Below are 66,706 nucleotides of genomic sequence, written 5' to 3' on the forward strand. Positions count from 1 at the left end.
TTAGGAATTAGTATTTTTGGTATTATCTCTCCTTTATTCAGAATAATGATAATAATAGTACCTTGTTATTTTGTTTGTTTTTATCATGCCCTGCTTGTTTTTTAAATGTAATACACTATTATCTTCTGCATAATATGTAGGATGTATCTTAAGCACATTGAGTTTACGCTTGTCGTATGAAATGTGCTATAAAAATAAAGTTGACTTGAATTAACTTCGCTGAATCCAAACTAACCCTATAAAATACTGACATCAGGTCAGTCAGGGTAATTCTTTTTCTGCTTTGCTTTCTTTAACTCACTATTCAGATGTATATTTGAAGGTTAAAATTATGAAATAAAAAGTTTTCATGCTGCATAATCTGACAGAAAGGATCATCAGCTGCCCTCTGCCTTCTCTGGAAGATATCTCCAGCTCCCGGTGCCTCTGCAGAGCTAAGAAAATTATTAAAGACTGTTCCCACCTGGGTCACAAACTGTTCTCTCTCCTTGGCCTCCTGTAGGAGATACAGAAGCTTAAAGTCGCACACAAATAGACTCAAAACCAATCTGTACCCGTGGGCCATCAGGCTGATAAATCAGAACATAAAAAATAATCTTGCTCTTCAAGTGCATTCCACTATTTATTTTTTACACAAGTTATTTCTGATTTTATGGAACATTATGTTATCTGGTTTTTTTACGACTTCTAGTACTCCTAAGTTTGCTGTATACTCTGTACAATGATAGTAAAGGCTTTCTATTCTATTCTATTCAATTTTCTCTAATACCATGTAAATGTACTGAGTGACACCTTGCGCACATCAGCTATACTCACTCTGATAGAAAATGATACAGTTGCAGTTACAGTTTGAGTGCCAGATGCACAGATGAGGATGGATAGACAACAACTGACAATGGAGGCGACGAGATACAGGACACACAGATTGCAGTCACAGGACACAGACAATGTGACACATGTGGACGGAGTGACAAGAATGCTGGCTTTCAGTGCCATGTGCCTCCATGCAGCCAAAACCTTGCCAATCTCCATTATTGGACAGTGTCCATACAGCCACTGAGAGCTTGGGTACAATGACTATCTGGATTTCATGTACCTTCTCACAATGCAAACGGAACCAAAACACAGAAGGATAAACAGTTGGTTGGCAGAAAATCAAATGGTTGTGCTCACAAAAGAAAGGGATTTAGTTTGAATATGAACTGTCTGACCGAGCATTTCGAATACTGTATGTTAGGAAAAGGGACCAGAAGTCCTCATGGAACTGAACCAAAGAAGATGCAGGCAGCTCCACCTGGGAACTGATGTGAAAAGAAAGACTTACTCAAGCTGTGCACAAATGGAAGTATCCAGCACAGTCAGAGTGCATGCAGTTCTTGCTGTATACAATTTGTCTTGCTACATTTGATATTCCCAGTGTTATGTAACTTGTTTTAATTGGGGTTTGCTTTAACAAACATAATAGCACATTAGGTATGTCAAACCAGAGACACTTAACCATAATGAGGCAGCAAGTAAACTTGTTCTAATTAATGTTATTGACCGATTTTCAATGGTGATGTCCAAACGAAGCTTCATGAAGCACCAGTTGTATTTGCTGAACCCACTAGATGACGCTCTTGGTGTAATGAAAAAGGTTCAAGGGATGGCAATGCAGTTTGGTTTCAACCCTTTGTTGAACAAAGAGTGCCAGAGTGGACCCAAAAAATAAAGACAATGGCTCATGAAGCTTCATTTGGCCATTGCTAGTTGAAACCAAACTGCACTGCCATCCCTTGAGCCTTTTTCATTACACCAAGAGCACCATCTAGTGGGTTCAGCAAATACAACTGGTGGTTCATGAAGCTTCATTTGGACATCACTAATTTTCAGAAGCTGTTCACTTTCTTTGCCCTGTCCAAACTTCTCTCAGCAGATATCGTCTCAGACAGCAGACCTATATTAGTCTCACAGGTCTGGAAGGCATTTTGTTCTGCCTTGGGATGTCACAACTTCTGAGGGAGTGTGCCATTGGCATGCTGACTTCAGGAATGTCCACCAGAGCTGTTGCCTGTAAACTGAATGTTAATTTCACTACCATAAGCTGTCTCCAATGCCATCACCCGGAATTCAGCAGTACATCCAACCAGCCTTACAACTGTACAAGTTGGTTACTATGACAAACTGCCGTCAGATCAAGACCCTGGTGAGGATGATGAGCATGCAGGCGAGCTTGCCTGAAATGGTTTCTGATATCCATCCATCCATTTTCGTGACCGCTTATCCTCTTAAGGGTCGTTGGGGGGGGGGGGGGGGGGGTTGGAGCCTATCCCAGCTGACATTGGGCTAGAGGCAGGGTACACCCTGGACAGGGTTTCTGACACTGTCCAAAAATTCTTTATCCTTTCAAACCAATTATTGCGTCAAATGTCTGGGTGACTGGTCTGAAATGATCTTGCAGGTAAAGACACTGGATGTAGAGTTCCTGAGCTGGTGTGGCTCTGTATGGTCTGCGATGTAAGACTGGTTGGATGTACTGCCAAATCAGGGAAACAGCATTGGAGACCGCTTATGGTAGTTGTGACTGCATCAAACTGCACATTTGAGAGCTGTCATTATTGTGACCATCCCAAAGTACACTTGTGTAGTAATGAAGCTGTCCTCCATGGTACGCCCACAGATACTGTCTCAGACAGCAGACGTCAGTTCATCTCACAGGTCTTGAAAGACTTTTGTTCTGTCCTTGGAGCCACCACCAGCCTTTTCTCAAGGCACCATACCCAGATTAACAGCCAGACAGAGGGAGTCAATCAGGGGATGGAACCATCGCTCCACCTAATCCATCCTTCTGGAGAACCCTGCTTCACGAGGTGGAATATGTGCATCACACCTTGCCCCAGGCATTCTCTGATATGTCGCCTTTCCTTCATCTCTTGGTTAACAACTTTCCTTATTGCCTATACCTCTATCCAAGCTCACATGTGCTGCTGTTTCAAGGTGTGAAAACAAACCAGGATTGCTCCAAAACCCGGCAAACTTCTGCACCCCAGCTCCTAGTTCCACCCATGGCCAACAGTTACGCCTCAGTTCCAGAGATCTCTCTGTTAAAGTAGAATCCAAGAGGTTGTCCAACAGCTTTGTCGGTTGCTTCAAGATCTGTCATGTTATAGCAGGAAGAACCTCGTACAACTGCATTTCTAGGCATGATCCTTTTTTTAACATCTCTGTTTCTGTGACTGTTCTCAGTAATTACATCTACCATGCTCTTTATGTAGAACCATGTGATTACGCTTGAAGCCTAAGCTGTGATGCCTCAGCTTCCCCACATCACTGAAAACTGTCTTTCGAGTGCCTCAAGGTCCAGATGAGGTCACTTTGACTGTTTCTGTATTGTTGTGATATGAGAGAGGGCAGAGGAGCTGCGTGGGGAACATTAATCAACATTACACAAGGTTGCCAAGCGAAGGCCTTACTGTTTTCAAAAATCCTTGGTTTGACCATTTGTTTTTCATATGTGGACCTTAAGGGCATGTCTGTCAAGTAAATTTACAGACACACAACACAGCAGCAAGGCACACACACATTCAGGCCAGAGATATTGGAAGTAGGGACATGGGGGATGGGACAGTCCAATCAGCAGCTTCCCTTTACTGCACCAAACCTTTTTGTTTTTTGGAAAAAGAATGTGTTCGTAAATTTGTCTTACTTTAACTTCTGTCTTTTATATTTCCCTACAGCTTAAAGAATATAAGCTTTCATAGCCTAGTGATGGGAGTGTCAGAAATGATAAACCAATCTCTTCATGTGCAAATATATGCAGTCTGACATAGTCACGTAGTGTCAGTGGGTGGTAAATGGGTTGAAAAAAAGGCCCTTTATAGGATTGTCCAATGGGTTTCCTATTGGCCTCATCCCAATTGCCAACACAGGTGGGTTTACCCAAGTGGGCCCCACATGAGTTATGCTTAGGCTACCTGGGTTCCAAGTGGGTATGGGCCAAAATCAGCATCTTACCCGGGGCCCACGTGGGTTTACCTTCCCATGTGGGCAGCTGACCCTTCCTGCCCCCGGATGCAAACTGAGCAATCATAGCGTAGCATTAGATTAGCTCAGACCAGCATCCGACAACAACATGGCTGTGCTCCATTGACTCTAATGCAATCATTTCAGATTCCCTTCATTGCAGCCTCACTTCGCCTCATCAGCCACCACCACCTCCATCAGACTCCATGGGTTGATTTACCTTGCTGCCACTCGGATGTCCATGTATAAAAAAAGACATCTGTGAAATCTTAATCAGCACAAATCACCTGTTCTGCCATTCAGGCATTTCCTTCTTTTTTGGCGCCCTCTTTGGCAGTTTATTGAGTTGCGCAGACTTCCCAACAGGAAGTGCTACCAACAGGAAGTCCTACCCACAGGAAGTTATTAAGCCTCTGTCGGCCTCAGGCCTCAGTATCAAACCATTCCAGCCATCAGAGGGTTGTCTACTGCGATCTTTTGTTTTGCCTCGGAAAGCATTGACTGTAAGCTTGAATCCCTTTGCCACCATCTCAGCAAGTATTTGTGAGACCTTTTTGAGTTCATAGTTGGAGGAAGTGGACTTCGAATTTGTTTGTAACCATGTGTTTAATTCAGCCATGTTGATTTGTCACTGTTAAACATTTAGCCCTCATGCTGTGAACCACTTAATATATATATTGTGAATATAATCTCCTGTGGTATCTCTTAGTTTTCTTTTTGGTTTATTCTCTAAATTGTCTTAACTATGATTTTGCCATGCTAACAGCGATAATGCTAACGATGCTAATGTGAACAGTGCTAATGCTTATGATGCTAATGCTAACAGTGCTAATGCTAACAGTGCTAATGCTTATGATGCTAATGCTAACAGTGTTAATGCTAAAGATGCTAATATTTACACTGTTCATGTTAACCAAGCTAATGCTAGCAGTTGTCATGCTAATTATGCTAATGCTAATTATGCTAAGCTAACCATGCCTGTGCAGATGAGCCCTTTTTGTAGACCTTTCAGTAATTACAATATATTTTTTGTTATTTCAGTTTCACTCCGTGTTCACAAAGTTGAGTCGGCAATAATTAAAGGCGCTTGAATGCTACATCCTGACTCTGATGTCTCTGTGAATTGGAGCTACGCCTCAAGGAGGACAGTATAGCACTGGTGTGACAATGGGATCATGAGGTGCTGTCCTGTTCCTGCTTCTAAATTTCCCAGGTCCCAATCTGCTCAAGGATTCTTGTGATGTACCGGCACCCCAGATGTACGTCTAATCCAAGGTGGGGACTCTTTGGATTGGACTTGACCCTTGACACAGGATCTCTGGGAGTGTCCTGCTGTGTCCGGCACCAGTGCGTTGGCGGCAGATCCATTTAGTCCAGTAGGTTGTGAGGTGGGTTAATGGCACGTGCCACAGATGCTCATTCAGATTGAGATCTGGGGAATTCGGAGACCAGGTTGACACTTTGAGGTCTTTGTCACATTCCTTGCGTCATTCCTGAGCAATGTTTGCAGTGTGGCATGGTGCATTATCCTGCTGGGGGGCCACTGCCACTGGGGAGTACTTGAGTGGGTGGAGCATGTCAGGTGGTATCCACATGAATGCCAGAACCAAAGGTTTCCCAGCAGAACAGTCAAAATTATTCAATTCACCTGTCAGTGGTTTGAATGTTTCGGCTGATTGGTGTATATGAAACTGCCCACTTTGAGTGGTGAATTAATGTTTGTCATGCTATAACTGTAAATTTAGAATAGTGTGAAGAAATGTTTAATACCCTCAACAGAGATTAAGTTACTGAGGATTGGCTGAGGAAAATGACATCACAAGTCTCTCCCTCTCTCTCTCTCTCTCTCTCGCTCTGAATGAACGAACGCGCTCCGGTGCGCGGAAAAACCATGCGGGAGAGGCTGAGCGAACAGATTCCTGTTTTCTGGAGAATTAATGACTGATTACGAATTCTAAGTGATTGCTTGATGATGTTTGGTTATTACAGATTGTTATGACGACACAGCTGTTTGATACCGCATCTGCCCTCAGAGAGGAAAAACTGCAACATCCTACAAATTGATATCATAACAGAAAAGGATCAACAATAGAGAGTAAACTCTGGTTCTCCAGTACATAACGGAAAGGTAGAGGAGAAGGGGAAATAAAGATATAAAGGGATACATATATTAAAGCAGGACTACTGGAGTGATTTTTGTTTTTGCGCGACAGCTGGTGGGAAACTTGGAGAGAGGAAAGTGGAGAGGAGAAGCGGAGACAGAGCTCAGGTCGGCAGCTGTTGGTGCTTCGCCATGCAACATGAGTAACGACAGTAACGGAGTTGGGGGGCTTCAGCCTCCCTGGAACTTCAATGGTAAGTGAAAGACTTGATGTATTTTATACACGCGCGCAGCTGTTAGTGAAGGCTTTCACCCGAATGTTAAATAAAGGACATTAGGTAAAAATATAACCCCAGATTACAGGCGTTAAAATGTGTGCGTTTTGTGGCACTGTAATGTAAATATTATGAGATATATATAATCATGTGATTGTCAGTGGGATTTATGGTATCCAAAAAGGTGCGTAAAGTGAGTTTGATTGGGCATCTCAGCCCTGACTTTGGTAAAGTGAAGCATGAAAAGGTACAATAATAATAATAATAATAATAATAATAATGTAAATTAAAAATAAACAAAATAATAAATAAAATAAAATAATAAATATATACATAACTAAATAAATATTTATAAATAAAAACAAGCAAAACAACATGAGGCAAATTGTTTTATTTTATGGCAGGAACATTAGAAAACAGTGTATTATTATAGTTGCCCAAATAATTAAACGAGGACTGCAATTTATTTATTCTATTCTTAATACTGTCTTAACATAATGACAGTGATATTTTTCCACCTTTCTGACCAGTATTTACCAAAAAAAAAATCTCTTGGAGCATGATCGCATGATCAATTCTTTTTTTAAATCCAAACAATGACAGCAGCAGCTTTCCCTCAGGGCAGAGGAGGCAAAAAAAAAACAACTGAAGATGAGGAGAAAGGGGCGTAGGAAGACAGGAGGTGGTGAAGGAGGAGATAACAAAAACAGTGAGAAGACGAAGAGAATCAGGTTTTCAGAGATTAAAAAGCCTGAGAAAAAAACTAAACTCCTCCTCTCCTCCTCCTTTCCCCACTCTCCACTCTGCTCCTCTCTTTTACCGTTTTCATCTCCTCTTCTTCTCCTCACCTCATCGTCTTCCTCCTCTTTACATGTCTTTTACTGGAATATGAGAGTGAGAGAAGAATACGATAGCATTATTGTCCATACTGTAAAAATTAACTACACAACATATAAATGTATATGAAAGTCTAAATCTTGCATCTGCCCTTGTGGGAGACACAGACCTAAAAGAACAGATACTGAGGGACATTTGAGGGAGGAGAAAACAAATCTGAGACATGTAGTTTATAAACCATTAGACGACGCTCAATGACCAGACAGTGACTGACTCAGGATGTTCTTTTTTTTTTTTTGCTGTAGCTGCTACTTAAGTTGTTTTGGTGCTCAGTTCCAGTGCTGGATCTAGCACATTCAGCGCCCTGGGCAAGCTTCCCTTGGTGCCACCCCCCCCCCCCCCCCCCCCACCCCCAATAAAAAATATTAATTTAAGACACTATTACTGCCTTTTAAATGCACTTTATTTTTTACTAAGAAGAGCCAATAAGCTAATGACAAGTCAATATTAATAAACAATTTACATTTACTTCATTCTTTTTACAGCATATATTTAAGACTTCCGTGTTTCACGTCATCACATTGTTTGTGTGCAATGACGTCATTACGTTTTGCTACAAGCAGTCCGAAAGGCGGTGAAAATGTACGCCGACGACACAGTATTGTTCCGTCATGGCGGTGGGAGATTGTTGTTTACATGATGCTGTTGAAAACTGATCTTCAAAAGAATTATTATGGTTAGAGAGTTATTTTGTGTTGTCTGTCTACGATGATATCATTAGGTTACGCTACAAATGTCCCAAAACATGGTAAAAACGTGCGTTTGTGCCAAAGGAGCCGAGAAGCAGGTGAATAGGAATGTTGTATTTTTTTATAACATAAATTCAGCACTTTTATGATTTTTTCTGGTTTTATTGACTTACATGATCTTTTAGTTTTGAGGTTGTACAGATTTTAGGGAGATGAAATATCAAAAAATATCAATGTAGGCACTGGGGAAATATTTCTACTGCAGATGAAACTATCAAAACGGCTTTGCACTCTGATCATAAAAATGAGCATATCTCAACAACTAAAAAATGTTCGTACTTCATATAACTTACGCAGTGTTAAGAAATATTTTGATCATGTTTCTATATTTAGAAATCTTTCATATCAATATATTTTATTTATTTTTTTCAAATCTGATGAAAAACATGTCCAATTTCTGTATTTTCTTTAAATTTATGACATAATTTCAATACTGGGATCAATTTTTATGGTTTATTAACTTACGTAAGCTTTTAGATTAGATCGTACAGATTTTAGGGATATGAAGCATTTAAAGATACTCCAAGAAATGGCGTCACAATAAGCAAAACTACCAACACATGCACTGGCGGAAGGGTTAACCTGCTTTGGATTGCACCTAAGGCAGCACATATGTCGCCTACAGGAACATCCACCACTGCTCTGTTCTAAACTGCATGATACTAACTCATTTACACAGTGTATGCAGATGCAAACTTTTAGACAAACCCTGTGATGTAGTGCAGTCTGATAGAGAACAACAGCACAAAAACAACTGCTCCAAAACTCACGAAAACCTCGATGACACCTCGATGTCGACAGCAGTTAAAAGTTTAACAGATGTGATACTGAATGACTGCTATATAAGAATATATTTAATTGAATGTCTTTATGCCGCCACAGACTATTTTACAAATTGCATGCATGAAACAGCAGGCTGGGTGAATGAGTTAATACCCGGTTACCACATAAAAAAAATCTTTGTCCCTGGAAGGCAGAGAGCTGCAAGACTCTATACGTCGCGATGATTGACAGCGCTGAGCTCTAGATAAAACATCAGGGGGTTGATGTAACATTCCCCCCTCAACTCCATTTTCTGTGATTCCTCCCCTGTCTCCTCCCCTCCATCAGCAGCGCTTCTGTTCTCCTCGCTTCCCTCTCTTCACCTCTTACGTCTCCTCTCTTCCTTCTGCTCTCCTAATTCTATCCTATTTACATCCCTCCTCCTGCAGAGAGCGGATCCCTGTGGTGTCGAGGCGTGTGTGTTTGTGTGTGTGTGTGTGTGTGTGTGTGTGTGCACATATATGTGTGTGGATGAAGAATATTGGATGTGGGTGTGTGTATATATATGATTACATGCTCATATTATAGGAAGAATAATTTGTGTTTGTAGATTTCAGCGAGTGTGTGAAGCATTTCGTTCTTGTATGTATCTTGGCGTGTATTTAGATGAAATTAGTGCATGTGTCTGTGTGCGTTTGAGAAAAAGGAGAAAACACACAAGTATTGTTACTCAGTTATTATATAGGCAGAGTGTCATTTCTTGATCATAATCATGTAATTTTAACCTCATCTAATACCAGGTGTTTATTACCAAGTTAACATGTTTTGAGTAAATACCAAGTTTCGTTTGTCCATCTAAAGCTAAGAGCAGAAATCAGCCGTACAGGTTGGTGCGGTCCAGCTTTAAAATGTCTTATCACTGCGAGAATGGGTCCCTCCTCTTTGCCTGATAAATGCCTCAACAGCTCCCTGCCTGTCACTATGACGAGGAAGCTGTGGGTACTGTGTGCACGTATGGATAAGCCACAAAAGATTTTGTTTTTGGCTAATGCTGGTTTATTATGTAAGATTTCAGTAGTTTGTAATGACCTGTAGTGCTGGCTCCACTAGAGGGGGCTGTTCTGTTAGTTTTTGGTCCCTTTGGTTGAAACAACAAAAAAAGAGATGGTTACTTGTGGTGGTGTTTTCTTAACAGTGATGAATCCTCTCAGATCACAGAGTTTGGCTGCACATACACCAGCAGCTGTTTTTTTTTTGTTGCATTTCCATAAACTGTATGAATAATGGACGTAGCTACCGTTGCATCATCCATTCATCTGTGAACTCCCATTTGAAGCCTTGAGTTTTGTACTTTGGCAGTTGTCGTCTTGCTTATTGGATTCAGAGTGACCATGTTTGGGCAAGAGGGTGAAGCTGTGGATGTGATTGAAGCTCTTGTTACACAGAGATCACGCTGTAGGGCCACTGAGTCCCTTCTTCACCAACCCACTCACTCTGGAGTCGTTAAATGCCGGCGTTTGGTCAGTGACTTCTGGTATCGGGCACAGACGAAAAAAGCTTTCAGCATGATTAGGCTTTCGTAAGATGTAAACGGGTGAGTCAAAAAAAATTCCCCCCAGTATGATTGTCATGAATGACAAATTTAAATTAGCTATAGAGCTTAGGCATTTTAACATGGGGGTCTATAGGGAATGACTTGCTCTTGGAGCCAGCCTCAAGTGAGACGAACTGCAGTTTTTGACACTTCCTGTCGGCTTCATTTTTCAGCTCCGGAGGTCGCCACTTGTGAGTGCATTTACATGGACAGTTTAATTCCCTTTCCATTTGGAATGAAAGTTCATTCCTATTAAAAGTGATCTTGTAAACATCTAATTCATAATGAAAATGGCCAATGTGATTGAAAATTAGAATATTCCGTTTCTAATTCCGAATGAAAGAATTTCTCGCACTTGTATACACTCATCCCTCTTTAAGTTCATTCCGGTCTTTCTGTGCATGCTCGTTTCCTTACCCCTCTGGCGTAATGAGGTATATAGCGCACCAACCGGTTTCCATTTGCCAAAGCACAGGCTTCTATCTCCCTTCTTCAACCCTCTACCTCCCTTCTCTCCTCAACAGATGAAGCATTAGCAAAACAAGGTTGTTGTCGTACTGCTGCTTCAAGAATATAAGCAAAACAAGCCCGAAAAAGGCACTAAGAACAGTGGCGTCGAGCATCTTGTTATCCAGAACGCCCCCTATCCAATCAGAAACCTTCCCTGCCCCAAACCTTGCGCGGACCCGAATAAAGGCGATAGAGTGCCGAAGTCACGCCCCTTCCGGTGAAGCTCATGGGACCTTAGATCGGAAAAAATATGAATGGCAGTGAATGAGGAGAGAAATATTATTTTTTTGGTCCAGTTTCAGTTGTGACATGAAATCCAAATATGTCGTTAATGAATTTAAAACGTAAATTTTATGGTCAAGAAAGTCATACTTTGTGGTAAAACTGTTGAGATATAAGCTTTTGAAAAAAACGTAATTAGAAAAACTACACAGGAGGTGGTCGCGTATGTGACGTCATAGCTTTCGCTCACTTCCTGCTGCTTGGAGTGACTGCAACCTGGCACAAAACACGCAGACATCTTCAATCATAAATCGATTAATCATAAAACAGTGGAATTTCAGCGGGGAGGCCAAGCTGCAGGAAGCGAGCGAAAGCTATGACGTCACATACGCGACCTCCTCCTGTGTACTCTTGAGTCTTTCTAATTTAAAAGCTTATATCTCAACAGTTTTACCACAAAGTATGACTTGCTTGACTTTAAAATGTATGTTTTAAGTTCATTAACAACATATTTAGATTTCATGTCGCAACTCAAATGGGAACAAAAGATAATATTGCTCTCCCCATTCACTGCCATTCATATTTTTTCCGATCTAAGGTCCCATGAGCTCTACCGGAAGGGGCGTGACTTTGGCACTCTATTAAAAGGCGATTAAACTGATCTCCCGTGTAAACGCTCATTCGGAATGAATATTTCCCACGTAAACTACCTGGAAAAACTTTAATTCCAAATGATTTCATTCAGATTTATTTCATTCCGAATGAGAAGCCATCATGTAACCACACCCATTGTAGCTGCTTAACACCGGTTTGCTGCCCCCAGTGGTTGATATGGAAGTATAATTTTGAACAGAGTTGTAGTGGTAAAACACACTTGCTGTTAACACCATGAACAACCATTAACCAAATAAGACTGAAATCTTACAGTAATAGTTTTACATTTTGGGAAATACACTTACCAGGCATCCAGGAAGTCACTGCCCCAGTCAATAAATGGTACGGCATGTAACCCGTTGATTTAGAAATAATATATACCTAATATACCTAATAACTAGGTATCAGATGCCAAGATGGCCCCTATTCAGTTCAGTGCCGAAAAAAAAGGACATGGACTTAATGGCATCTGTAACCTCCTTCTAGGCCTTTGATATACCTGTCCCTGTCAAACCAGTACTTATAAAATACGTGGGCCTAATCAGAAGTTATTTTAAGCCTGAAATTAATAAAGATTGATCAGAAGTTGCAATGTTTATTACCTATATGTATAATAAAAGTATTCAGTATAGAATATTCCAATACTCAGTCTCAGCATCTGACAAGTTTTTCTTTTGCTCTCTTTCTCTCTCTTTCTCCTAATTTGTTTGCTCATGGTCACTGGCTTTTCAGTTTACAATTGAGCAGCATTCATGAACATACACACCTGCCCTCGATCAAATCCCAAGCTTTCCTCAGCTTTTGTGAATCCGGTGTAGGTTTTTAGTACCAAGGTTTTTATGTGCGGATCTACTCACAGATTCACAAAGTGTTTTACCAGTGTTTATTTAGACAAAGACTGTAACAAGCAGAAACTGCACATTTCCTATAGAAAGCATCGTGTCGACACGTGGTTTCTGAACGTCCAAAACCGACGCAGGATACCCAAAGCGTAACATTTTGACGTATAGGTCCACTGACAAAGTGGTGGTATTTGAGTTGGGATGAGAATGTGTTTTCATAACGGTGCTGGGGTCAGGATCCCCCAGGAGAGGATCACTGTCAGAACCAGACGTCAGCTTTGCTATCAACATCAAAATGCTGAAAAACTTAAACAGAATGTTTGACAGGCAGCTGACAGCAGCAAAGGAAAGAGACGAAACGACAATGGCAAAATCAAAGTTTAACTGAAAGGGTAAACTCCCGTCGTCAGCTGATTGAGCTGAAAGGAGCAAAGAGGGAGAGAGAGAATGAACAGGTAAGCAAAAAGATTGATTGAACTTCTGCTAAGCTTCATATGACCCCAGATATTTTGATGAAATATTTAATAAGCTGCAGAATATAGAGGGGGAAATTTAACATTTAAAACAGCACAGTAGAGTGAAAAGGAAATCTCACCCACATGCCCTTCTGCAGATTTATAACCCCATGGATGCTTTAGATCTACTTGATATTGTGATACCTTTAACAGCATCAGAACACATTACTAACTTTGTTAGTGGCCGTTTGGAGTCAGTCCCTGTACCTGCACACCTATTAATCATCCTGGGAGTGAGCACAGGTGCCAATCCTGAGTCGAAATTTCAGCGGCGAGGCTTACATTTTGTGTACATTTGGATCATCGCCGATTGCCTTTAAAGTGTCTTCCAAAAGGATGAAACACTTATGAGGCTTCCAAAGCTTCTTTGATGCTTCTGAAGGGATTTACAGCCCAGTTGTGATATTGATGCTTGCAAGTATAATTTCCATCTCAGGCAGTACTCTACTTCTTTACCTCTGGTTAGATCCTTTTTTCTTGACTCTGACCTTTTTTGATATATTCTCTCGATTGATTCTGCTCCAGACATGATTTGCGCTTCCTTGTTTTTGGCTTTTACATATTTCGTGAGCTTGTTCCAGATCTGCTGTTGCCTGCTTTAGTTTTTTGGGGTTTGTTTGTTCGAGTTTAGGTGCTCTATTTTCCTGTCAGTCTGTTTCCTCAGCTGCATGAACATCTTGTAATGTCTTTTCATTCATAAGAATGAACATGATGTGTTTGTGCCACAACCAGTGAATACAGGCAACAACCAAGTGGGTGTGCAGGATCAGTTCAGCGATTTAATGAAGGTATACATAGTCTTGCTGGTAGTATCAGACTCACGAGGCATGCAAGGGTCAAAACAAGAGGCAGGCAAGGGAATCCAAAGTCAGGTAACACATTTCAGAAGCCAGGGTACAGGTAAGAGATACATCTATTAGAAAGCACATGGCAACGATGACATATTGGCAAGGAATGAATGATAAAGGGCTGTTATAGTGGAAACAGATGTGTCCAATCAGATGATCTGAGAGGCGGGTCTTCGGTGGTGGTCACAACGAGTTGAGAGTTGGTAAACTGAGGCCTGTACTATGAAGCCAGTTCAACTTACCCAGGATCGTTTTGTTATCTGGCTTGACGAACGCGTCACATTGACCGTTTGGACAACCAGTGCGACAAAGCTCGTTATCAGCTAGTTCAGCCCACTCTGGGTTCTCCTATTCAGCAACGAGCGCGTTCATGTGTTGGGGCACCATCATCAGAACCATGAATGAATAATGTAGGTTGCTTCATATCACATGAGATGAAATGGTACTTAGTGCGAAGGTGAGACAGTAAATTGTCAATTGTGTGTAATGTAAACGCCGATCTTCTTTACTATATAATGACAAAAACTGTGTCTGTGTGTGTTCCATGTTTTTCTCCTCACTGACTTGGTCAATCCATGTGAAATTTGGCACAGTGGTAGAGGGTCATGGGAGGATGCCAATGAAGCAATATTACATCAATTGGCCAAAGGGGGGCGCTATAGCAACCGACTGAAATTGCAAACTTTGAATGGGCATATCTCATGCCCCGTATGTCGTAGACTTTGCACAGAGATGCCTCTCCTCATGAGGAACACATTTGCCTCAAGAACCCATAACTTCCGCTTATATAGATTTTCTGCCATTTTGAATTTTTTGAAAAACACTTCAAATCGATCTCTTCCTATGAAGTTTGACCGATCTGCATTAAACTGGGTGAACATAATCTAGGGACCAATATCTAAAGTTCCCTCTTGGCAAACAGACCTAACCCCTACCCCTAACCCTATGACCACATCATCAAATTGGGGGCGCTAGAGAGCTAATTTCTTATCCAGGCCTAATCGCCATATTGATTTTTACTAAACTTGGTAGATATGTAGAACAGGACGCCTCAAGGTGACTGGAGAAATTTAACTCTAATTGGCAACTGGGTGGCGCTATAACAACAGAAAAATGCTTAAAAATGGCTAAAATGTGACTGATCGCTGTGGCTCCCCCTGTGGACCAATGTTGTTTTTTTCCTAATTTTTGGTATGACTAAGTCATGGTATGGTATGCTGTACATAATCATAGAAACTGTCAGTTTGTCATTCTGTCTGTCCCACGTTTTTCTACTCACTGATGTGGTCAATCTATGTGAAACTGCACATAGGCATTGAGGATTGGCATAGGTAGAAGGTGACAAAGCTATTTTTTCCAAATGTGTATGTGGGCAACTGTGCACTCAATGGGTATGGTCTAGTCTGTAATCTAATGACGGAAATGTAGAAATATCGGAATTACTATCCAAAAAGTCTTAAAAGACATCTAGGTATCACTGGACTGTTATACTATACTGTATGATCTGATTGGTTAGAGGTCAGGGTGCTGACAGACTATGATTCAATCCTGCTTTGTAGTACAGTCTTCTGGTGGAAGCGGTCGCTGGATACCCAGAGCTGAACCACTTTACAAGTTGCAGTTACCACAATCTCAATAGGAGGATTGGCAAGAGTTGCTGAGGGCATCTAGTGGATGGTTTAATGATTGCAGGTCTGGGGAGTGAAAGGACTTTAAAGTAGAGGTCCTCAGCCTGTTCTCATTTGCTCCACTGGCCAAAGAAAGGTGGACCAGAGAGCAGTTTTTGGCAGTAAGACGATAATTAATACATTTGATTAATACATTTTGAAGGTGGTGAGTTTCATTTTTGTCATCATAAATTCAGTCGATAGACGTCTTCAGGAAGTCATAGAGGTGCAGAACTAAAGGCTAAACAGGCTAAATTCCCATATTCCTCATCTTTGTGCGAAACCATTTCTCTCCTCCGACAGCTCCACTGCTTTTTAGCCGCACATCAATCTGGCTGTGCTGCCCCTCCTCCACCCACTCTGCATTCAGCAGAAAGTGTTGCTGCTCCTTCTCATTCTATCAGCTCCAAACAGCTCCAGCATGTTTGTAGAACAGTGACCACTGCAAACACTGATGCTTTAATCCGTTTTATTGTTTACTTTCCATTTTAAGTAACTCACAAGTGCATTCAAAGTTGGTTGGATCTTTTTTGTCTTTCCTTTTCCAAGTTGCCATTTGGTAGAGATAGTTTGAGTTGGAGCTGAAGCTTGAAATTAATCTCGGAACATTTTGTCAATTCATCTTTCAGGCATTTTTCAGTCACATTTCCTGCTCCGGCTTCCTCCCACAGTCCAAAGACATGCAGGTCTTTGGTTGTCTGTCTCATTGTATTAGCCCTGTGATAGCCTGGCGACCTGTAGGCCAGGCTCCAGCCCCCCGTGACCCCCAACAGGATAAGGAGTTACTGAAAATGAATGAATGAATGAATGAATGACAAGTGTTTGCATGAGCAATAGTAAACAGGATCCTCTGGCAGTGAGGACATATCAGTAGAAGGAAAATGCAGAGTAGAGAAGTGATTAATTCAATTATTAATTTAGATTAATTCTTTAGCCATATTTTATTCACAAATACTGGTGGGGGTTGGGTGTGTGTGTGTGTGTGTGTGTGAGGCTTTTATCGTGCCACTAGCATCCTTTACAACCTGTGGTTTTGCTGTCATCTTCTCCTCTGTTTCCACCCTGTAATGGCCTAGTTTTGAGGATACTGCAGTTGCCATGTTGCATTTACTGTGTGGCTGTTTATGTGTGTCCCAATGTGAATGTGTATGTGTCAGCCCCAGATGTTGGTACTGGCACATTCGCTATGAGCTGGCATCAAAACGGGCACAGAGGGATGTAAAGTTGGAGAGGGAGGGTAGGATGCAGAGGGAGGATAGAGGAATTAGAGGATAGGGGGTAGACTAGAGGCAGATGAGGATTTATGCCAACTGTTCAAAGCTAGAAAGGACAACTAGTCTGGTAGGATTAGAAGTGATTGTGCTAGCATTGCTAATATTCTATTCATTTTTGCCCGAGAATATGCTTCTAACTAGATCTAATGAAGAATCAGATTGATCTTTAGAAAATGTAACAATACAGTAATGTCTGAGTTCTCGAATACTAGCTGTCACGTCAACAACTACTATTTGAACTTGAGCTTTGTTTGACACAGGCTTACTTCTTGATGTGCTTCTGCTTTAATTAGCTGTTCTTTTCTCAGAGCAACAGAATGCTAAGTATGACTTGTGATGTTATTGTGCCGATTCAGTGCTGTGGAGACAACAACAACTGGCAATATGTTTTTGGGGTTTCCGTCCATCCCTCCCATTATTGTGAATGTGATATCTGGAGAACACCTCACAGAAATGTCTTCAAATTTGGCACAAATGCACTATCTCAAGAACAATTTTAGCTAATTTCTTCAAATTTGGCCCAAACGTCCATTTTGAGTCAAGGGTGAACTAATAAGGATTTTGTGGTCAAAGGGCAAGGTCACTGTCACCCCATCCATTGCATTCTCCTGAATTGAACATAATACCTAAAGAACACATTGAGGGAGTTTCTTCAAATTTGGCACAAACATCCACTTGGACTTAATGATGAATTGATTATAATTTTGGGTCAAAGGGCAAGGTCACTGTCACCCCATCCATTGCATTCTCCTGAACTGAACATAATACCTAAAGAACACATTGAGGGATTTTCTTCAAATTTGGCACAAACGTCCACTTGGACTTAATGATGAATTGATTATAATTTTGGGTCAAAGGGCAAGGTCACTGTCACCCCATCCATTGCATTCTCCTGAACTGAACATAATACCTAAAGAACACCTTGTGGGATTTTCTTCAAATTTGGCACAAACGTCCACTTGGACTTAATGATGAATTGATTATAATTTTGGGTCAAAGGGCAAGGTCACTGTCACCCCATCCATTGCATTCTCCTGAACTGAACATAATACCTAAAGAACACCTTGTGGGATTTTCTTCAAATTTGGCACAAACGTCCACTTGGACTTAATGATGAATTGATTATAATTTTGGGTCAAAGGGCAAGGTCACTGTCACCCCATCCATTGCATTCTCCTGAACTGAACATAATACCTAAAGAACACATTGAGGGAGTTTCTTCAAATTTGGCACAAACGTCCACTTGGACTTAATGATGAATTGATTATAATTTTGGGTCAGAGGGCAAGGTCACTGTCACCCCATCCATTGCATTCCCCTGAACTGAACATAATACCTAAAGAACACACTGAGGGAGTTTCTTCAAATTTGGCACAAACGTCCACTTGGACTTAATGATGAATTGATTATAATTTTGGGTCAAAGGGCAAGGTCACTGTCACCCCATCCATTGCATTCTCCTGAACTGAACATAATACCTAAAGAACACATTGAGGGAGTTTCTTCAAATTTGGCACAAACGTCCACTTGGACTTAATGATGAATTGATTATAATTTTGGGTCAAAGGGCAAGGTCACTGTCACCCCATCCATTGCATTCTCCTGAATTGAACATAATACCTAAAGAACACACTGAGGGAGTTTCTTCAAATTTGGCACAAACGTCCACTTGGACTTAATGATGAATTGATTATAATTTTGGGTCAGAGGGCAAGGTCACTGTCACCCCATCCATTGCATTCTCCTGAACTGAACATAATACCTAAAGAACACCTTTTGGGATTTTCTTCAAATTTGGCACAAACGTCCACTTGGACTTAATGATGAATTGATTATAATTTTGGGTCAAAGGGCAAGGTCACTGTCACCCCATCCATTGCATTCTCCTGAACTGAACATAATACCTAAAGAACACCTTGAGGGAGTTTCTTCAAATTTGGCACAAACGTCCACTTGGACTTAATGATGAATTGATTATAATTTGGTAGTCAAAGGGCAAGGTCACTGTCACCCCATCCATTGCATTCTCCTGAACTAAACATAATACCTAAAGTACACCTTTTGGGATTTTCTTCAAATTTGGCACAAACATCCAGTGAATACCATAATAATTAAATTAATTTAATTAACTGGGAGTTCAGCTGCACTTCTCCTATATTATGGAGATATTTTGTATACTCTTATGTCTGTCTGTTGTGACTGTAGCCCGATGTATGAAAGCTGACCTATATTACTGAATGTTGCCGCAAAACATATTGTCTCACTCACCAGATAAAAAGTTTCTTATCTACTGAAGATGCCTGGAAACATTAGATGGTGCCTAATAACCTTCACTGTACAGCTCGCAGACAGATACATGCATCGTTGGAGACAGAAAACTGAGGTTTTTTGAGGACGCGGACATGTGGTACACCGGACTGCGATGAAGAGATAAGGTCAGCTCAGTGGAAGTGCATCTTGGAAAAGCTCTGAGGAAATGTGTTGAAGGAAATAATGCAACTAAAGTCATCTCACTCAGTCCCAGTAGAACTTGTATTACTGGAATCGTTGGTACTGATGTTAATCAAAAGCCACTATAATAGCACTTTAATAGCATTAAGTGTAATCTGTTAAAATGGCTCTAGAGGATGTAGCGATAGAGCAGTACATGGTTGAAGAGTGGCTTTTTAAATATCCTTGTGCTTAATTACCCTAACCTCAAGTGACATTTCTGGTGAACAAGGTGTAGAAGAAGTGAGTGTGAAGACACAGAGCCTGGGACTGCGTGCAAGTCTGCATAAAGTCAGCTGCTGAGCTACAGCCCGTTACACCTCCATTCAGTGTCCTCCTGCAGTGTGACTGTAAGTCATACAACCAGATTCACTATATAGTCCCATTCTTGTGGATGTAATATCTCAAGAACACCTTGAGAGGTTTATTTATCAAATTGGCACAATTGCCCACTTGGACTCAAGGATAAACTGATTCGATTTTGGTGGTCAGAGGTCAAGGTTACTCTGACCTTGTGTCCATCTCATTCTTGTGAACACAATAGCTCAAAAGGGCCTTGAGGGAATTTCCTCAGATTTGTCACAATCGTCCGATTGTACTCACGAATAAACTGATCAGAATTTGATGGATGAAGGTAAAAAGTCAAGATCAAGGTCACCATGACCTCACAGACCTCACCAGATACTGAATTGGTGACACTAATCTTGGGTGCCCACTTTGAAACTCTGCTGACTGTATAGATCTTCCGTGCTGTAGGGTTGAAGATGTGTCTGAAGTATTCATGTTTTCAACTCAAATTCATTCAGTTAAAGCAGTAATGCTTCTTAGCCAAACAAAAGTTATTGCTCTCTACGCGGTTGGTATCATAGGCCTTGACCTTTTGTGAATCATATCCGTACCTAAAAGGAAATTCTAGAAGGTTGTTGAACACGACGAATTCTCTTAGTCGCTTAAGAATCAGTCTGTTGGTACAAGTGGTTCTTACATGAGGCCCATTGTCTTGTTTTACCCTCAGAGGGATAAAGGCCAGTGATGAAGTCCGATGTGGGACCATGGTCAGTGGGAAACTGGAGGGGTTTGATAGGGCTGTAGCATGTGCTGGGAACATACCTGGCAGGTCGCCTTGAATCCAAGTGTCTGCCTTTATTGTTGGTCATCAGCATCCCTACTGTACCTCAAAAATGGCATGAGCCCACTGGAGAACTGAGGAGTGGAGGGGATGTGGGACAAATAGCCAGTTAGCAGGGCAAGCATCCACAACATGGAACAGACGCAGGCAAAAGTCCAATACTAGCAAAAGGTCATCAATATAGAAAATAGAGAGCAGTGGCTGGAATGCTGAGGTGACTGAGCATAGAGGGAAATTTGGCAAAGAGAAATGTAGTTGATACACAGGCACTCAGGGCTCCAGCACGCTCCATGAAGCATCATACTCCTATTTTGACTATGTGCGCACAATCTGCAACAATTTCTGTGTACATACACTGTTAGTCAAGGTCTCATCCACTATAGTTGGTGCTGTGGTCAGATCTACAGCAAGTGGATTTGCCCAGTTGCATGAGTACACTTACGCAGGCTAAGTTTGTAGTTCATTTTTTATTCTTGAGAAATATGTTATCTGATTATTGACTTATTTTAGAAAGAAGCAGAATAAGAAGTGATTGAGTTGGGGTTCCCATAGACCAGTGAGTGAGTGAGTGAGTGAGTCATCAACAGAATCAGGTGCAGCTAGTGTGGCCACATACTCTGATGCTAATATTTCAATTTAGAGAAGCAAGAGCTCGGTCCTGTGTTTGTGGAGCCTGCCACAAGAAGCATTCTGTGAGCAAGTCTGATGTGCTGTAACATGCATGTTGAAAGATGGGCTGACTGGACTGGAAGTTAAAAAACAAATTTGCCACAGCAAAAGAAGAAGAAGAAAAAACCCACATACTTATACTGTAAAAAATAGTTTATACGTTGGATGATGGGCATCTAAAATGCTCCAGAAACCCTTTAAACTAGAGTTACCATCTTGCGGTTACCTCCAGTTGCTGTTACAATTTCCACTTGTGTCTCTAAAAACATGGCTGTTTCCCCCCGGCAACACAGCTATACAATCAGCACAGTTTCAAGGTGGACACCCAAGATCAGAGTCACCAATTCAGTATCTGACCAAATGTCTCTCCTTTTCCTGAGTTATGACGTTAAAATGTGACGGAAAAACGTACTTTCAGAACATCGTGATGTCACAGTGAAGTTGACCTTTGACCTTTTGGATATATAATGTCATTTAACTTAATAATTTTATCGTATTAGACATTTGTGTGAAAATTTGTCATAATTAGTGTATAAATTCTTGAGTTATGGCCAAAAATATGTTTTGTGAGATCAAAGTGACCTTGACTCTTGACCTTCAACCACCAAAATGTAATCAGTTCACTCCTGTGTCCAGGTGGATGTTTGTGCCAAATTTAAGGAAACATTTCTTCTTGAAATATCACCTTCATCAGAATGAAACAGACGCAAGGTCACAGTGACTTTGACCTTTGACCACTAAACTCTAATCACTTGCCAAATCCAAGTGGATGTTTGTGCCAAGAACACTGTGATGTCACATTGAAGTTGACCTTTGACCTTTTGGATACATAATGTCATTTAACTTAATGTTATACTATTAGACCTTTGTGTGAAAAATTGTCATAATCAGCATGTAAATTCTTGAGTTATTGCCAAAAATATGTTTTGTGAGATCACAGTGACCTTGATCTTTCGCTTTCAACCACCAAAATGTAATAAGTTTACTCTTGTGTCCAGGTGGATGTTTTTGCCAAATTTAAGGAAACATTTCTTCTTGAAATATCACCGTCATGAGAATGAAACAGACGCAAGGTCAGGGTGACTTTGACCTTTGACCACCAAACTCTAATCACTTGCTGAATCCAAGTGGACGTTTGTGCCAAGAACATTGTGATGTCACAGTGAGGCTGACCTTTGACCTGCAACAGACCTTTTGGATACATAATGTCATTTAATTTAATAATGTTATCCTATTAGACAATTGTGTCAAAATTTGTCATAATTAGCATATAGATTCTTGATTTATGGCCAAAAATATGTTTTGTGAGATCACAGTGACCTTGACCGTTGACCTTCAACCACCAAAATGTAATCAGTTCACTCCTGTGTCCAGGTGGGTGTTTGTGCCAAATCTGAGGAAAAAGTCCTTCTTGAGATATCACCTTCATGAGAATGAAACAGACACAAGGTCACAATGAGTCTGACCTTTAACCACCAAATTCTAATCACTTGCCGAATCCAAGTGGTTGTTTGCGCCAAACTTTACGAAATTGAGATGGATGGAAGGACCACCCAAAAAAATAATGCCATGGGCCACTACCATCACCGGTGCAGGGGCATATAAACTATGGTGGTGTGGATTGCCCTTTAGATTTGATGTTGCTCTTTTACACTCTACTACTTGCTGCCCATTGCTGATTAATGTTTTAGCCACACTTGCATTGGTTGGTTGGTCCACCACTTTGGCACCAACTAAAATATCCCAGCATTGTACTGAGGTATAATGTATTTGTGTGTGTGGCAGTGACAGCTGCTCTCAAACTGACGAGGCATGAAATTTAGTCTCTTGCCCCCTTGTGGAACTGGGCCAAAATAAAGCCCAAAGAAAAAAGCTATTAAGCAACATGTATGGGAATGGAGAGACAGACTGATGCTAAAAAAAGAGAGAGGAGCTCCATTACAGTGTGAATGTGTCAAATAGAATAGCTAATGTTGCCAGTACACACACACACACACACACATACAGTACACACACTCGCATGCATATCCATAATCACACAGAGTGCTGCTGGCCGTGCGGTGTGAAATACGGATTGGCAATGCTATGATGTGCTCGGGGACGGGGAGGAAAACCCTCTCTCTCTCTCTCTCTCTCTCTCTCTCTCTCTCTCTCTCTCTCTCCTTTGATTGACCAAAGGAAAAAGAGGCGCCAAACAAGAGAGATGTAGAGATGAAGAGAAAGGAAGGAGGAAGTGTCTACGGGCGGACAAAGACAGAAACCAGATTTCCTCTGGCCTGATTTATAGAATTTAATTGTTTTATCGGGATTAATATTTGAAGATAACTTTCTTGAAACTGCATCGAATCAGTCAATCAAGTAAAAGTTAAGTGACAGGCTTAAAATATCTCTATGGGAAAACACCATCTGCTCCGCAGGCGGCTGTGGCTCAGGAGGTAGAGCTGGTCGTCCACTAATTGAAAGATGGGCGATTCATTCCTGGCTCCTCCAGTCCATATGTTGAAGTATCCTTGAACTCTTGATTGCTCCCAATGGCTGTGCCATCGATGTGTGAGTGTGTGTGAATGTTTAACTGAGGAGCAGGTGCCTCCTTTTATGGTACACCAGTGTGTAAATGGTCCTGCCTTTCTAGTCTTCCGACTCCTCAAAGCACATTGACACCACAGAGGCCGAGGCACCACCTGCTACTCAGTTTTTAGGCATCTAGACACTGATGGCACAAAGATACTTCACCAAGCAGACTGGAGGAGTCGAGAGTTGAACCACTGGCTCTACCTCTGAGCAACAGCCACCACAGTGTGAGTGAGTAATGTGACATGTTGTGTAAAAGCACTTTGAGTGGCTGAAAGACTAGAAAGGCGCTTTGAAAGTGCAAGTCCATTTACGATATAGCCCTAACTTTTTAGAAACATTAGGCATCCACAGAACAGTGCCTGCAGTCAATCAAAAGGAGTGCCAGCCCAGAACACAGAGTAGCTCAGATTACAACACACACAGAGGGACTGTGACTTCATTCTCTACTCAGGACGCCATTACTCCACTATATCTTTACATACCAGAGGTGTTGACTCGGGTCACATGACTTGGACTTGAGTCACAAATGTAAAGACTTTAGACTCGACTTGGACTTTAACACCTTTGACTTGGGACTTCACTTGGACTTAAAAATATTTGGTTTCACATGAGACACAAACACTGATCTCCTGGGAAAAGTCCTGTGTTTTTATGACCTATCCAACACACCAATCTACCCTCTGAATTTTCACTCTTCATGCTTCATGCTACTTCCTTCTTTACCTCTGTCAGTGCATTGGTCACGTGACTGCACTTAATTGCCAAGATCCTGTCCGGCAACGTCCAATTAAGTTGCAAGAGAGAACCATGAAATCAATCAACTCAATCGAATCAGTTCCACCACAGGAGATGCTTGATGTTCTCTGCAATTGGGTGTAAAGATATAGATGTGCATATATTGGTATCAGCATTGGCAACTGGCCAAAATGAGTTGGAAACTATTGACATATCGAATATCGGCAAAAATCCAATATCATGCATCCCTAATGAAGTACTAATGTAACTAACTAAACTTGGAAGACTTGAGACTTGAGACAATGACTTGGTCCTTCCTCTGTTACATTACCCTTCTAGTTGGTAATATACTTAGTAGTTGGGGCACAGGAGTCAGCCTCTTTCTCTGCTCTATATTTCCTTGTCTCTTCTGGGGAGACAGTATCCCGCCATCACTGGATTAAAACCCCGAATCTCTCTGTGATACTGCACTGACAGCGAAAACTCACTCGAGATCCCCACGTTACCAAGTCTGCACCGCCTAACAGTTGGTACAGCAGCACTTTTGGGGATTAGGGATGTCAGAGCAGTGAAGTGAACCCTCTGAGGCAAGTCTAATACTCCAGATATTTTTCATTATGAATATTAAGAGAGGAACATTTAAATGGTGCAGGTGAAAATGTAAATTCATTAAAACTAGCGAATAAACAGACATCAGGAGAAGTTTAAAACCATGAATGTGCGTGGCAGATCCTCAGGCATGTTTGATGTCGTCACCAAGAGTGCAAGAGTGAGTGTGCTCCCCAACCTCAGATGTCTTTACACCCAGGGATGGTGTCAGCAGTGTCGGCAGCTGATTCAGCCCGATTCTGGGGCGTCATTCAAGCCGAGTTTGAGCCGATGCTGAGCCAGGTCATTTTAGATAACGGCCCAGTGATGGTAGTGTTAGCAGTCGGGAATGGGCCAGCTGATTTGGTGTGATTCTGGGGTGTCATTCATGCAGAGTTTAAGCCAAGTTGGGCAACCGGACACAGCCCAGCTAATTTCATCTTGCATGCCAAGTTAAGGCCGATGCTGGGCCAGGTCATTTTGGCAACCTGTTGCACCAAGAAAATAGTCATTTGATAAGAAAGATCTCATTATGTTAGATGTGTTTCACATCCCCTACGATGGCAAAGCAACCCTGGCACATGCAAAACACCAGGAACCGGCAGGTGGGTCTTTCAGCTCCGGTGTTTTAATTTGCTCTCCTCATAGTGATCTACTCGGACACCATTTTGTTTGTTGAATTAACCTCTTAATCTGTGACTTTTTCACATCTATTCAAATTTAATCTCATATTATGAGTCTAATCTTATTTTACTATAGAATGACGAAAACTCTGTGTGTGTCTGTTCCACGTTTTTCTCCTCACTGACTTGGTCAATCCATGTGAAATTTGGCACAGTGGTAGAGGGTCATGGGAGGATGCCAATGAAGCAATATTACATCAATTGGCCAAAGGGGGGCGCTATAGCAACCGATTGAAATTGCAAACTTTGAATGAACATATCTCATGCCCCGTATGTCGTAGAGACATGAAACTTTGCACAGAGATGCCTCTCCTCATGAGGAACACATTTGCCTCAAGAACCCATAACTTTCACTTATATAGATTTTCCGCCATTTTGAATTTTTTGAAAAACACTTCAAATCGATCTCTTCCTAGGAAGTTTGAGCGATCTGCATGAAACTGGGTGAACATAATCTAGGGACCAATATCTAAAGTTCCCTCTTGGCAAAAGTTGGAAAATTTACTAAAACTGTCCCACGTTTTTCTACTCACTGACGTGGTCAGTCTATGTGAAACTGCACATAGGCATTGAGGATTGGCATAGGTAGAAGGTGGCAAAGCTACTAATGGGTATGGACTAGTAGATTTATTATTTAAGACTTTATTCACATAGATTTATGACTTTCTTCTTGAAATCTAACATTATTTTGTTGTCTTCAACATGGTCTCAGGGTCACTGCTAGTCTCTTAATAGGGCAGTGCAGTGGCAAATATATACAGGAAATGGACTAGCTTGCTTTATCAGCAGCCTCTGCCAAGGTTTCTGCGCTCTGTATGTCCACCATCCCCCAACCACCTCCCTGAGAATCCATCATGGTACATACATGTATTAATTCAATAACTCTCTCAACATATGGCAGGCAGCAATTACACTGTCACCACAACGTAATTATGAAAACAATTAAGTAATATACAAACATAATTTGTAGGACACAGGGTTGTGTTTTAGCAGTAATGTCAGCATTACTGTAATGAGTACACTATTATCATAACCAATAAAGATCAAGGCTGCAATAAGCCATGTGAATAAAGACTTTTTAAATAGTATGTTTCCTGGTGCTGGTAGCAAAATCATTTGTTTGTGATGTTGACACAACAGGCTTAACTGGTCTGTAAGGCATTGTGTACCTCAGTGAGGCCCACATGCAAAAGCCCACAATGGACCAATGATTAGGATAATGCTGTGGGCTGTGCAGTGGGACCTGTGGGTTTAGTGTTGGTTTGCTCGAGTCTTTACTTCCCACTAAACAACAACAGCGGCCCCACGGGGGCTTGTTTGCTGGAAAACTGCTCGACCAGCTTCCTTCCCTGTGGACAGTTTTAGATTTCTTCCTCATTTTGAGCTGTCTTTTCAAAATTTAACACAGGTATTTTGATTTCAGCCTGGGGTTATAAGAGGAGAAGTCACCCCATTGTTCACCTGGTCCTCCTCTGGGGACACGTTGGGAGGGAGATAATGATAAAGACAAGAAAAAGAGACATGTGCATGAGTATTTTAAACACCTGACAACATTTCAAATCCAAGACGCAACAACTTTAACTCTACACTCAAATAATAACACACAGCTGAATCAACATTGCTGTTACAGGAGCATTTATAACAAGGATTTGCTGAATTCATTACAACGTTCATACATTTCTATTTTTAAACACTCAGTTTGAGAGCAGCTCTTGCTATGTTATTCAGCATAAATTTAGAATTTCAGATCTAAAGCCGCAGTAGGTAAATGAGTGTGAGGCGCACGAACATCCTCAGTTGTATAATTTAATATAATGTCTATTTTAGATGAATATTTCAATAGAGTGCTGGCTGACTGTTGACTGTGCGTGTGTGTGCACATGTTAGAAAGACATAAATGTTGCAGTAGCGTGCCGGCTCGAGCCTTGTTGTTGGAATGCTGTTCATGTATATGAGTGTGTAAGATGACGGTGATGAAATCAACCGCAATGTGCTTCTCATCAGTCCCGTGTTGTGTATTTCATGAGGATCTAAGCCAAGTTGTGTGTGTGTCCTTGAGTTGGAACTGAAAGTGTCTTTTCTGATGTTTTTATTTGTATACACGAGTCCATACCCGTTGAGAGCACAGTTGCCCACGTACAGTTTCACATGGTGTGTGTTTGGGATACAGGTCATAGGAAACTGCAGTTTAAATAGTCAACTGAACCCATTAAGAAGAGCAATGTATTCAGACTTCAGAGTTTTTGTGAATTTGATAGTACGATTGCTTTATTGAAAGTACAGTAGTACCATCGATAGTTAAAACTGTACATTAGTAGTTGAGGTAGCATGTTGAAAGGCAGATAGTTAAAGTGTTTATAAGTTGTATTGACTAGAATGACTAACTGACAGAATGACACACTGACAGTTTCCATGATTATGTACAGCATACCATACCATGACTTAGTCATACCAAAAATTAGAGAAACAAAAACATTGGTCCACAGGGGGAGCCACAGCGATCGGCCGCATTTTAGCCATTTTTAAGCATTTTTCTGTTGTTATAGCGCCACCCAGTTGCCAATTAGAGTTAAATTTCTCCAGTCACCTTGATGAGCTCTCTAGCGCCCCCATTTTGTTTGATGGGGTCAATAATGGAGGGGTCCCCTCAGATTATGTGTGGTCATATGCCTACAAAGTTGCGTGGTGATGGGTGAAACCTTTGAGATGTTATACACCTTTATGTGATGAGCCACGCCCTCCGCAATATTCATTGCCTTATAGAAGCTCAGTTTTAGTAAGTTTTCCAACTTTTGCCAAGAGGGAACTTTAGATATTGGTCCCTAGATTATGTTCACCCAGCTTCATGCAGATCGCTCAAACTTCCTAGGAAGAGATCCATTTGAAGTGTTTTTCAAAAAATTCAAAATGGCGGAAAATCTATATAAGCGGAAGTTATGGGTTCTTGAGGCAAATGTGTTCCTCATGAGGAGAGGCATCTCTGTGCAAAGTTTCATGTCTCTACGACATACGGGGCATGAGATATGCCCATTCAAAGTTTGCAATTTCAATCGGTTGCTATAGCGCCCCCCTTTGGCCAATTGATGTAATATTGCTTCATTGGCATCCTCCCATGACCCTCTACCACTGTGCCAAATTTCACATGGATTGACCAAGTCAGTGAGGAGAAAAACGTGGAACACACACACACAGAATTTTCGCCATTATAGTAAGAAATACTTTTTCTTACTAATTTTTGCGACTTACTTTGTTATATTTTGTCCTTTCTTTTCATCACTCCGCGTACAGCTGTGTTTCTTATTACTACTTCTTATTACTTGTACTTGACCTTGTCTAATCAGTGGCACCAGCTGATTGATTCATCACTACTGGGAGGAATCTGTGTCTACATGTGCTCTGTGAAGCACTCATGTCAGACGCACTGATGATAGTCAAGGACTGCTGCTGTTTGTCTTCACTCTTGAGCACCTTTTTTGTGCCCTGATGTCTTAAATTTAATTTAATTTTTGTGTTGCACTTATCCTATGGATCTTTTTGTGGCTGTCCAGCCCAGTTTCTTTGGTGTGCAGGTATCTCCTCTGCCGTGCTTTGTTGTTTGTCTATTGTACCGACGCACCCATGACAAACTTTTTGCTGCCACAAGTCGGCGCAGTTTCACATCAGCCCTAAGACTTTGATCATTTTTGCCCTATTTCTTAAGTTGCTAATTGCCTTCTCCCCATGTTCTGTTTTAGAAAGAACTCAAACCAGTGGGCTCAGGTTTCAAAGGGTTAAAGATTATATCATGAGTACATAAAAACTCAAACTGTGAGTATAGTGACTGGAGTATTACATAAACAATAGACCCTGTATCCAGAATTAGCTCCATTTGGCCCACATGAATGATGCATAAAAAATTTAGATGGCTCTGGGTGGCTTTTAGAACATAACAGAGTGAATGTTGCTCCATATCTTTTGAAAGCCACCAAATAATGTTATCTAAAAAGAATTTAAGCACACACATACAGATACAACCTGTATAGATATATATTATACAATAATTAGGTTTTATTTTTGAAGATACTGCTTAAAATGTTCAAATATAGGAAAAGTTAAAGTCCAAGTTTTTAAAGTATAAACGTAAACTTGAGACCATTTTGGGATACGATGGGATCACCTACTTCCGCACCCCTGCTCGGATCACACCAATCTTCGAACTCTCCCTTTCTTTTGATCTCGACTATTAAAGTAAGGCTTTGTTGGCTAAGTGCTGGTAAAATGTCCTCATCCAGCCAAGTATGTATTTTAGATTTAGCCAGTAAACTTGCAAAGCTACAATGGTGAAAATGGTGAGGTGGGACCAAGTCAACCAAGTCAAGACACTAGTCTTTGAACTCTGGCTTCTTTTGATTTCAACTACACATCTGTTAAGTTTCATGAGCCAGGAGCTGGTAAAAATGTCATTGTAATTGTTTTGCAAGTCACACATAATTCTCGAGTCCCGGAACTTTAACTTTGAGTTTCCAGTCACCTTTTTAACAATAGAGTAATAACATATTAGTATTGGAACTTGGTTGATATCCGTCGATAATTATCAGCCTGCATGTTTTGCATACTGCAATTGGGTTTTTGTTAGTGACGGCCAAATGAAGCTTCATGAAACTTTTTAAAATAGTGTGCCAAAATAGTTTGTTTTTTTCAGTCAAAAGGCTCAAGTCCAAGTGAAGTCACGAGTCATTGGTGTTAAAATTGAACATCAGCACCAACACTAGATGAATCCTGGTTATCTCTGTCTTCCCGAAGCTTCCCTTCATAGCTTATTGTTCTGGTTTAACGGCCTGTTCATTCACTGTTCATTCACGTGGTGTCCAGCAGCAGCAGACTGCGTATTGTCATCAAAACAAGCTCTGATTCACCGTACACTCCCCACATAGCACCAAACAGCAGACCAAATCTTCCTCTGGACTTGGTTGAGGCCAAACCAGATGGAGAGTAAATATTGGACTTGAATTCATAAACAGGCACACGAAAAGCGCCCCAGTGTGATAATGCATCAGGACTAACAGTTCACTTCTTCTGCTCCTCAGCATCCAAACAATCAGTTAATGTGGCTCTAAGTCAGTGACTGGAAAAGCTTCTACACTTTGCATAAACAACCTGTAGGCTACTATTCAGAGCTGTACTGTATATATTTCTGTAATGTGTGTTTGTGTAGTGATCATGCATGAAGGCTACTGCGTCAGTGTGTGGGTGTTTGGTGCCGCGGGTGCACATGTGAACATGACGATCATGTCTCATTAATACTTGGAGTACATTGGGTCAGACTCCTTTTATCCAGCAGTCGTGATCTCTAACCTGTGTCCCATAAATTATCACACCATTAATTAACCTGCAGGTCAACAGCTGCATTTTTAGAGTTCTCCATGGTGTGCTTATAAACCAGGCCTGAAGCCCAGCAGAAACCTTTTACATTCAGCTCCGTAAGGTTTGTGGTTATCCACTTTGTTCATTCATTTTTTCCAAGGTCTTTCATCACGGGAAGATTTGGGGATTCAGTGCTTTGCTAAAGGGTAGTCATTGAAGTAGGGTGTGAACGCCAAATTCCAAATAAGTCTTTCTCACTTACCTCTGACAATTTTTGTTTTCTTTGTATCTGATATCTGCTTTTACTCCAAAACAGTGAGGACTAATTACATTTTTAGAAAAAGTTAGAAAATCAACAGCAAATAAATCTGGATATTCCACAGAATACACTGTGAACAGGTTATTTTAATATACTTTACTCATACAAATTTAATTAATCAAATATATTTCCCAGCCTGTTCTCATTCCCAAGTTGTAAAAATACCACCGTTTGGTCAAATATTTTGACAAAGGGGGAGGCCTTGAAAGTCACCTTTCAAGGCAATATTATATGCCTCCGGGTATCCTAAACATGTCCTTTCAATGCCTAAACCTAACCAAATATTTTGGTTGCCTAAACCTAACAACCTGCATTTGTTGCGTATATCTAACCATGTGTATTTGTTGACTAAAACTAGTCATTTCCATTTGTTGCCGAAACCTAACCACATGCATTTGTTGCCTAAACCTAATCACGTACTTTTGTTGCCGAAACCTAACCACACGCATTTGTTGCCTAAACCTTATCACGTACTTTTGTTGCCTAAACGTAATCACGTTCTTTTGTGGCCTAAACCTAATCACGTACTTTTGTGGCCTAAACGTAATCAGGTACTTTTGTTGCCTAAACATAATCCCGTACTTTTGTTGCCTAAACGTAATCACGTACTTTTGTTGCCTAAACCTAATCACGTACTTTTGTTGCCTAAGCCTGATCACGTACTTTTGTTGCCTAAACGTAATCACGTATTTTTTTTTTTTTTTTTTTAAGATTTTTTTTTGGGCTTTTTGCCTTTAATGGACAGGACAGACTGAAATGAGGTGAGAGAGAGAGTGGGGGTTGACATGCAGCAAAGGGTTGCAAGCCGGAGTCGAACCTGCGGCCGCTGCAGCAAGGCATTGCCTCTGTACATGGGTCGCACTATTGACTACGCTACTGATGCCCCGTAATCACGTACTTTTGTTGCCTAAACCTAATCACGTACTTTTGTTGCCTAAACCTAACCACACGTATTTGTTGCCTAAACTTAACCAAATGCTTTTGTTGCATATATCTAACCACATGTATGTGTTGCCTAAACCTAATCACGTCCTTTTAATGTCTAAACCTAATCACGTGCCTTTGTTTCCTTGAACCTAATCACGTTTTTGTTGCCTAAACCTAACCACATCCTTTCAATGCTTGAACCTAACCACGTGAAGTTGTTGTCTAAACCTAATCACGTCATTTTAATGCCCGAACCCAACCATGTTTTTGTTGCCTAAACCTAACCAGGTGCATTTGTTGCCTAAACCCAACTACGTGCTTTTGTTGCATATACCTAACCACATGTATTTGTTGCCAAAACGTAACCATGTCCTTTTAATGCCTAAACCCAAGCTTCTTCAATTGTTGCCTAAACCTAATCAAATCCTTTCAATGCCTAAATTTATCCATGTGCATTTGTTGCCTAAAGCTGATCACATCCTTGCAATGCCTAAACTTAACCACGTTTTTGTTGCTTAAACCTAAACATGTGCTTTTCATGCTTTAACCTAACCACGTCTCTTAAGAGTTTTTTTTTTCGTTTGTTTTTTTAGTGATGTAAGTTTTTGATGTTGTAAGCAGAAACTGTACACTTCCTGTGAAAACAGAGGTGTGTTTTCAAAAGCCACAATGCATGTAACAGGCATAAATCCACATGCCATCCTGGAACAACAGGTGCAGGAGGACACCTTGTGTCTCATATGTAGACATGAAAGTCCGCTGAGCCGAGGGCGATATTTGAGGAGCTGTAATTAAACAATGTACAGTATATAGTACATAACGCACTTATGTACACAATACAAGAAATATTCATAGCTTACTTATACTATTCAATCTTATTTGTTCATTTCTGATTATGTAACTACTATCGCTGCAACTAATTGTGACTTAATGGTATGTTTTCCACTTGCTATCTTTATAACAGTCTAGTTGAAAGTGGAGTGTATCCTCCTGGCTCTTTACAGTCTACTCTCTGCAGAGGCCCTCTAAATAACAGGGAATTTATGATGCAGTTCTGTAGCAGCAGCCTAAGATTTAAAGATAACTGCAGTTCTCTACATATATCATTGTCAGAGAGCTGTATGGCATGTCTTCCAGAGGCAGGATACACATACATGATTCAAACACTGCAGATACAGTACATACATGATTGAACACAGCGTTTCTTCACTCACTCTCTGTTTCAATGTCTTGGCATGGTTGCACTAGCACTGAGGGAGCTGTGTCTGTGTGTGATACATGTGTGTATCCATGTGTTTTGTGGTTACATGCTGGTCAGCTACTTACGGTCACTATGTGTAAATGTGTGTAATGCAATATGTATGGACCAATGTTGCAGTAGTTTGAATATGTATTAGGTACGGCATTCATGTATAAATAAATAGAGACACCACAGATGTCACAAGATTTGAGGGAGCTTGCCATTGGCATGCTGACTGTCAGAATGTCCAATGTTGCTGTTCATTTCACTACCATGAGCTGTCTGCGATGTCATTTCCATGAATTTGGCAGTACATCCAACCAGCCTCACAACCACAGACCACATGTAGCCACACCAAATCAGGACCTCCACATCCAGCATCTTCACCTGCAATATTGCCTGCATGCTCATCAACCTCACTAGGGTATTGACCTGACAGCAGTTTGTCGTTGTAATTAATGTGGGGTTGTGAGGGCGGTTGGATGTACTGCCAAATTATCAAACGCTGAAGACGCTGGATGCCTGAGCTGGTGTGATTACAGGTGTTCTGTGGTTGTGAGTAGTGATGTCCAAATGAAGCTTCGTGAAACACCAGCTGTATTTGCTGAACGCACTAGATGGCGATGGCGATTCAGGAAAGTAGCCTGTGTATAAAAATATAGTACCTTTAGTAGCTTTGAGTAGCCCAAAATTACTCAGCAAGTATATGAGGAGGCAGGTTGGGGTGGTGGATGGTAGTGACGGCAAAATGAAGCTTCATGAACCACCAGCTGTATTTGCTGAACCCACTAGATGGCGATGGCGCTCTTGGTGTAATGAAAAAGGCTCAAGGGATGGCAATGCAGTTTGGTTTCAACTAGCAATGGCCAAATGAAGCTTCATGAACCATTTTCTTTATTTTTTGGGTCAGCTGGTGGTTCATGAAGCTTCGTTTGGACATCACTAGTTGTGAGGCTGATACATCCAAATTCATGGAAACTGCACTGCAGACATTTTATGCCAGGTTCAGACTACACGATATCAGCCTAATTATAGCGCGACACTGTGTTGTACGGTGTCGGCTTGGCACGGATCCTGACTGACAATAACTGTCATACGCAATAATCCATCGTTTTATCTCGTGTAGTGTGTCATAGTAGATGACAACAGACGCCATGTCTGGGACAGGAAAGTCTTGCTTGTTTGAGTTTCTTTTTGTCTTCCATGACTTTTCCTGTCACAGCCGACATATAGAAAGATAGAGCAATCTGCTGCCGTAGACAACCAAACGGCAATAACCCAGCCTTTTTTTATATGACTTCTAGAGATGTATTTAATTATCAGTATCACTGGACCAGGAGAGTAGCAGACTGGATTGAACTCTCTCCAGGGGTCTAACAGGATGATTCTCTGTTACTTAGATTCAATGGGTCATGGAAAATGACTTCTGCTTGTTGGCTAACACTGGTCCTGTATTGGTGCTTAGTTCCTCACTGGTTTTCCTCACATCACTACTGTTAAATTTCCTCACTCTTGCCTAGTTTCAGTCCTTGGAATTTAAAATTACAGGGCTGTTTTGAAACTCCACACATTAGTGCTGTGGGAACGGCAGCCTAATCTTTGCTCTTTAGTGTTAATATAGGAAGATAAACAGTTTAAATCTTAATGTCCGGCTAAAATCTTCACCATTTGCCAGAATGCTCTTTGTTATTTTGAAAAGAGAAATACAAAAATAATGTCAGAAGGCTGCAAATGATTGAAGTTCTTCTTTAATGTTTAAAGTATGAATCTCCCCTTTTCCCCTGAACTCATCTGCTAGTTTCTTGGTTCTGCAGCATTTGTCTCTCCTTGCACTTAATACATCCATTGAATGTTATCACAGTCAGCCAGTCTTTCTCTGTTAAATGAGTTTGAATATCAACAGAATAACCGTGTTGACTCAGCATCTTGTTGAAAGAACAATACGCTGTATATTTAAACCGTGGCCTAAATTGAATTCACAGCACAGATTGGTTGGAGGGTTTGCATTAATTTTCAATAGGCATGGTGCTTTGAAGTCGTGCCAGCAATAAATGCACACACGAACATGTTGGATTACCATTCTGTATTAATGCATTGGAGAGGGTTGAGCATTTTATTTCAGCCACAGGCTACGCTAGAATATTCTGTCCTGATAGTCATTAGTGGTCACCTCAGCAGTGGAGCTCCTCACTGGTGACTGATAGCTTTACACCAAAATTAGTGCCAGTAAGTGTGTAAGTTTAAACATGGGAAAACCCGCCAAAAATTTGTAATCAACTGCTTTCCCATTGCCAGTAGAAGTCAACAGTTGAAAGCAGCATGAGGGTCAGCCAGTGAAAATGTTACAGTGCTTACACTGTTTCTATCTCACTCACTTATTTATTCAGTCTCTCGTAAACCGGCTGCAAGCAAATTTGAAATGATGTTTGAGCAGTACGTGGATGGAGAGTATTTTGTGGTGGCATTTCATTTCACTCGTGATTCGATACTCTTAGACAGCAGAAACAACTAGACACCATTTTTCTATGAGATACAGCAATCTGCAATTTATGATGAATGTTGGCCACTGGTGCAATATACATTGTGTGTGTGTGTGTGTGTGTGTGTGTGTACTTGTACATGCTACATTGTGAGGACCAAAGTACGTATTTCAGCAACAAAGTGAGGACGCTTTATGAAAGTGAGGCCATTTTGGCTGGTCCTCACTTCTTCAAAGGCCTGTTTGAGGGTTAAGACTTGTAAAATTCATGACTGCATCTTGCACTGTTGTCACATTATTGCATTGACAATTGTCAACGGACAGACATATATTATTATTTCTTTATTATATTTGTTAATGTCTCTGTTAATGCCATCAATATTTTTGACAGTAAAACTGGTTGTGAGGCCACAGAAACTGTGCTATATATTTTACTAAATAAAACAAGACTTATGTAAATCATGTTTGTATGATATAGGGCTGGGTGGTATGGACAAAAATTCATATCTCGATATTTTCAGGCTTAATGGCGATACATGATGCGTATCTCGGTATTTTCTATTAAATGAGCTACGTTAAGTTTGGATGTCACATGTCACAAGCACCTTTATAGAAACAGACTGTGATCAAAATAAAATGCAAAGGCTTTTTTTCCCCCCCTGTTTGAAAATGTACAGCTGCACAACACGCAAATTAAAAATGATATAAATAGCAGGGTTAATGTTAACTTTTTGTATTTAATGAAGGCTTGATCGAGGAGAATCACAGCTGAACATAGAGTGTAACACAATTTATGTCGTCCAGAGATTCTGAGGATGTCCTTACCAAGTCCTTAGATTTAACCCAAACAGTATTCCCTTGTGAGCTACTCCACATTCCCAAATAAGGTTATTCTGTACCGATGTATGGCTTTGTGAGATTTCTATTGGCTACTGACTTTAAACGACAAACATGGCTCACTCTAAATTACTTTGACTGTCTCTTACAAAATGCATATATCTCACAAGAGACTCTCGTCTGTTGAGGCTGGGGCACAGGGCAATCTCCCTTGCTTTTGACCTTGGATGCAATGAAGCCAGCCAGGCACCCTTATCTGGACATCTGTACTCCCCAAAGATGGAGAGCATTCATAACAAAGATCAAGTAGTTTTGAAAAGTTTGAGATTGAAATTAGACATCTACATTTTAATGACATATTCCTTATACTTCGAACATGTGTCTACAATTAAAAGCTTAAAATATTGTTCCTAATCAGTTTGTTTCTTCTCTTCTTCCCTCTATATTCCCTCATGTGCATAGTCTGTTTATATTTCTCTGTTCTTAACAGATCTACCTACCTTTTTGGACATATAGTAAGTAAACAAGGCCAAAACATCCTTTATTCATGAAAACCCTGTCCGCGTGCTGTGCAGCTGCCAGTGTACTGCATGGCTCTGAACTGTTGTCCTCAGCAGCCCTGACGGAAGGACTTTATTGTCGGCAGGAACACTCATGTACCTGGTTCAGCAGCTGTTAATCGGGCGCAGTTCAAAGGCTGGGGGCCTGAAGTGGAACCAGCTGTCCAGAGTGAAGATATTTGCACTGTAAATGCACTGAAATTCATTGATTTGTACCAACGTCTTTAAAAAGGTCTGTGGCAGGAAAGGAAAGGGACTCTGACTAATGACTTCAGAATCTCTAAGGAGCAGCTTCTCTGCTAAGATAGAGGGCTGCACCGAAGCTCATATTTAGTTAGTAAAGCTGAAATCATCAGCACAAATACGTGACTCATGTCAGGGACTTTCAGTCAGGATTATCCAGTGGTATAAACTCTAAACAACTTTCTCACATTATATATTCACATTATTTTCTGACTCATGTTACACCAAATCCTTTTGGATATCACTCCTCAAAGTCAGTCTTGTGTTGGCAATGGCTGTGAAAACATCAGGGATTGTTTATCTATGCTGTGTATTTTTTAGCAGTTGCAACCAACTGGTATCTTGATCAATCTTTCTGCATGACATGGAGGTTGGATTAAGATGTTTCCGTATGGCCAAAATATGTATCTTAAATCCGAATCAGAATCAGAAATACTTTATTGATCCCCGAGGGGAAATTATTTATGTTACAGGTGCTCCTTGCAAGAGAGGAAAGATACGTAAAAATATAAGAAATTTAAATAGTATTAACAAATATATAGTTAAATAAACAGGAATTATTAACAAACATAAACGTGTGTATATATATATATATATATATGTATATATATATTGTAAACTGAACAAGATTATTTACACAAACAGAATATATACAGTCAGGGTGAATGGGGTTATTGCACAAGTTAAATTAAATTATTGCAGTGTGTGAAAAAGTCTCAGGGCCACTCAGAGGGAGGAGTTGTACAGTTTGATGGCCACAGGCAGGAATGATTTCCTGTGGCGCTCAGTGGTACATCTTGGAGGTATGAGTCTCCCACTGAAAGTACTCTTGTGCCTGACCAGCACATGGTGGAGTGGGTGTGAGACATTGTCCAAGATAGTTGGTAGCTTAGACAGCATCCTCCTCTCTGACACCACCATCAGAGAGTCACACTCCGTTCCGTTCCCTTTTTTTTTTTTTTTTTTAAATAAGACCTTGCAGTCTAGTAGATGTGCAGGAAATAAGACATGAACAGCCCAATTGTATCCATTTACTTCTGTTATTATAACTTTGATGCCTCGAATTTGGCACAAATGTCATCTTGTGCCAAATCTGATGAATTGATTGGTTCTTGGTGGTCATAGCTCAAAGGTCAAAGTCACTGTGACCTTCTCTGTCTCATTCTTGTGAGTCAGATTTCTCAAGAACACCTTGAGGGAATTTTTCAACTTTGGCACAAACATTGACTTGTACTTGAGGATGAAGTGTTTAGATTTTGGTGGTCAAAGGTCAAGGTTGCCGTGACCTTGCATCCATCTCATTCTCGTGAATATAATATCTCAAGAACCGTTAGAGGGAATCTCTTTAAATTTGGCACTAACATTCACTTGGACACTAAACTGATTGGATTTCAGTGGTCAAAGGTCAAGATCAGTGTGACCTTGCATCTGTCTCATTCTCCTGAACATGATATTTTAAGGACTGAAGAATAAACTAATTGGAATTTTGTGATCGAAGGTCAAGGTCACATTGACCTTGACCTTCGACCACATTTGACCCTGTGACAAAATGTGTTTTTGGCCTTAAGAATATATGAATTCAAGATGAATTCATATGCTCACTATGACAGAACTTCACACCAATGTCTAATAGGATAAAATGATTGAGTGATGACATTTTATATCTAAAATATCAAAGGTCAACTTTGCTGTGACATCATAATAACCCACATAAGACCATTTTTCTGCCCATAATTCAACTTCATATCTCAGGAACAGAAGGGGAGACATTTGGTCAGATACTGAATTGATGACACTTATCTTGGGTGTCCACCTTGAAACTGTGCTGACTGTATAGATCCTCTGTGCTGTAAGGGGGACACTCTCAAAATACCGTACACCTAAACTGATATTGATTTTTTTTAGATGTAATATGCTAGGCACCTTTCATAGTGTTAATGATGGGAAGGAATATTAGAAGTAATTATATTGCCAGGAGTGACTTTGGGTTTATTTCACATTGGCAAAACTCCAGAGTGCAGATTGGTTGGAGGAGGGGCAGTACAACCAGATGGGTGTGCTGCGAAAAGGCTTCCCAGTGGAACTTAAGATTTTTTGTTAGCTCCCCAGAAAAACATAATCTCAAATGAGCCAGCTTTAACATTTCAACACCTTGTTTTATTAATTAAAGTTAGCAGTGATTACAGTGCCAAAAAATGTAAACTTTTTTACCTTCCAACTAACTTATAGGTACTTCAAAAATAAAAGTCTATCATCATCAGTTCACACTTGTTATGGCTCAGCACCAACAATAGCCATGGTTGAAGGTATTGTGTTTTTAGGTTGTCCAACCGTCCCATTCTAATCAATGCTATATCTCAAGACCACCGAGAGGGAGTATCTTCAATTTTGGTGTAAACGTTCACTTTGACTCAACAAAGGAATTATTACATTTTGGTGGTGCTAAGTCAAAGGTCACTGTTACCTCGTCTGTCTAATTCTTATGAACACATTATCTCAAGAACACCTGGAGGGACTTTTTTTAAAATCTGGCACAAATGTCCACTTGAACTCAACTGTGACCTGATTAGATTTTGGTGGTCAAAGTCACTTTGACCTTGCATCCATCTCGTTCTCATGAACACAATATCTCAAGACCACCTTGAGGAAATTTCTTCAAATTTGGCACAAACATCCACTATGAATTGATTAAATATCAGTGGTCAAAGGTCAAGATCACTGTGGCCTGGTTCATGAACCATGAACCATATTTCATGTGAATGGGGTGAAATATGATCCATATTTCTCTCTCCTTCTCCCTTCAGGGTCATCAGTCATCCAATCAGCTGACCTGTTCTCTAACACCTCCTGCAACATTACCTCCAATGATTCAACATTCTGCTCCTCTGTGGATGATGGAGCGGGGGCAGGAAGTCCATATAAAGCTCTGGAGATGTTTTTTATTGCCTTGGTGACAGGATCCCTGAGCTTTGTGACTGTCACAGGAAACATTTTAGTCATGCTGTCCATCAAAGTAAACCGCCACCTACAAACTGTCAATAACTACTTCTTATTTTCATTAGCATGCGCTGACTTGATCATTGGTGTTTTCAGCATGAATTTGTACACAGTCTACATCATTGTCGGCTACTGGCCACTTGGGCCGGTGGTCTGTGACTTGTGGTTAGCCTTAGATTATGTTGTCTCAAACGCCTCAGTGATGAATTTATTGATCATCAGCTTCGATCGCTATTTCTGCGTGACCAAACCCCTAACATATCCGACAAGAAGGACAACCAAGATGGCGGGGTTAATGATAGCCGCAGCATGGATCCTATCGTTTATCTTGTGGGCTCCTGCCATCTTGTTCTGGCAGTTCATCGTTGGACAGCGAACAGTGCCACCTGGAGAATGTTATATTCAGGTACAGTATGTAAAACTTAATTGATCCTTTAGGCAGATCAAAAAAGCGCACTCAGTAGACTGTTAATGTCCACCAGGCAGTCACTCGAACTGATTGCTGCCACTCTAGACAACTGAAATTTTAGCACATACGCCAAAAACATGCCTCGTCTATGTTTTTTGGAGCCACAGTGAATTGCACAAAGCAGATAGTTTTCCTGCTCACAGGCAATACAATATCATTATTAAGAATGAATGTATTTTTATGCCTTCACTCCCAAGATAGCTGTTGCCGGAGGCGTTATGTTTTCGGGTTGTCAAATTTGGCACAAACGTCATAATGGACTAAAGAATCCACTGATTAGATTTTGGTGGTCAAATGTCAAGGCCATTGTAACCTTGAGTATCTCTGATTCTTGTAAATGTAATATCTCAAGACAGCCTCCAGGGAATTTTCTTAAATTTGGCACTAACGTCCGTTTGGACTTAAGAATTAAGAAAAACTGATCAATGTTGGTGTTAAAGGTAACTGTGACCTTTTCCATCTCATTCTTGTGAACTTGGTATCTCAAGGACGCCTTGAAGGGATTTCTCTAATTTTGGCACCAACGTCCACTGGTAGTCAAAAGTCAAGGTCACTGTGAAGCCACAAAACATGCTTTTGGCCATTACTCAAGAATTCATACACTAATTTTGACAAATCTTCACACAAATATCCACGAGGGTAGAATGATGAAGTGATGATATTTAAATCCAAAAAAGTGAAAGGTCAGTATATCATCATAATGTTCTGCAAAACAGCGTCGCATCTCAGGAATAGGAGAATGTTTATGCATTGATATGCAAAATATTACCCTTTCATATAATGCAGTGCAATACAACACTACTACAAAATTACAACCTCAAAGATTAACAGTTAAAGTAACACAGTGTCAACAAAACCTTGGATTGGACTGTACAAGTGTACCTAATAAATTGGTGCATATATGTAAACATTCTCTATAGATGATGGAAGGGTTTCTTTATTTTGTCTTTCTACAGTTCCTTTCAAACCCCGCTGTGACATTTGGGACGGCTATCGCAGCATTCTATCTTCCTGTCATTATTATGACAGTCCTGTACATCCACATTTCCCTGGCCTCCAGGAGCCGGGTCTCCAAACACAAACCAGAGAAGAAAGAGAAGAAAGGAATAAAGTAAGAGCATCGAAGGAATTAAAATAATGATGCATGTTACAGATTAGGTCTTGAGAGAATGGGAAACACAAAAGACACTTCTGACACCGCCTGTCTGTTTTTAAACTGAAATTCAAAATCAAGCAAGCTGTCTCCCTTGAGTTGTTTGGATTCAGATTCAGTTGTGACATGACTATTTTTGTGTGTGCTGGTAATCATTACATCTGCTCTTTGCCTAAACTTTACAACATCTAGAGAAGTAGATTTCAGTGTTCAAACAAAAGAGATAACAAGTGGGCCAATAAATCACAACTAGGCACCAGATGTGTTTCACCCACGCTATTAACATCAATTAATCATTTACATAACTTGCTGCAGTATGAATAACCACTATGAGCGTGCAATTTATTATTCACATCCATTCTTTGGTTGTATAATGTGCACATCTGTTTGTTTTTTTCAGAACTCCCAGCTTGATGAAGAGTCACCTGTTAAAGCAGAACAACAACAATGAGACCAGTCCTCAGGCCAGTCCCCGCTCCACTCCCAAACTCAGTCTGGACTCAACCACCACTGCGCTGGAGGCTGTGAAGAATGGCAGAGTGGAGGAACCCAAACCTGTCCTGCCACAGATTCAAGCACAGCCCAGTCCAGGACTCACACAGGTATGGACTCACATACCATTAACATCTCTGCTTATGTTTACTGTCTGTCTACCAGATGCTGATCAGCAGTGTGATAGCTTCATCTATCTATCTATCTATCTAGGAGGAAAAAGAGAGCTCCAATGATTCGTCCACAGCTTTTATTCCCCCCACAGAGCCAAAGGACAACACCAACAACGAGGTGATATCTGAGGTTGGTGTTCAAAATTTGGACAACTTTCCTTTTTTAATTTTTTTTGTCATTAATATGAACTAGAGACCATCTTGCGATGGGATCAATCCAGCCGTGATACACCGATCTGCGACTTAGGGCCTGTTTATACCGTTCCATTTATTTCTGAAAATGGGTATTTATCTTTACATGTACACCTATCATTTACACGTAAGCGTCATTTTTCTCGACGAAAACGAGATCTGTTTCTATGGAGACGTGTGAACAGGATAGACAGAGATTTTGGAAAAACGATGACGTTGCAACCCAGTTCACGCATGCCCATTAGGCGCCCGGGAACCACAACAACAATGGCAGATATATGCCGGGTTGTTTACGTTTTGTTAGCATTTCTGGGACTACTTACGAGCTTAGCTGACGAATTTAGCACTGCTGCATCAAGGTTAAAATGTAGTTTATCATTGTTTTTATCACTAGCGCCAAGAGGAAGACAAATCACTGTGCATGCGCAGAACATTCTTCTATGGGACATATGGTGTATCGCCACCTACTGGCCTGGCATGCTAACTGCAGCAAAAAGCTGCCGTTTTTGCGTTTTCGTGTAAACAGGGATATCGTCACAACTGACTGTGTAAACCCGGAGTTTTTTTATACGGGATAAATAAAAATCTGTTTTAATTGTATCGGGTCCGCGTACTTCGTGGCCATTCATTTTTTGTTTCAAAATAACAAATTGAAACACAGAAAACCAACCATTATCCGTTTTTTGTTTTGAAATGACCAAATGATAAAGGAAAAAAACGATCCATCTCCCGTTTTTAATTTGATAATAAAGAAAAGAAAAGAAAAACGGAAAACGAATCGTTATCATTATCCAGTTTAATTTGGGAATTTAAAAAAAAAACCCTGATGGAAACTCCTTTCTCTATTTTTTGTTCATTTCTTCTCTGTGACCAGTAAGCTGCATTCATGTGGTGTATGAAATGTACATACAGAGCATGTACATTTCCTATAACTACTAGAATATTGCTTTATCTGACATGTTATGCTAATAAATATCTTTTCTAACTAATCTAGGTCACTCTACATGGACAGCAACTAATGGCATACCACATTACACATTACATGTCTGCAAAAAATGATACGCAATACGTAAATTAATAAAAAGTTTTATTACCATGGACAAAACGTTCCTTTTCGTCCAGCAGTTTTCTGTGAAAGTGACGTCAATTTCAGTCAAGTCGGTAGCTCCTGTTCCAAAATTATCTTCAAGCTGTTTTTCCAACATGAGCAGGTGTTCATGTGTATTTTCCCAGTTGGAAAGTCATTTTTCCGATTATTCCGACACCACATGAATGCAACTTACTGGTCACAGAGAAGAAACAAACAAAAAATAGAGAAAGGAGTTTCCCACAGGGTTTTTTTAAATTCCCAAATTAAATCAGATAATGGATAACGATTCGTTTTCTGTTTTTCTTTTCTTTATTATCAAGTAAAAAATGGGAGACGGATCGTTTTTTTTCCTTTTTCATTTGGTCATTTCAAAACAAAAGACAGATAATGGTTGGTTTTCCGTGTTTCAGTTTGTTATTTCGAAACAAAAAACGAATGGCCGCGAAGTACACAGACCATATCGGTATCCGTGTAAACAAGGCCTTAAAGCAAGGTCAGGCACCTAAAGCTGTTGGGGGCCAATGTCGCAACCGTGTCGCAAATGATAATAGTAAGTTCAGATGGTATACAAAGATAACAACAATTTTATTTGTACACATATATGTAGAAGCCGAGCTGCCATGGTTTTAATTATCTTATATTTCATACCTCCATTTCCTCAAGGTAGTCACGTATCATTGATTTCTTCAGAAAAGGCCATAACTCAAGAAATCATACACTTGATTATGACAAAATTCTGTACAAATCTGATAGGATACATTGAAAAGGTCAAAGATCAGCTTTACTGTGACATCCTGATATCTTCCAAAAACACTTTTCTTTCCATTACTCAGCACCATAACCCAGGAACAGTAGGAGAGACATTTGGTCAGGTTCTAAGTTGGAGACACTGATCAAATGTTTTGGGAAGTCCAATTTATCCAACATTGTCAAATTTCAAAGTTCACTGAGTTTCAGTGAGTTTTACATTGATAAACCTGGCATATGTAAGTGAGGAGGTAAAAGTAGACTGTATGTGATATATGTGTGATGATTGGTTGAGATGGGGAGGTGGACACACAAGAAGAGACAGAGGAACGACAGGGACAGGGGGAGGGTTTTACCATGTCCAAAGACTTCTTGCACATTGTATGACCAAGTATCTGATAAAATGATGTGACCAGATAGATAAGAATATTCAGATACATTTTTAAAGAAGGTTTTGAGGGTAACCAAATATTTCATACACCTTCACGCAGCCTACAACAGGTTGCAATGGCTGTTAAGGTTCCTAACAAAACTCTCTCGGCTTTGTTACAGGCAGCAACAAATCCCAACCCAGTTGCCACGACAACGGTCAATCCTGCAGCATCAAAGATGGGCTCAGCCTCGAGGTGGTCCAAGATAAAGATTGTAACGAAGCAGGCTGGGGATGAATGCATCACAGCCATAGAGATAGTCCCCCCTGTAGAGGGAGCCGAGAGGCATTCAATACCAATCAGCCGTCCTAGGACTGTGGCACGAAAGTTTGCAAGCATCGCTCGGAGCCAAGTGAAGAGGAAAAGACAGATGGCTGCCAGAGAAAAGAAAGTATGTTAATGTAACAGTGCATGGACATTGGGCATAATTTATAAACAATACAACACAATAATAACACAAAGGCACATATTAGTGATTATATTGTGAGTAAAATTATGTTTTTATGAATTGAATTAACTGGTCTGAGTGGGAGGAAGAGTAGGTGATACAAGCAAACTGCATGATGAGGCAGGTTACATCTTACATCAGCTTAATTCATCATGACAACAAACAAAGCTACAGTTATTGGTTTTGCATGGCAGCATACAGTATGTTGGCTTACGAGTGGGACTACCCAGTTTACCTGCATGTGAATGGTGCAGAGCAGCTGCAGTCACTTCACTTCATTAGTGTTCAGAATGACAGATGGCAATTGGAAGCATTCCTCTGAGCTTTTAAAACGACAAAACATGTATCTTAAACTGTTTCAGCACCACACAAAATTTCCACACTTGAAATAAAAAAAATATATTAGAAAACATTTCAGACAGACAAAATGAATATGTTAAGAGCCAAAGATCCTCAACCTTAGCCTCAACCTTGCTCCGTCACAGTGCTGTTTGCCAATTACTGATCATTGCATTCTGGATGATGGTAGGCTTCAATGACAAGAGGCCCTCGTCTAGGGGAGAACAGAATTCACAGATGTGAATTGTGTGTTTGTGTTAGCTTAGGCCTGTTTCTCATTTAAACACCATCCCTCATGGTACATCAAACACCACTTAACAGAGTCGAGATAAAAGATTCAATTTTATGACGAAAACTATGAAAACATCATTTGAAACATGAAAAATGAATCCAGCCAAACACTACCTGAATACAATCCTTTGTGCACCAGGGGTCTGATCTTGGACTGTTGTCGACGAAGCCCCACTCCTCCTGCAACGCTTGCCCGGTTAGCATGAGCATCATATTGAAGCCGCTCAGTTCTGTCGTTGAATTCATTCATTACCATTAGGTAACATTAGTTGTGTGATGCTAACAGTTAGCCCTACCACTGTTGTTCCCTGACACTCTTTTGCAAGGGTACTGTCGCTGCTTCCTGGTCTTAGCATTGCCCAGGAGGACTGTCATTGGTAGTGATGGCCAAATGAACCTTCATGAACCAGCAGTTGTATTTGCCACTAGATGGCACTCTTGGTGTAATGAAAAAGGCTCAAGGGATGGCAATACAGTTTGGTTTCAACTAGCAACGGCCAAATGAAGCTTCATGAACCATTTCCTTTATTTTTTGGGTCCACTCTGGCACTCTTTGTTCAACAAAGTGTTGAAACCAAACTGCATTGCCATCCCTTGAGCCTTTTTCATTACACCAAGAGCGCCATCTAGTGGGTTCAGCAAATACAACTGCTGGTTCACGAAGCTTCATTTGGCCATCACTAGTTATTGGTATCGGGAAACAAAACAAGCCAGAGCGTTTTTTCCCCTGTAGTAGAATGGTAACATGGCAACACATTTTCATCCCGGCAACACATATTGTCGCTTTGACAGTGGCCTTTCACATCTACGAATTACATTGGGTATCCTTCTACATCTGCTGTTGATGTTTCATGATGCGCTACCAACACCGGGACATCAGCAAAAGCACATGATTAGGTTTAGGAAAAAACATTTTGGTTTGGCATTCGGGAAGTAAACACTAGGCTCGTGGGTGAAAGTCCAGGGTTTGTTGGACCCAGCCACCCTATAGGTACTTTCCTACTCCTTTTATTATGTTGTTACTGGCAGTGTTTTAACTTGTCGCTATCCAGGGGACTGCCATGCAGCTTCAGAAAATTTTTTAGGGATGCATGTGTGTATCCTCAGCAGGCATAAAGTGCCCACAATTCTCTGCACATGCTTTGCTCTAAGTGAAGGCCAGGCCTCTTCAATGATGCACACCTGAGCACTTGCTAGCCTGTTCCAATGTGTGACGGAGTCTTGCCTTGCCTCTGTAGGACCTGACTTGGAAGGACGCATCCTACCAAGGAAGCATCCTTGACTTTGACAAGCACCATATGTATTTGCATATGTTAATCTGATTTGCAGTGCACCGAGCTCTCAGAGCCACCGTACTAAATAACTGTGTGATGAGATTATAGTATAAGGCCTGTGGTGTTCATGCTGTTAGTAGGAGCCGCTACTGCCAAAAGGACAGAAACAGTGCTTTGACATGTTTTAGTCCAGGTATTAAATTATGTAGTGTTATTACATTGTTTCTCCTTATTGCCTTTCATCTATTTCAGTTTATCTTAGATCTGTAAACTAATCAACCTGCAAAGGTCTGAAAGTACTTGAGGTGATCTATCTTTTAGAGTAAACATCTCTACTTTTATTCTTTGTTAGTGGCATCACTGTTGTCTTATAATAAAGTGCTCACTTTTCAAGCCAGTAGGCATTTAAACTGCAAAATATCAGACACAATGTTCACGCTCATGGATTAACAATCCCAAACAAGTTTTAATTCTGAGCAAATTGGTTTTCACACCACAGTGAAATAAATGAAAACAAATAGCTGCCTGGAGAGGAGAAAAGATTATCAGTGCTCCCATTTACACTTCGTCTCTCTTTTCTTCCCGTTCTCTATAGGTGACCAAGACCATCTTTGCCATCCTGCTGGCTTTCATCATCACATGGACGCCGTATAACGTCATGGTGTTGATCTCAACCTTCTGCCAATCTTGTGTCCCCGACACTGTGTGGATTATTGGCTACTGGCTGTGTTATGTCAACTCGACCATCAACCCAGCTTGTTACGCACTGTGCAACGCCACATTTAAAAAGACATTCAAGAACCTGCTGCTGTGCCAGTATAAAAATATAGGTACAAGATGAGATGGGAGGAGCAGACTGAGGGCGGGATGGATGGGGAAGGGGTAAACCACTGCAAGGACAGGGGCCAGAGGAAGGGAGAGGAATGATTGTCGGAAGGTGAGCGGGAGAGGGCTGAAGGAGCTGGAGAGGAGAAATGGATGACAGGACTTAGTTGAAGAGACACCTACAGGGGATGAGCATCGTCTGCAAATGACTGCCAGTTATCCCTACAGGTACATACAGATCCAGAGTGAAATGTGAGTGTGAACAGTGATTCTTTAAGCCGCCCACCTTCCCCCGAGATCGAACTAATCACCGTGCTTCTATCTGATATGACGAATGTGTTTCCAGTATACACCACAGAAGTTCGGGAATAGCTTCAACACCCATTAAAAATGATGTGTCACTGCCATGGTAATTAAAACAGCCAATGAGGCAGCCATGGCAACAGCCATAATCACAGCTACAGTCTGCCACAATCACAGCGATGGCAGGAGCCAGTCAGAATAGTTAGTGCAGAGAATTATGTTGATCAGTTGGTTATCGTCAAATTAGCCACAATGATTCGGGCTTGCAGCTGAGCCAGCCACAGCTAAGGGCGTGCACAGTCACGCTCAAATCTTGTCAGAGGAAGCAATTACGAGTAAAACCCAACAATATTCAGACAGTTCTTACTCCCAACTCAAATACTGCCGTTTTGTCTGAGGACCTCGGCATCAGACAGACAGCAGAGGCACCCTTCAAGGCATCAGATGGCCTTACTAAAACCTTACTAAAAGTGTACGTCATCCAAGAGAGACAGTAACAACTAAAGGAATGGTTAAAGTTGCCATACTGAAATTTAAGGTGTGCTGATGGATTTACATCAGATCTGTGTGCTAGGTACCCCAACAGAGCAGGGACCAAAAATGGGGACAGTCAGGAAAAGTTCCACTGGTGTTTCACAGTGGAAACAGAAAAATGCGTATTGTATAGCATGCAATGCTAGTGACGTAGGCCATATGATGTATAGTACAGGAAGTAAATCTGAAAATGAAAGGTTTTACCTAAGTTGCACAGGGTTCCCACGCATTTTCATGGAATAAGTTTCAGTACTTAGTCCATGACCCATTATTCAATTTTTGTCTTGCCCAACTAGCCCATAATTGTAATATCAAAAATATAGCGTACATGTAGTTAGAGATGGAATGCAGGAAGAAAATGAAGAAATTGTACATGATGGAAAGCAAACATTGTCACACACTGACGCATATTAGAGCGACGTTACCTCAACAGCTTCAGAAAATCAATTGGTCGTTATGTTCCATTATGTGGAAAGTTATCCACAGACGACAAAATTCCATGACTTTTCCCAAACTTTTTAATGACTTTTACTGATTCCATGACTTTTCCAGGCCTTGAAAATGTGATTGTGAAATTCCATGACTTTTCCAGGTTTTCCATGATCTTGGAAACCCTGTTTCTAAGTTTATTTTCAAAACATCTATGCATGTAACAAGCAGAAACTTCACATTTCCTGTGAAAACGAAAGCGTATTTTAAAAAGACATCATAAAGTGGTGCAGGTACGATGTTTATTTGTAGGTCAACGTGGACGTTAGCATCACCCTGGTTCCCTTGACAAAAAGCCAATGGCATTCTTCTAGTGGGTTATTACAGAAAATAAGTTCTGTAGAAACCAAAAGTTGATGGCTTCACAATTCAACACCACTTTTATGATTTGAATAAAAACGTACTGCTACTTACCGTCACCAACACAGTGAGGCTGTAAAGCCATGGTCCACTTGATGATGTTTGTCTTTTTAAAGACACATAAAAGCTTCAAAATTTACGAGTGGGGTATTTAATGATGCATTTTATGTCGCAGAACAAAACGTGAAGGCATAAACCCATTGACTTCAAGACATGTGAACTGAAAGTTCTTGAATTCTAACTTATTTCCAGGTTTTAAAACTTATTACTGCACCACTCAATGTATATGTCCTTAAACGTCCAAAACTGACTCAAGAGGGTACCTAGCGTGTTATATTTTGATGGGTAGGTTCACTGACAAAGAGGTGGTATTTGATGAGTTGGGGTGAGAACATGTCATATCATTAACAATATTATGCCATACCATAATGTCTCAATCCCAATGTGATATTTTCATTTAAATATAAGGCTCATAGGGGGAAAAAAATTATGACTTGTGACGGCATAAAATTTTATTTAATGTTATTATTTTCTATTAACTTTTAAAACTCGTATTCTAATAAATACCTCAAATGTAATGTAGAACCAATTATGTAATTGATTCTATGGATACCATGGACCATATATGCCATAAAACTAAAATAAGATCTACAAATATAGGAGAGCAGAGATGACTGGGAGACTGTGACTGATGACAAAGCAAAATGACATGGTGGAGGACACAGAAGATGGTAGTAGCAGTACAAGGCAGGAAAATATACATAATAATCGTTAAGTAGCATACCACACACTGTGGCAGCCATATTGTAGGTCTCTAGCTCATTTGCAACAATCATAGTTGTGCTTTTAAACATACAACTTTCGTACAACTTGACCACCTCAGTGACATCAGTGCTTTTGTCTATTGATTTTTCCCATTATAGAATGTGATCCTGGTGCATGAGCCATCAAATAATAATAATCTTGTATAACAACCATCAATGTCTTGTTTTTAATGCATTTAATTTCCATATTTCTTGCATGTCATAGAATGCTAGAAGTTAGAAATAGTGGTAGCTAAGCCTTGTTATCACTTTACTTCATATTAGTCGCCTGCAGTTTGTGATAGATAACAGTTGCTTGTTTAGTGGAAGGTGTTAATTATCCTATTGAAACACTGAAACCACATTCTAATGATTGAACTATTCTTAGAGCCTTACAGTGGTGAAACTGTCCCAACATCGACTCTTCACTGTTCCAGGAGTCCATAGGCACCAGGAAGGGTCAGGGAGGGTCACAGTAGGATGCTTCGGACGGTTCGAATGATGAATGTACACACAACTGTTCAAATGATATCCTAAGAATTAGCACCCCATGAGTGAAGTTACATCCTTAATGTAAACTTGTGTAATTAAAAATGCGGAGGTTAGGTGTAGGCATGTGGAGATGAGCTACTCCCAAATAGCTGGAAGAAATTAAATACCAAACAAAAGCTGGGTCCTCTGGTGGCTAGAACAAAATGCATGTCTAGCAGTTGGCTTGGTCTGTGCCAGGCAACCATTTGGCCTTTGTCCAGCTCAAAAACTGGCAACTCTTGAAAAGTTTGGTGTATTCTGAAGCAAAACATCTGAAGATTCATTCCATGGCCGATATGCTATACAGCAGGATGCGAATTAGTCCCCGTTTTGTTATCTTCACCGCTATTTTGACTGTAAGGGAGCTGGGAAGGACAATTCCACCAGGCACACTTGCACTGCATGCATAGTCTAGAGTGGCTGTAATCAGCTCTGGCTCTGAGTGCACTTTTCTAATCATATATTTCCTCTGTCCAAATGAAATGTTTGCCCAGATGGTGGCATTAAATGAAAGTGTAAGATGTCTACATAACAAGGCCTTATCCCCTTATGGACACAACTTGCATCCGATTTCATGGAGAGAAATTAGCTTCTGATATAGTAATTACGAATCTGGCAGCTCGGCCAGAGGAATGAGTCATGAAGCGGCTAAAACAAAGAGCGCTCATCCTGCGAGGAGTGCGGGTGTGTCACTTCATTTTGTAGCAAGCTCCCATTTAGACGTCGATATTTGAAATAGCCTTTTGATGTAAAAATGATGACACACTAAACTAACAAGTCTGCAGCACAGCAAGTTTATTATAATTGATTTTACTCTGATCTGTTCAGTGGCCTTAACAGTTTAATCTATTTTCCCTCCTTAATCGCTTGTTCTTAGTTTCAGTATAACACAAGCCAAGTTAAATACAGAGGATAAAAGGGAGCACAAGTGCAGCTTGATTATCTTTCGTCATACTGGCAATCCCAATTCATCCTCACGAATTAGCACCCTATCCGACACATTTTTATCCCCACCTCGTCACATATCGATGTTTGGTCATGGACTTTCCACTTCAACATGAGACATGCAAGGTACCCTGGGTGCGTTGGTTGTTGACATTCTGGGACGCCATGCAGTGCCAATTTTGACAGCTATTTTAGATTTAGTCTAAGGGCACATTCACACCAGGATAGTCCGGGAGACTCGGTTCGTTTGGGTGGGGAATGCTGAAAAATTACACCTTCATTTGGTTCGGTTCACTTTCACACTGCACTTCTTAAAGCGGACCAAACCGCCTGGACAACGTCACACAGTTACAACAGCTGCTCGTTTGGGGGCGATATTGCCCGAAACGACCACTGACCAGGAAGAAAGGATGAGGAAGAAGAAAACCCGGCTCATCAATTGGCCAGGACCGAAAATGGAAATCCATCCCCTTCAGCTGGCTTGGTCACAAAAAGACCAAACACCAAAATGCACTGCGCTCTATGTCACTTCCTCTCTTTGGTTCGCTTCCTCTCTTTGGTTCGTTGAATAGTCCGTTTGCACTGCCCATTGTAAGCAAACCGCACCAGGGTTCACTTGCAAGCGAACCGAGACCCCCAGTTTTCAAGGAATAGGGTTCGCTCGTTTGGTCGAATGAGCGTTCACACCACTCCAAATGAATCAAACTTTCCCTGGAAGCGGACCAGAGTTCGTTTAGAGTGGACCAAATAGCGCCAGTGTGAATGCGTCCTTAGTCTCAGTCTTCAGATAAAAATGCTTATTCATTTTTTAATGCTGGAGTGGCATATTTTGAGACAGACAAAAAATGCTTTTTAAGGCAGATGGAGAGGAAAAGTTAATGGAATGTATTGTTGCTCTTTTCCACCGCTGCTGTCTCATTCAATTACTTCTCGTCCAGATTCATATCGGATCTGTGAAGGCTTCTTCTGTTTAATAATGTTATAGACTTATAGCATGTTACTGTTACCTATCGTCTTTGTGCCTTGTGGTGCATAAGGCCTTTAGTTGTAGAGAAGTACAGGTAGAGAATGAAGGAATGCAATGCTACAGAGAAAACATCTGGATGGGTGGAAATAACGGAGAGGGTGAAAGAGGGAATTAAGGAAAAATAATGATGAGCGTGTGGAAGAAAATTAGGCCACATTGGGAGGAGAATAGAGGAAGTTCCTCATTAAGTCCTGGGCTTGGATCCCCGATGCTCATACTGGAGATACAGTCAGACAGACAATTAGACAGACAGACTAAAAAACACAATAATCATCTAAAATCAGGATACAAGCATAAAATCCTGTCCTTCAGGACCATCTCATCAGCATTCAGAATTCTTCACTTCTCATTAACTGTTGGATCGGCTCAGTGATACTGCTATCCTTATGATATTTTACAATGACTCTTACTCTTTGTGAGAAAGAATGCCAGCTGTTAGTTATTCAGTGGTTTGTATAAATGAGGGGATGTCAGGTCAGAATTCGGTGCAAGCTTTAGATTGAGGTCAAACATTATTCATGCCCAACAAGGATTTGTACTTGGCCCGTTTCAAAAGCATCCGAGAAGTGAAACCAGTCAGCTATGGTGCTTAAATATCCTCCATGGCTCAGCAGGACTGGGGCAGGCTTTCTGTCTGCTTATTATGTGAATGTGTCAGCTTAGCATGGCTCAGAAGCTTGTCATGACCTAATCAAGCACCTATTACCCGCAGTGAAGAGAAAAAGGATACAAAAATAAAACCAAGGCAAATGCCGGCCAGGGGTGTAATGTGGGGGCGATGGCCACATCCCTACTTCCTTCCCCGTACTACCCTATTTCCAGCCCACCTGGTGAACCACGCTTGTCTTTAAACTCGGCCATCATGTGATCCAGCACATTCTCACTCCCAACTTGTCAAATACCGGCACTTTTTCAGTGATGTCTGTATCAGATAATGACACACAGAGGCACCTTTCACAGCGGTATAATAAGCACCAGGGATCACATTTATAAAACAGTGTATAGGATCCATACTGAAAATGTACATATGGACAAAAGCCAAAAATGGCGTGCGCAAAAAAATATTTGACAGTTTCTACAATCAGTCTTCCACCTCACCATCTGTGTCACCAATATCCTGTCTCCAAAATGTTTGTGCGCTTGGGTCCAAGTTTCTCCCATAAAATCTGTTTTAATAGATCACAACTTTTCTATGGGAAGTGACGTACGCATTTTTCAGGCCTTCTTTTGTGCATGCACAATGTTTTTAAATGAGACCCCAGGCACGTGAGTTTTTGAGGCAATAGGCAACAACTCAATATATAAGGAGCGAGAAAATCTGTACAGTGAGAATAGAGGGGGTGGTGTATAAGTCTATCAAACTCAAGCCAGCTGTTAGATTCCCATGTGAATTGTAAGCAAATCATAAGGTTTTTTTCCAAACATAACCACATCACAAACCTACATGTAACAAGTGTAAATTGGCACGCCGTCCCTGAACGTCCAAAACAGATGCAGGAGGTTACCTAGTGTGTCATCTTTAGCCCCGTAGGTCCGCTGACATATATGACGAGTTGTGTGACATGTTGTTCTTCCCCCTACTTCCAGCCCACATGCTTGAACCACACCCATCACTGAACTCAACCATTATGATCTCAACTACCTGGACTGCATCTTGCATGGCTGCAACATTATCCAACCCAGTCTCACTCCCAACGTCAGTGGTCAATTATCGTCAGACACTCACGAGTTGAGGCGCATTTTAGTGGCATTATGAGACAGCCAAGGTAGTGGCATATGTTGACAGTCTAGGCAACTACAGTTCAGTCAGGAACACTTTTGTCAAAGAAAACTTTATTTCCATTTGCAGTTTTATATTTGCCAGTATGGCTCTGTCCTGGGGCCCCTCTGCTTTTCCTCCAGCCTACGCAGAAAGCCTCTTCCATGTGCCTACGTGGAAAGCCTAAGGCAGGGACAGCAGCAGCAAAGACCCCTGGAAACAGAACAGAGCAGCATCAGTCACAAACAGAAATGATTTTGATAAGTCAGACATAGCATGAAAAGGAGGAGTGAGAATGTGTTGCATTACCACGTTGACAAAGTTTGTCCACGGGCAAACACGTGCTCAAAATGTCATGTGTTGTAGTTCCACTACAACAGGTGTGACCAGGACCACATTTTGCCATGATGACACACATAGACTCACAAGGTGAAAACAACACCAGCTGTCAGTGTTGTCGTGTTTGGTAAATATGACATCCTTTTCATCCACTTGTGATGGAGATTGTGGACATGTGCTGCAACTACAACTGGGTCTTGTTTATTGTCGCCCTGTTTTTTTCGTTACTCACACTTAGTAAGTCTAACAATGCTCACTCAGTGTGGGAGAGTGAAAGTCCAACAAAACATTCAGCAGACTGGAGAGGCTGCTCTGCTGTCAGTCAGATGTCAGTTCACCACGGAGATGCAAAATTTTTTAATTTCACATCACTGTTCTGCTGTCATTCACAACTGCATGGCAGGCTTGTTTTCCACAGTTTGTCTTTGCCATGTCGCAACCAATTATCCTTATTTTGGACACACAGTTTCATGCACAGATGTGTGGACGGTTCCAGATTAGAAGAGTTTTAAAACTTTACATCATAGTTGACTCTCCTTAGTGAAGATTAGCATTCCTGCAGAGGAACTCAGAGAATTAGACAGGTTGTATTGGTAAATACTATATGGCAAGTTCCCATTCTTTCAAGTATATTCAATGAATGAATCAGCTTTTCATTCACCAATAAAAGGAAATGTCCTTGGTGGAAGGCCAGTCTGTATTTAGCCTTGTATAATTAGCCCTAAAGGGTTAATTACATACTCGTTCTTGATATTTATGTACATTTAAATACACTTTCATCTCAGTCCAATCTGTTTGTGTGAGAAAATGTCAGAGTTACAGTGAAACTAAAAACAGACACTCAGTGTGAAATCTTGAAGTGCTTCCTCAAGTGTTGAGGTGAAGCTTGGAGACACCATGTCTAGACGTGTTAGTGTTTAAAATGATGTTCATGGTGACCTGTTACAAAAGGCCCTTTCAGTAAGAGGCCTCTCAAAGAACCTGCAGTCTTGTTCACTGATTTTTCAGGTAGATATGACTGCCTTTGATACGCACACTGCCCTGAACAATGTCAGAATTTGGTGGGAGCATTTCACAGCACCAGGTCAGACACTCTTACCACTTTAGAGGAGTGTCAGGAGGGGTTTTCTGCTACAAATGAGTAAGTTGCCCACGCACAGAGATGTCAAAAGAGATCATGTCTAATTAGTTCAACTCAAACAAGATAAAATCAGACAAAATCAAATCAAACTAGATCGAACCCAACAGTAGCATGTCAAACTGGATCCAATCAAACAAGATCAAATCATATGGTGTCAGATAAAACAAGATCTAATTACACACGACCAAATCAATTTGGATCAAATCAAACAAGCTCAAATCAAACAGGATCAACTCAGACAAGAGCAAATCAGTCTGAATCAAATCAAACTAGATCAAACCCAACAGTAGCAAGTCAAACTGGATCCGATCAAACAAAATCAAATCATATGGTGTCAGATCAAACAAGATCAAATTAAGCAAGATCAAATCAATTGGGATCAAATTAAACAAGATTAGATCAAACAAGATCAAATTAAATGGGATAAAATCAATCAGAATTGAATCAAACAAAATTATACCCAACAGTCGCAAGTCAAACTGGATCCTGTCAAACAAGATCTGATCAAATGTTGTCAGATCAAACAAGATCTAATTAAACAAGATCAAATTAATAAGGATCAAATGAAACAAGATCAAATCAATCAGGATCAAACCAAAGAGACTGAATCAAACAATATCAAATTCAATGGTATCAAATCAAACGAGATCAAGACAAGATCAAATCAAACAGGATGAAATCATGAGGAATGACTCATGTAATGCCAAATGAAGGAAGTATTTCTGGCTCCAGAGGTAAAATCCATTCTTTCCCCCAGATACAATGTAAGGTGACTCACAGTGGAGCTTGTTTGGTTTGGATGAACAACCCCTGAATCATCAGTTCACTCCCGGGAAATCTTGTTTGATAAAAGACCTTTAATCTCAGTGAGGCACTTCCTCAGGTTATTAAAGTTATTAAATCTTGAAGATACAAGCCTGTGTACATAAAAACTATGGCAGATAAGTTCTCCACCACTCCTGAGGTGCGTGTTGACTCAGCGCATTCAATTACAGATCTTAGAATTCTGTGACAGTGGGTGCGGTTACATGATGGCTTCTCATTCGGAATGAAATAAATCTGATTGAAATCACTGGGAATTAAAGTTTTTCCAGGTAGTTTACATGGGAAATATTCATTCCGAATGAGGGTTTACACAGGAGATCAGTTTTAAACAGTTTTAATCGCCTTTATTCGGGTCTGTGCAAGGTTTGGGGCAGGGAAGGTTTCTCATTGGATAGGGGGCGGGGCGGATGTTACGTGTTTACCGGAAGAAAACACTGTAGTCCTCGTTCCGGATGACAAGATGCTTGACGACGCCGTTCTTAGTGCCTTTTTCAGGCTTGTTTTGCTTACATTCTTGAAGCAGCAGTACGACAACAACCTTGTTCTGCTAATGCTTCGTCTGTTGAGGAGGAGAAGGGAGGTAGAAGGTCGAAGAAGGGAGATAGAAGACTGCTCGGGACCATCTCTTGTTTTTAGAAGCTACCATCTTGTCGCGTGCACGCTATATACGTCATCGCGCCAGAAGGGCAAGGAAACGAGCATGCACAGAAAGACCGGAATGAACTTAAAGAGGAATGAGTGTATACAAGTGCGAGAAATTCTTTCATTCAGAATTAGAAACAGAATATTCCAGCCCCTTACATCGGATTGAATTTTCAATCGCATTGGCCGTTTTCATTCTGAATTAGGTGTTTACAAGATCACTTTTAATAGGAATGAACTTTCATTCATTTTTAGGTCGAAAAACTTCAGAAACTATGGCACAGTGCTTTATTCAAAACAACAAATTTGCAAAAATTAACCAAATTGGTGGCCATCTTGAAAATTGGCCACCAGCTTGGACTTTTTAAACTGGTTATTCGGGTAGATGTGTTCAGAAACTTTTAGGAAAAACAAATGTCATTCTTCCCATTTGTATGATTCGTCTCAAATAAGGATGTTATCTGCGACACTTTTATGGCTAAATTAAGTTTAAATTTGGAGACATTACATCCCAGCAACCTCAGACAAACCCATCACCCGAGATTTAACAATATCCTCAATGTTACCTGACACAAATTCATGGGACCCTAGAATGATCACATAGATTGATGATTTGGCCACCAATATTTCAACATTGTTTTGGAGAAATCATGTGTAGTGCTTCATTTTGGCATAGCTGAGAGGTCTGAATACTACGATACCCATGAGCCTGAAACTATGTAATTGAATTTATGCAGTGATCTTCTCCACACCATGACTTTTCTCTGCCCTCTTTTCCTGGCACCTCTCTGCTGTCCACTGTAATTACTGTCGTCTCTGTATTACCCAGAATGCAGTGTGATGTGATGTGATTCCAAGCCCAAAGGACAGTTGTCATAGAGTCATTTTAAATCAAGTTTCTTTGTTCTGGCTAAAAGTTTAGCAACAACACTAGTTTGCTCTCGTCTTCCACATCTTCATGCCATCAGCAGTCTTTGCGCAGACATGTACTGTATCGCAGCATGCTTTGTTCCAAAACACTGATCATTTTGATTGTGACTATAATTTAGTATATAATTGTGTGACTGTCACAACAAGTAGAAAATGGGAAAATTCCAAAGAGACATTACAGAGTGAAAACATTTCCCATTATTGTCAGTTGTTGCTCTCAGTGAGACTCCGCAGGAACATTTAAAAAGCTTTTGGTAATTCATTCTGTTCTCATCCCTGCAGTTTCTCTTCATTTAGTCATTATTCTTCATGCTCTCTTCCACCTAATCTTATTTTCATTTTTTCATTTTCGCACTGTGTTTATCTCTCTCTGTCTCTCACTGGCTTTTTATTTCTTTGGTAAGTTTTTGCTTAGCAAATGGGGGAACATTGTTATGGAGCACTTTAGAGCAAAATACAACGAGTAATTGCACTGACCTTGAAACATTTAAATTACATGGCATCTGTTTGTCTATCTGTGATCATCAAGTGTCTTCTGTGGTGGAATTAACATCATACTAAGCATGCATACTCTTATGGTGATGGCCCCGCAGCAGATGGAGACATGAAAATACAATGCTTTTTAATGTATATAATATTCATATTCATAATATTCCAATTAAGAAAAAGCATGTTGGTAGATTCTGATAGTTCATTTTAAACCCTTCATTGGTGGGGCTTTCATATCCACATATTACTCACTAGATATCCTCTTGCATCTGTTGATGACGTTCCAGGAGGTCACAACCAATGTTGGCAAGTCAACAAAAGTAGGTTAGGTTTGGAAAAAAACATCACGGCTTGGCTCCACATTCATACAAGAAGCAAACACTGGGCTCCCAGGTGGTAGTCCGGGTGTTGTTGGATCGATCCACCAACCTTCCCATCCACCCTATAGGGATTTTCCAGCTCCATTATGTGATCACTAGCAGTGTTTCTAACTGACGCTGTCCAGCGGCGTATCATACCGCTGCAACAAGTGCAGTCCAGCCACGTGATGAACTGCCGCCAACTGTTTGTGTATTATACTGCGACGAGTGGTTCTGTCCGACTACATTACAAACTGACACTGCTTCGGTGACGTATTATACAGCCATGAAAGACAACTTTTGGCGTCAGGGTCGGTGCCTGGCGCTGAAATCACTGACAAAGCAGCAGTATTTGACAACTTCGAAATGAGAGGAGGTTGGATATATCCAGATGATAGAAGTAGCCCCAGTACTGACCTTATGTTTTTCAGAATGTTAGCTCCGATGTCCAAGTTGTGATAAACTCAGGGTTATAGTGATGGTATGTTTGCACAGTGTAGATCCCCTCATTGGTGTTGTGTTTTGTTGAGGCAGTTTACACCTAGATAACGACAGATCTCTGTTTGCTCACATTTTAACTCTCCTGTATGAGCTGCAACCCCCTGTCTTTTTACTGAGTTTCTTTCCTATCATCACTGTTTAAGTTCTACTACCATTTACACTTCAGGTTCAATCATAAAAGCCAGAGTTCTTGACGGCACTTTTGAAAAACCTATTTGTTTGTTTTCTCACAATGAGAATAAAGCCTGTATCGAGATTAGAGCAACAGCAACAACTCCTTGAAAATGGCTGCTCAGTGTAATAAGAAAACAGAGGAGAAAAAGAGAGTGAGTCCAAAGAAAAGACAGGGAAAGGAGGAGTGTCAGAAAGACAGCAGGAACTGTACAAAGACAATCACCAACAGACTGCAGGACATGATTGGCAGAAAGGACCACAGCTTGGTTTGCTGACATGCTTAATTGACAAGATGTGCAGAATAAATGCATGACAGCAGAGTTTAGGGAAATTGGACTGACTGCCTGACTGCTTTACTGACTGAAGGAATTAAAGCTTCACTAGGCACGATATTCACAAGAAAGTCCATACATCTTAAACTAGGCTATAACAGAGAAGAGTGCATGCCAAACATACCAAACCAAATGAAATTCTTTTATATCGCCAAACTACTGGACTTTATGTCCTTAACTTTTCTGTATTCAGTGCATTTTAACAGTTATTTGCCACCACTAGAGATAGGTGTGTCTTGGGTTGGGACAAGATGATAGAATCCCTTATCAGGGTTCACAAAAGACCTACTTAGAGAGCTACCAGTCATTGTTGAAATAAAAAAAAACTGCCCCATGGGCCCACCATCCGCAGGGATACACTTCAAGATTGGGTGCATTGTGTACCAGGCAGCAGGCAGGTGCAGTGACCAAGGTTTGCTGATCACTGGCATTGCAGACTAGCTGTAGGTGGGGAGGTGGGGATGGAACCGGAGCTCTCGAAGAAAGTGGAGGTACCAACTGTATACAGTTGGGCTTACCTCTACATATAGCACTGGTGCTGGAACTGAATTCCTGCCCCAAGCAAAGGAGTTGTATCTAGAACTTGTCTCTACAAGTTAGGGTAAAATGGAGCTTGAGATGGATAGGTGGTTTGATGCAGCGTCAGCGGTGATACCGGAAAGCAAAGCTTTTAATTTAGCAGTCTGTGCACCCTCACCTAAGGTCATGAGCTCTGGGTAGTGACAGAAAGAATGTGATTCCGTATATAAGCGTTTCCTCCGAAGGGTGTCTGGGCTCAGCCTTAGAGATAGGGTGAGGAGCTCAGACACCCGGAGGGAGCTCAGAGTAGAGCCGCTGTACCTTCGCGTAGAAAGGGGCGAGTTGAGGTGGTTCGGGCATCTGATCCGGATGCCTGAACCATGCCTCCTGTTAGAGGTTCTTCAGGCGCATCCAACTGGTAGGAGGCCCTGGGTAGACCCAGTACACGCTGGAGGGATTATATGTGATCTGGTCTGGGAATGCCTTGGGATCTCCCAGGAGGAGCTGGAAAGCATTGCTGAAGAGTGGGACGTATTGGAGTACCTTGCTCAGCCTGGTAAGCAGATGAAAATAGAATGGGATGACATGGTTGAAAAACAACATGAGGTTGTCTTGGTGGGTTGGGGTTTTGACACACAGACCGTCCCATGACAACATCCTCCTGTTTGAGTCTGGGCAGTGACCTTTGTTACATGTCATCCCTTCTTCTCTCTGCCCTCATTTCCTGTCGGCTCTTATTGTTTACAAGGCAGTGCTACAAATCTTTTACCATGAGTATACTTCTGATTCGGTGGTGTAACTAAATTTCTTTTCAGTGGAGGTGTCTTCAGTTCCAGACTGCACTTATCCCCCTGAGCCCAAGGTAAGATAGCAGAGGTGAAGTTGTGAAGACAGGGACAACAGGGGGCATGAAGTGCTTTGAGGCTGTGGGCGTAAAGTAGGTCTAACAAGCATGATTGAGGTTTTCTCACCTCCTATTACATTGGAACAAATTACCTCCCACCTGCAAAGAGCACTCTCCAATTCTACATTGATTGGGTTTCAATCGTACGCCTCTGCCAGGAGTTCTTGCTCATGGCTACATCTGGGTATTGAGCCTCAATACTTTCTGAGTATTCATCAACTTAACTGATTCCACTGCCAAAAAAAATGAAAATAGTCTTTGATATCAGAAAAATCAGTGTTCTTTCACTTCCACGCTGTATTTTATGTCTGTGCTGAGACAACATGAATCAGTGAAGCATTTGTCAAGTTTGGTTTATTCGGCTAAGCATTATTGAGACATCAAACATATTTATATTCATCACAGTTTGGTTAGAAAACAGAATTATAAAATATTAAATATTTTAACATCACTACAAAAATGATTGCAGCGGGACCTATATTAAACATTAGAATTCATACTCAGTCCTACAATGGCTAAAGCAGTTTCCCTGACTTGTGTAGTTGGTCCCTTGCCTCAAAGAGTCAATGGCACCTCTCTTACACCCTTTCCACCAACATGGAAGGGGTTCGGTTCTGGTTCCCACATCCAATTGTGAACCATTCAGAACATTCAAAGAACGATTCAATGACCTCCACTGATGATGCATCCTTGATTACAATGGTTCTGATCCACAATGATGGACACACAGGCTGGTATGCTAGATAGCACCAAGGTTCCCAGAGTCCTGAACAGAACCAATTCAAGAACCAGAGCTTATTTGTTGGAACAGGGGTATCCATCTATTAGTGGTTTGTCTAAAAATATCACTTCATCAGGCAAAGTTCAAAAGTAACAAGTGTGTGTCACCTATGTGGAACCAAGAAGAGAACGTCTAATTAGAGAAGTAGTCAATAGCCAATGATTCTTGTTATGGTGGGATAATCCATCCATAGAAATGTACCTACTAAGGCGACATTGTTTTTTTACCAAAATGTGTAGGTTAAAGGAACACAAAGTAAACTAAGGTAAGCAATTACTTAGGTGAGCACTGTCTTAAAAAGCTGACAGAACCAATGGTCAGTGCACCCAAAAAAGTCAAAAAGGAATCAAGAAATCTGGAGAAAAATGTTTGTTTTCAATAGTTTAGTTTAGTTTTTTAAATCACTACAGGAAGTACAGAGTACAATGACTTGAATCCGTGGTGGATGAAGGCGATGAGCATGTCAAGGCCACAAAAGCCACATGGGTGTAACTGCAAGGAGTTTGACCATAACTAAGGGTCGCCACAGGCAAATAAACAAGCCTTTGTCTTCTATCCATACATGGGTAAAAATATCACGGTCAAAGAGCAGCCCCACAGGAAGGTCACTGTCCCTGGTCTTGGACATGCCTTAGCCCCACATGGTAGTGCATGTACACACTGTGTGTGTTGATGCAGTTTGTTCTGCCTGTACAATCAACACCATTTTTGCCACATCTCAAGAACCCCAGGGAAACTTTAAAATGATATACATTTATTTAGTCAGTTAATGGAGAAACGTGCATGCTTTGGCCAAAGGTTGAAAAAGATTGCCACTGTGGCTAAATAGCCAATGCATAGCTCAGTGTACTACCACTATGCATTGTCTCTGATGACGCTAAAGAATCACTGGATCAACACTCTTGTTCAGTAGATACATGGTGAAAGGTTTTATCTTATCAGATGGTTTTACACAAAAAGTATTTTCCCTGATAAAAGAGTATATTAATCACATTTTCTGTTTCACAGTTTGGGATGAAACCTGTTCAAACTAGCAAACTGAAGCAATTGCCAAGAGCAACCTCAATTTGGTGACACAACTTGAACTTTTGTTTCATTTGGTAGTTTACTGTAAAACACTGTCCAAACGTTTTTTTTTTTTTTTTTTTAAAGATCTATATGTAAAAGTCAATGTAATGTACAATTCAAAGGTAGTAACTAGTCACTAGTTTAAATACACCATCGTATGTTCAAACGTCAATTTAAAGCTCATTGCTGTAAATACACAACACAATGATTCTGAATATTTGAGCTCAATATATCACACACTGACTCATTCCAAAGAGAGCAGACATGGTCCTTGTGTTCTTTCAAAGTGTATGAAATATATTTACCTCCCAATGTACAGAGCATGAACGTTATAGTGATCTAAAGACATTGTGAATTGTAGTCTTATATTTTGTCAGAGTATTGCTATTAAAACTTCAGCTCAATGGTATCAGTTAAGTGACAACTCAACATTTTCACCATATGGAAGAGCAACTGAGTTTTGGCATTCATTTTTATGTCAAGAGTACATCCCTGCATAAAGATGACATATGTTTTATATTGGAACTTGGAAATCTGTAATATAAATGCCAATCTAAAGGAAACACCAACATATAATGTTCATGTAATGTTTCCTCTATGTTGATAATCCTCTGTATATGTACTGTATATGCTTTAAATTTAATATGCTACTCACCCAGAACTGGGTTCCCAACAGCACACCAATGCTAACAGAATGGCTCTTTAAAGGGTAAATCAACTCTAAATGTAGCAGGTGCTTTGGTTTGGAATTGAGCACGAGATTTGGGTGCAAAGGTACGAGACTGAACATTTCCATGCTTAAGCTTACATGAGAGACTCTTTGTCAGTACACAAATAGGTTACCACTACAGGAACTACAACCCTTAATTTGAAGAGTAATGTGGACCCCTATTTTGACACTTTGTTTTACTGTGTAAAACACAGTGTCGTCTGCATATAGTTGCAATTTCTTTGCACTGTTAACCTCAAATTTAACCCCCAATTGCTTCTGATTGTGTGTGAATGTTTATCTGATGGCACCTTCTATGGCAGCATTGGACACCAGTTTATGGTAAATGGACCGGCATTTGTATAGCACCTTTCTAGTCTTTCACACAAGTCATATTCACCCATTCATGATGCAATTTGGGGCTCAGTATCCTTCCTAAGGATACTTTGACATGCAGACTAGAAGACCTTGGAATTAGGAAGACGCTGATCTTCCGATTAGGTGACAATCAACTCTACCTCTGAGCCACAGTCGCTCAGTTTATGAATGTGTGTGAATAGGTGAATGGTTCTTGTGTTAAAAAGTGCTTTGAGTGGTCACTAAGATAAGACAAATGCTAAATAAAAGCAGCCCAAATAACATTTGTGTCTTAGACACAAAAACGGGGGGAAAATAGGGTATAGGTTGAAAAATGCAGAACTTTTGATTCCATTGTTATCCCACCACTGTAGGGGTGAGTTCCTAAACCCTAAATTTGGGCACTGGTCTTACAGTGGCACTAGATCTAAGTTTCAGGTACTTAGCATTGTTGCCATACAGTGTCAACTTTTTAGTGACATATCTTGAAATGCTGTGGTTTAGAAAACAACGTGGAGAACATGGCAGAACCGGTTCTTAAAAATTCAGCTTAAAAGCAACTGAAAACGGGAACTGCCCATTGGTCCGACAGCCCATTGTTCCGAGAATATTAAACCCATTGTTCCGATCATATTAAACCCATTGTTCCGAAGTCCGTTCTGAAATCATCATGATGCCCTGTGGTTAAGGTCTGGTTAGGTTTAGGCACAAAAACCACTTGGTTAGGGTCAGGAAAAGATCATGGTGTGGGTTAAAATGAAAAAGAAAGTGACAAACACATAAGCTGTGAGCCTGCTTCGCCTCAAGCCTTTCCCAGCTGACCCAGAGCCGGTCACAGCACACCGTCAAGGTAGAAATACGCCCACCGGGAGCTGTTCAGCACCGCGGACCATCGGACTAATGGGATGTCGGACCAATGACATGGACCCACTGAAAACACCAAGGTTATGCATTTCAAAAGCACAGCATAGTTTTACATATTCAATGCACGCTGTCACATCATTGTGAAATTAAAACATTTGGGTTTTGGAAAGTGATGTCACAATGTACTGACACACTCCAGAGTACTGGAGATCAACAAAATACAAGACTTTCAGTTGCTGTTAAGTTGTTCTAAAAAATATAACTCTGCTCAGGATTAAACGTTTATGTAGTGGTAATGTAAGTAGTAGTAGAAAGTCTTCAAAATGAAAGTACTCAGTGACAGAACAGTACCTCAAACATGCACTTAAGTAG

General features: G+C 40.8%; 1 protein-coding gene across 1 annotated transcript; it reads left to right on the plus strand.

The window, feature by feature from the left end:
- Positions 1 to 6,227: 6,227 nt before the first annotated feature.
- On the plus strand, positions 6,228 to 49,775 carry chrm4a (cholinergic receptor, muscarinic 4a). The gene is made up of 7 exons (XM_033615679.2): positions 6,228 to 6,357; positions 40,533 to 41,131; positions 42,151 to 42,305; positions 42,748 to 42,949; positions 43,053 to 43,142; positions 45,594 to 45,863; positions 48,420 to 49,775. The coding sequence occupies exons 1-7, from the start codon at positions 6,303 to 6,305 to the stop codon at positions 48,663 to 48,665; spliced, it is 1,617 nt and encodes a 538-aa protein (XP_033471570.1). The 5' UTR covers positions 6,228 to 6,302; the 3' UTR covers positions 48,666 to 49,775.
- The last annotated feature ends 16,931 nt before the right edge of the window (positions 49,776 to 66,706 follow it).

The sequence above is a fragment of the Epinephelus lanceolatus genome, chromosome 24 (assembly GCF_041903045.1).
Source record: "Epinephelus lanceolatus isolate andai-2023 chromosome 24, ASM4190304v1, whole genome shotgun sequence".
Classification (NCBI taxonomy): domain Eukaryota; kingdom Metazoa; phylum Chordata; class Actinopteri; order Perciformes; family Serranidae; genus Epinephelus; species Epinephelus lanceolatus.

Excerpts from the sequence above, each read along its gene's own strand:
- chrm4a (XM_033615679.2), top strand. The coding sequence starts at position 6,303 with ATGAGTAACGACAGTAACGGAGTTGGGGGGCTTCAGCCTCCCTGGAAC. Across the intron at positions 41,132-42,150 it reads CTGGAGAATGTTATATTCAG|TTCCTTTCAAACCCCGCTGT; the intron begins GTACAGTATGTA and ends GTCTTTCTACAG. Across the intron at positions 42,950-43,052 it reads CCAGTCCAGGACTCACACAG|GAGGAAAAAGAGAGCTCCAA; the intron begins GTATGGACTCAC and ends CTATCTATCTAG.